Here is a 72,089-nt window from a genome sequence, read left to right on the forward strand (position 1 = left end):
CAAAATTGCAAATATTGTGATGAATTGGGAAATAAATCTTTTTAAAATAATAGCACAGGTGAATTATGCATCATACATACTTAGACCATGAAGACTGGAGCATTCAATTGCACAGAAAATTAAATTATGAATAATTCATTTCATGACTAAAAAATCCCTTGTGGACGTTGAGATGGGTACCCCCGGGATATCCAATTTTGATAGTTTACGAAAGTAAACCATAACGGTTTTCTTTTTAAAATGATGATAATTATACGGTCTTTTACGATTCCAAACGTCATCAAAATATAGTTTAACGAAACATTTTCAATCATTTATACCGAAACATACGATATTTGACAAATTATATGCATAAATTAGAGATAGAATTTATCCAAATGTATAGGGGTCTGAAAACAACAAATACGAGTTCAGTTATGGATGGCCTGACGTGTAGAATCTTTATCGATTAAATCATTTTACTATTTCAAAATGAATCGTTTTGTGGCGTTTTACCAACAGTTTTTATAGTTTCTTTGTATTACAATTATCATTGAATGCATTAACCCACTTGTTTTGTGATGTAATTTCAACCTCTATGATTGATTACGTAAGATTGTAATTTTAAAATTTCTAGGCACTTTTGCATGTCATAGTCTACCCACGTGATACCACTACGTCATTAAGAAAGAAGTTATGACAGGTTCGGAGGTGTCATAAATATTTAGTGAGGTCGTTGTACCCGATCTTGGTAAAGAGGGCTTCGTGAAACGGATAGCGGACAAGTAGCTCACTATCTCTGATTTAGTCAAGAAGTTAGACTTATGACGGTGTTGAGAAACGGGCCCCTGAATGCATAAAGCACTCCATAAGCAAGCATAATCGAATAACATGAGCTAAAATTGAAAGAATGTATGAAACGATGACTCAATGAACTAGTCTAATTATTGCTAGCTAGCAAGAGATTGGGAGAAAGTTAAAGGACAAGTCCACCCAATAACTAAAGTTGATTTGAAAAAAAAGAACAACTAAACAAGCATAACACTAAAAAATTCATCAAATAAGTCAGATGTGGATAAGAAAGTTAATTAAAAACTGAAATATCGTTTTATTCAAACAATAAAAAACAAAAGAAATAGTGAATGAGGGGGAGTGAGTGACATCATCAACATTTACATGTCACTGAATTGTGCATATATTATATTTTCGTGAAAAAAATAAGCGAAATATTAGTCACAGATTAAGATAGAGAAAGATTAGGTATTCTGGAGAGAGAGAGGAGGATGGGTATAAAGGCACAGGGTACAAAGATATGTTTTTCAGGATTTCTCTTCATAGGCCTATTCTACAGATAAGTGAATGAGAACTATCACTTTGTCGAAAAGTTTGTTGCAAAAATTAAAAAGAAACGAATAAAAAAACCCGGGAAAAAAGCATCGACAAAAGCCTATGCACTGCTGTCCGATAATGACAAGGAGTGTAAAATGCATATTTTTTTAATCTTCCAGTGGTTCATGAAGACTTGAAGAAAAAACAATAAAAAGAACATAACATTATAGTAGAGAGAACATATCATTTTAATAAAACAACATCTTTCAAAGTAATCAAGCCTCATCCTGAGCTTGAAAATTTTATCACTTCATGACGACCATTTTTTTTTTCAGGAGCTGACATGGCTCTGCATGGGAAGCGGGGTTACTGGATGTGTTGAAGCACCCCAAGATTTTTCTGAGGGTGCTTTGTAATGTATATACACCATAGCCAATACCCCCTAGAAATCAGGCTGGTATGCTAACAGGTAGAAATGTAATCAATATTACCTTCATTTTCGAGCAATTTTTTTTTCTTTTGCTTGTCAATTTTTTTTCTGGCCCAAATCACTTTTGCAGTATATATATATTTTATTCTATTTTTTCGGGGGGGGGGGGGGTGGGAGGCTTCTTATTGTTTTCAAAACCAGCATCCCCTCTTAACATGCTTAAAATCGTTCCCATGCAGGGCCATGGGGAGCTGATGTGAATGATTCTCTTTTGAAATACTGAAGGTGCTATAAAAACCATTTTGATTTTTTTAGAAGATGACATTTCATTCATTTTTATCACATCGTATATGGGTAAGCTCCTCGTTTAAGACTTCATAAATGAAAAAAAAAAACAATTAAATGACTTTCTTTTTGTTATCTTTGATAGATTCTTCTCAAACCGTCACCAATATATTTTTTTATTTTTCTGCTATCTTTATTATAAACTTTTCGTCAGGGTGAACTTTCCCTTTAAGATACAACGCTAATATACATGTACCTATTTTTTTTTTTTGGGGGGGGGGGTGGGCGTGAAGGAGTGGAGGTACTTGGAAGTATAAGTACTCTCTCATCACCCCCTCTCTCCCTCTTTCTTTCTTTCTTTCTTTCTCGACTCTCTCTCTCTCTCTCTCACACACGCACACACACCTACCCCACACTCTCGTCAGATTAACAACCAATAAACACAGTGACAAAATATTCGAATCAAGAACGCATTTTATTAATCTTAATTGGACGGACAACAATTAAACTTCACATATTAAATGGATCAGCAACAGAGAATTAATATCAATGAGATGTGGGTGTTTACAGATGACACCAGAGATTAAAGGAAATCAAGACATACTGTCGATGCAGAATAAGAATGGTATAAACACAAGGCATTTCGCCATTTGGCGTCAATGCAATTACAAAACCCTCGATATAATAAACAAAGCAAAATGGCATTCAATTCACACTATTAAACAACACCCAACAACAAGCACATCGAATAAAAATTGCCAAACACATTTTACAAGTCAGTCTCACTCCAGTCAACATTCTACGTGCCTTTTCCTTTCCTCCCCATAGTCCTCTCATTTTATCGCGTCCAATCCATTACATCTCTCCCCCTCTACCCCATCAGGGGCCCGTTGCAGAAAGAGTTGATCGCAAGTCCCAAATGCGCGCTGTTCATTGGTTGAAAATCAAGTTGCGCATGATGTTTAGAGTTGCGATTGATTGCAACTCTTTTTCTCTTCCCCATCTCCACTCCTTCTTCTCTCTACCACATCTCCACTCCTTCATTCTATCCCGTCTACACCCCATCTCTCCTCACCATCTTCACCCCTTCTCTTTACCCCATCTCCACTCCTCTCTCCCCCATTTTATACACTCGAGGTATTTCTCCCTCATTATACCCCATCTCAACTCCTTCTGTCTGTCTAATTAATCTCCCGTCTACCCCTTCTGTCTCTCTACCTCATCTCCACTCCCTTCTCATCTTCTCTACCCATCATTACTCCTTCTGTTCCTCTCGTCTCCAACTCTTTCTCCCTCATTATACCCCATCTCCACTCCTTCTGTCTTTCATCTTCTCTACCCATCATCACTCCTTGTGTCCCTCTCATCTCTAACTCTTACTCCCTCATTATACCCCATCTCCATCCCTTCTGCCTCTCTAATCATACCCCATCTCCACCCCCTCCTCTCCCTCTCTCCACACCATATCCACTTCTCCTCTCACTAGCCCCGTCTCCACCACTTCTGTCTCTCTCATCTTTCTCCCTCATCCATCGCCACTCATTTTGCTGATCTCTTTTGTATACCCCTACCTCTGCCAGTATGTCAAGCAATATAATCTCAATAATGTTTGACTGAACATTTGAATATCCATTCCATTTCCTTTTTTCTATCTAACGTACCCCCTCTACCCTTATTACTCCACCATGCATCTCCGGTCTCCCCTTCCAGGTCTTTTCAAACACTTTCCATCTTCTTTTCCTATGTGTTATCTCATAATATCTCTCTTCAACTATCCTTTCACATTTTCCCCATATGAAATGTTTGTTCTATCGTGTATCATTCTCGACATCCACACCCACTTTTTGTCCTCCCCTTCTCCTCCTTATTATTTTCTTCACTCTTTTTTTCATTGTTCTCACCCTTCTCGCGATATAGCTATCCTTTGTTCCACCTCCATATTTGTTTTCTGACACCCTTTCCAAACTTCCGCCATTCTTTCATCCATTACATACAGTACCTTGACTCCCTTCAGTGTCCAGTCCTACTATGATAAATATACTTATCTAAACTCCCACAACCCCCCCCCCTCTCTGTCTCATCCTCTCTTTCTCCCCTATCTCTCACCCCACACATTCCCTCTCTATCTCTCTCCCTCTCTTCGTGTATCTCATTCTATATATCTCTCTCTCCATCTTTCATTTTCCTCTCTCTCTCAATCCCGCACTCCCTTGCTCTCTCTCCACCCCTCCCCCTCTCTCTCTCTCTCTCTCATACTGTATTTGTTTTTCTTCAGTTTGATTGGATATAGCTCGAATTAGGACCCACATTCTGCATAAATATAAATTTAGGATTGTTGTGAGTTCTGTGTATCCATACTATTTCATCTTATCTTTTTTTCTGTCGGTGGTTTCAGTCCTAGGGCATATTGGAATTTTTTTGTTCTACACAACACCAAGCAATCTTGGTGTATTCAAAACTGGGCTCCAAACTGCACAAAATATTGTGATACAAATGTATATCGTATCAAACAGCACTCTTGTGCTGGTTGATACGATATACATTTAGGTATACATAAATGTTTTAAAAAACGGCTATATGTTCAATGTGCAAAAAATAGTGTGTTAGAATATGATATTATGTCTGTAATCAACAGGCAAACTTTTCGGCAAGGTTATCAATCATATCATTAAAGGGGAATCCAGCCTTGGCTATAAAATGCTGTGTTGGGAAGGAGAAAAATAAATCAAACAGAATGGTGAAAGTTTGAAAGAAATCGGACAAGCAATAAGAAAGTTATAGCTGCTTTAAAATTGAGATCACTAATACTATGTAGATTTCAAATTGGCAACTGAGTAAGTAAATTATGACAAGGGGCAAGGACAACTTTCCCATAGGCCATGTACTTTATTATCAGGGATTAGTGGTTTTCTCCTAAGTACCCATTCCCCTGGGGCAGTAATCTAAATATAACCCAGGTAGTATATTGTTTTATGTCCTCATGAAAGAAAACTATAATTTGAAATAACACTTTTGGGGAAAATGACATTTTAGCCATAATATGTATTGGAGTACATGGAAGAGTAGTCCTTGCCTTACATCACTATGACTTCCCATATGCGGCCAATTTGAAGTCTCCATGGGTATAGTGATTACCAATATTTATAACTTTTAAAAATTCATAACTTTCTTGTTGTTTGTCCAATATTGTTCAAACTTTCACCTATCAACTTGTCTGATTTTTCTTTTCCTTATAAAAACAAGTTTTTATTTGGGTTGGATTCCCCTTTAATGATTCTCACAAAAAATACAGTGGGTCTAATATGCTATTCAGACAGCTGTTACTATAGCAACATGATAACAATAATGCTTCGGAGAATAGATTGCATCTTCAGAATACATTCTCGAGATAGGAGAGGATAATCGGGCAATATCATATTCATAAATAGTAACATTAAAAATTCAAAATAATGTTGCCAATCAAACTTTCGGCTAATTTACCTCGAGTATGTGATCTCAATGCTGTCATCGATTAATCGATTAATTCCAGGTACAGAACGTCGGCGAATAATAATTTAGGAATATTGAAATTTCACTGGAGAATTTGACGTTCAATGTTTGCAACACCACGAAATCAATATCAAAAATAAAATTCAAACGAAAATACAACCAAAATTTGTTAAATGGCATACATACAAAATATAACTTTGACTTGGTTGAAAACAACGGATTACAAAAGTATAAATCACGATTCATCGAGTATAAAAACACATTTTTGTCAGTTTCAAAAGTGATCAGCTCTTTTGAATATATATACATGTGCTGTGCATTCATCCTCATTAGGGGAAACAATAATGCCAATGCACCCATTAATACTTATACACTACTAACAAACAGAGTGATATTATATCACATGACTACATTTTCGTACACGCGACATGGAAAGATGGCGGTAAATTTAAGTAATTAATATACATACCGAGCATGCGCCGACCGTCTTTATGACAAGCTTTTTGTACTCACAATTATGTATTTCATTTTACAAAACATTTATATCATGAATGTGTTTTGTGTAATGGATGCGAAATAGACTGACGAACATTAATGTCATGCACACTTTCTGAAAGCTTTCTCCAGGATTGTCTGGCTAAATTACATGTGTTATTTACTATCCGCCCTTTCACACGGTAAAAAAAAATCGTAATTTGAATGATGATTCCAATGAAAAATAAGGCTAATGACAAATATTTAGCACGTGTGAAACCAAACTAGAACATGATTAGAATCATGGACGCTATTAATTCCAGTCACGATTACTATAGCATTCATCATTGCAATGATGATTCAAGATTCACGTGTGAAAAGGGCCTAAAATGCCTTCCTAGGAAATACATGTAGGCGAATAGTTAACAGTTCAGTTAGCCTCTTGGCAGACGGGAGCAACTCGGTGTTAATAAGGAGTTTTCGGAACGACTATTCGCTGACGCTCTCTGGAACGTAGAGAATCTATTGTCAAAAACCCTTCATGACAAAAACGTCTTGTCGAAAAACGGTGAATCATCACAGCAGTATCGTCCGTGACTATGGAAAAACGACATATTTGCAATTTTTCGTCAGCTCCCAATCTTAGGATGATCATCTTTCTCGGTTCACCCATTTTCGACAAAGATCTCCGAGATTTCAAATGTGAATCAATGCATTTGTTGTGTTTTAGGATTGAAACAGCGTGGTTGAGCGAAAACACGCAAATACCAAATTTAATGAGAACATTAGGCTAGTATTAATATACGTAGCACCGACGATATTATCACCTCATGGTATGAAATTAAAGGGACACTCCAGGCTGTAAATCGTATGATTTGAACAGAATTAGAAAACCCAGACAAACAAAAGACTGAAAAGGAATAACAAAGTTATGGCATTTTAAAGATTTGCATTAATTAGGTAAAAAAAAAGTTCTGGGCATGTCTTCATGATTATTCAATGAGCAAACTGATGATGACATGATACCCATAATGTTATTTGCATTTTATTATATGAAATTAGGTTTATTCATATTTTGTCCTTCAAAACCAAAAGTATTGGAATAACTGATTAAGTGCAATAGAATTGCTGCAACTTATTTCAATATAAGGGAGACATATCATTCACACATGTTGAAAAAAATGAAACAATTATGATTTCATGGAATAACGTAAGAAAAAAGGAAGGTGAGGATGTGACATCATCAGCCCATCTAATGAATATTCATGACGGCGTGCATATAACGGTTTTCATAATATATTGCTAATCTTTAAAATTCAATAACTTCGCTATGTGTTATTAGATTTTGATGAAATTTTCAGCGTTTTGCTCTGTGAATTTTACTCTATTTAGATATAAACATTTCAGCCCGGGGCATCCCGTTAAGTTGAATACATCCAAAATAACAGATTTAATTCTTTTTCATTAATCTTTAGCAAACGTCGTAAAGGATCAGGAGTCATTTGTCACTAAATGTTGAGGACTTAGGCCTAGACTTACAGCCAAGAAAGTCCATCTTATGGTGGCGCTCTACATACGCTGAAAGTGGACTGAAGTCGGCGTCGGAGGTGGCTTGACTTGTGTCTTTCGAAAGCCGGACTGACACTGTCTCGGACCCTGAGTCCACCTTTGGATGTGGTTTGAAGGCGGCGTCAAATTGCCCGACTGAAGCCGGCTGGCAACAACGCCGGCTTCATTCCTGCAAATTGGTATGTCCTCCAAGTGGACTCAGGCCGGATTGACCACTGAACTAGAAATAACGAACAATAATTATAGCTGACGAACAATATAAAATGTTGACAGGAATCGTCAGCCAACTCGCGTCACATGAATAAGCGGCGCGAAGGCGGCTTTTTGTAAACCGGATAGTGATTTCGAGGCGGCGCGCCGCGGCGTCAGTTCACTTTCGGCGTAAACTATGTGTACCACCACCCAAATTGCTTTCGTGAAGGCGACTTCAAAGCCGGCGTCGGAGGCGGCCTGAAATCCGAAGCATGTGTATCAGTGGCCGTATATAGCAATTGATGTCTGTTGCAGCCTGCCGTGTAGTCCCATACCAATTGTGACAGGATCTAAATGTTACGCGACCAAAGCGACACTTACAAAGTAGCCCCTCAGGGCTTAACTTTGAAGTTCATACACGTTAACTAAATCAACATATATATAGTTTATCTTTCCTCGACAATACTATTTGGCAAATCTCATGCGTACTGAAAGCTTTAATTCGTTAACATAATGATTCTAGATCAATTTTCACGTTGACATTATCCGGAAGTATTTACATCATACTTCTCGAAGTGCACTTTCAAATTTACAACATCATATTCTGTTTCCCGCGAAGAAGTCTAAGAGACTAAGTTTATACAGCGATGAGTTTAGTATTTTCGAATGTTAGACAATAAGGCCTTCATCACCTGGGGCACCACGCACGACATCATTATTTATCATTAGTGCTCATACCCATAAGCCTTCGCATATTCAGCCTATTTCAGATCTTTGCTTTGGCGGCTTGTTTCTATCTCCATCTATCTCTATCTTCTATCATTAAGATGTTACTCAAAATACACTTTGCTCAATTGAGATCTCGACGATCGCCCTCCGAATCTTTGTAAATGCGGAAACAGAGGAAAACTTTTTGAGGTTGTCCTTGGCAACCGGTAATGAGACAGTGTTGAGCGATGATCATCTCCGGGCTATCAAAATAGATCCTTGTTCACAGAACAATATTTGTCGGTATATTCTTTTCTCAAAAATGTCCTTTGTCGCTCTTGTCGGTGCGTAATACTCTCGTTAATACATAAATCACGTGGGTGTTGAAGGTTTTTACTCTTATTTGTGTGGCTTCTTGCGAAAACAGTTGCATGCTTAATTTAAGAGTAGTCAGAACTGAAAGAAAACAATATTCTATTAATCGTGTTAAGTAGATGAAGCCCGATACTAGTACACGATGAATTGTTATCGTCCCCGGAAACTTGTTAATGGTGTATTTTTACAAACACAAGGTGAACGGAATACGGAATCGCAACACACCACTGACGTGAGGCAGACAGATTTAAACGAGATAAGTATCAAGACAGTCTATTAAATAGTGCTGAATTTAAAGAATGGCGCCACTAAAAGTAAAGACAAAAATAGAACTTAGTGTAATTTCCACTTGTGAAAATTTTCAAACAGTTTAAATCAAGTTCTTGATTGAATAGCGGGTCCTTTGCCTTCCCCTATATCCACTAATGGTCCGTCCGTAATCTCGCAGACAAATTAGCATTTTGGTTTCACGGTCGAACAACCATCATGGCTAAGCTACACATCCAGTTTGATCAGACATTCTCTGTAAACGTTCGTTTGGTATCCTCATTCTTTGGCGAATATACCATATCATACCACCCTGGTCTATTTCCAATCTCAATTGAAAGCCTAATATCTAAATTTCTACTCATGGTAGTAGTTTGGTCCAATCCAACCTAGTCTCGGCTCAATCACCTGTTGCAGACTTTACACGAACATGACGAAAAGATTTGTTTGTTTTCTTCAAAATGTGATTCTTGATTACTTAGCTGTGGCATAGCCGAAGGAATGCTAAGGCGTCCGTCCAAATCGGATTCCCTGTCCTTTATCAGTTTGGCTTTGCCCTTCAATGCTGACATCGCTACTGAATACAGCACATAGCTTTTCTTAGCTTTCTATGGATACTACCCCTCTCGCTTTCATCGTCGTCGACTTCGTCCATACTACTTCCCCTTATGGTCTTTAGCCGGAGCTGCAGAAGATCACTGCGGACACTGGGTCTTCTCGCATTGGGAGTGACCATCCCACAGGCCTCGCTCAACCGTCTCCTCAGGGCTAACTTTCCATTATGACTCGGCCTAAGAGACGTCGGTCCGTGACTTGCACTCACTTTCCGATGCAGCGACGGGCTCATCTCGCTTGGCAAGCGAGCATTTTCAAAAAGACACCTGAAGAGGACGTCAACATTATAGAACTTCTTGGCGGACGTTTCCAGAAAGACACACCTTCTGGTCTGGTCAAAGGCTGCTTTGGCTTCATCCAGAGGAACCTGCCGGTTGTTGTCCTTGTCGCATTTGTTCCCTGCAATAACCATTGGGGTGCATTTTGTGCTGTTGGCAGTGTTCTTGGTTGATTGTATCTGTTCCCGAAGGCGAATGGCTTCTTGAAAGCTATTTCTGTCGTCAATGCTGTATACAATGATGAAGACGTCACCTGAATTAGAAAATGAAAAAAAAAATGAAAGTTAATATTAGCTTATATCAGCCTACTTGATTCCCACTCTATAAGCATAGAAAGAAAATCCGGAGGGGGTGAACACTCCACTGTATTGTTGTACACACGAGTCACCATGGGTTTCCCAAACTACCCATAAATATTTAATAGTCAAAATCACACCCTGTTTCCACCTGCACTGTTAGAAAATTTATCCTTAAAATAAAAAAGTTCCTGCAGCAGAGTCTCGAGAACACCTGTAATCTTACCAGATTGCGTAATCTTACAGGAAATTGATATTTGGTGTATGGAACCTTACAAATTTCCTTTAATAAAACGCCCTTTTCCCCATTTTAAACAGACCTGTTCTGTTAAATTGCAGAAAAATCCCTGTTTTATGAATTTACAGAATGATTCTGTTATTGCTTTCTGCAAAATCTTCTTTTTTCTGTAAAATCAGGTTTTTTTTAACAGTGTGTTTGCTTGACAAAAGACCCTCTGAATCAAGAGCCCTTATGAGAACACAGCGTCACAGGGGTGATGTCATAATTTTCATAACGTGTGAAAATAAAATGCTCCATTTTAACTTATAAATTCATTGAAATCTACTTCACACTGTAAAAACGCTGTTTAAAATCTTAAGCGCGTTGTTTAAGCCTGGCACTCTGATGATTATTGTTTAAACTTTTAAAACAAGTTGTTTAAACTTTTTGAACAATTAAAATTCAAACAACTTGTTTTAAAGCATAAACAATAGTTGTTAGAGTGACGGGCTTAAACAGCCTATACTTTAAAAATTTTAAACAGCGTTTTCACAGTGCACTCTCTCTAAATGCAAAAGAGCTAATCTAGTCGCTAATCACACTCCTATTGGAGTGATTTAGGGACCAATCCGTTTGGAGTGAACTGTACACCTTTTTAGAGTGCACTGTGAGTCCTCTTCTTGCAGTTCACTCCAAAAGGAGTCATAATGCACTCTAAAACGATGAACAGTTAACTCCAGAGGGACTGGTCCCTAGTATCACTCCAAGAGGAGTGTGATTAGCGACTAGATTAGCTCTTTTGCCTTACATGCCTTAAGAAAGCACAAAAAGTTGTTTCACATCTTGATGAGAAAGAAGTCTTCGACACCTGATTGTGATATTATTTCGTTGTAAGTTACATTGAATTGTAATCTGTATACATATTCAGAGTTACTTAAGAATACAATGCACTACGTTTGTCTAATGAAAATTCCATATTGCCGAAGATGTATTTCAATGAGCAGGTAGATAACAGTAACTGTAACTGCATACAAAGATAAAACATCAAATATAGGGTTGTTTCGTTGTAATCATATTTTTGCTTTAAATCAAACAAACGGCATTTATGATAATTCAAAAAATAAATACTGGCATTAAAAAGTGAAGAAGTTCAGCCTTGAAACACGTCAATCTTAATTCAGACACTTTAGTAATGCTCTGAACTCTTCTTTTTCGAATTAAAGCCTTTCAAAACGAACCATTTGTGTTTGCGAATGGACTTCTCTCAATTTACAATTGTTAAACAAGAAACGTGGTATGAATTGATTATAAAAAATACTTTGTGGATAGTTTCTGTACCACACGCAAAATTGAGTGGGGGGGGGGGGGCTGCCACATCTTCCTTTAGTGCCTTGTAAAATAGAGTATTGCGGCGTTTTAGTTTTTTTACTTGACAAAATCCAGAATTTATAGCTCTCGAGAATGGATACTTCTTAGTCGGAAAGTAAATATTCTCTCGCTCGACTGGAAGAGAATATAGGATTATCAAGTAAATCCAACAAATGCCTTATAGCAGAAACATGACTTTCGTCCGCCCCATTCAATTAACAGCTTGACGCCAGAGAGATTGGTTTCAAACAAGGCTTTGCGACGAAACGACTGACCACAGCGTAATCTTATTCTGTCATTAGGGGAAGGGAGGTACAGATGGAAGATTAAAATTGAAATAGTTATATTTTTTATATACACTGCGCAGATTATTATTTTTTTTTATTCAAGACTCAAATTGACTGCAATCATTCACTTCGCTTATTCTTTCTATAATCTGGTGAAAATGCTTGATTGTTTAAGGTTCCTGTCAAGAGATGATTGTATGACTATAGTTAAATCTGCGTATTAATTAATGTATGATTGTTATGTAATGAAATGCTCATATTGTATGCTACATGAAATATTGTTTTTGCAAATGTATGTCATTGCAGTTTAAGAGGAATTACTGTTTTCCTTTTAATTTCCATCATGTATTGGTTATTCTGATATTTCTTACATGTATTGGAAATTCCAATATGTATCATCAATGTAAGTTCTATACTATATAATGTGGAAATAAAACATTCCTAAGGTATGAATGAAAATCAAAAGAAGGAAGAAAAGAACTTCCGGTCAAAGTATTTATGACGATGGTCAAACGTCATACTACCGGTCAGTAGGATTTTGGGGAATATCCCTTAAAAGGAAACACTATGCCTATAAAAGGAGAAGAACCAGGATGAATGGGGTAGAATTGTAAATATTGACCCAGCCAAGAAGCCAGACATTTCCCAGAAAGAATAGAGTCTTGTTTCCCACTCCTAATTCCAGTGGAAGTGGTAGTAAAAGTTCTTAACCAATCAAAGTCAAGAGACAAAATGAGTGACCAGGCATTAGCCAATAATATTTAGAGAGGTGTATACTTAAGAATACTTTCCAAGAATATCAGGGATCCAAAACTCTTGACCGTTAGGTCTATGGAATAAAATTATTACAAACAAAGCTAAAATTTGAGTCTAAAATCAGAAGCTGCTGATTATTCAACAGAGATACTACTTGTTAGAGATACTGCACAAAAGTATTCATCAGAATATTATATTCAGCTCTCGGTGGATACAACAAGGTGTTGTTAAGGACAACCTGATAGTCCGGACCTTGGGATTCCACATTGACAAAATTGGAATCGTTATAAATCAGTAAAAACCAACGAGAAGCTGTGAGTACACATTATTTCAATATTACCTGTACTTATTGTAAACATTGTCTATTGTGATTGTTTGATGTTAAGAACACGGGTTTTACTGTGCTGAATATTGTTGTATGTTGTGATTGCATTCATTGCTACTATGTTGTATATTCATGTTTGATTGTGATGTTTAGAATATTGTGTTAGTTTCATAATTATGCAAGGTTGATTGATAATACCACCATAAATTATAAAATAGTGATGGGCATGAGGAAACATACTTTTTGGAAAGGAATAAAATAAACTTGATATATCTTTAAATATTTGGGGTTTGAACAAATCATGGGTTATATTTATATCTAATTTGACAGGGTGTAAAGGATTTATGACCTGCAACTGGAGTTAAAGAGACGGGGCGGGATCATTGGTCTAAAGCAGGGGTTCTCAAACTTTTTCATTGAAGGGCCAGATGAGACTCGAAATAAACCAGAAAGGGCCAGGGTGAAGTGGATACTTAGAAGGAAAAAAATGTGCGCGAAGCGCGAAGACCCTTACGGCCGGGATCGTATATGCTCTCTGGTGCAATCTGGCCCATATTTTGGGAAAATTTAATCCAACAAATTTGTAACAGTTTCATATGGAACACAGGCAAAATAAGAAAAGATTTCAAAATACAGCGAGAGTCAGTAATGACAACAAAATTGTATTTTGAATGTAGATTGTACCTTTGGCAATTTTAACACATACCTGGAATTGAAGAGACAGATAGTGTTTTGTAGTAGGTCTATCAATATTTTTGTAGTCAAAGTCGATTAGCCAACACATTGGCCTTGTGCTCGATTGCGGCAAAATGAAACCATACTTGTCTGTCCATTCTTCATGGAAAACACGATTTTCAGCATCCACCCTTCTTTTCTTAGCAGAATTTAATGCCATTTTGACCTGGCTAATAATTAATGATAACTAATGTACCCCTGAGAAAATCCGCAGAACTGAACCGGCAATTGAGTTTACGTTTTAACCAAATTGATCGAGTGTTGGAATGTGTGCGCAAGTGTTTTCAAATACAACGTTTATCAACGTTTGATGTGAAACTAATTTTTTTTTCAATGTAGCGCAGCGCTGGTCATCTAATAAGAAAGTAGAACAGACAGAAAAGACTCCACTAAGATTTGTTTAAAAGTCAAATTAATTTGACTGCCATTACTTTTATTACGGCTTCATGCATACACAATGTAATCATGTTGAGCATATGTTTCATGTTGTGATTAAAAAACCGAAAACAGCAGTCTCGCGGGCCGGATCCGGCCCACGGGCCGTAGTTTGAGAACCCCTGGTCTAAAGTCTAACCAGGGACAAGACCTGACGATAGTCATCGTCAGGATACTCAAGCAAGGAAACCAAGAATCAAAGAAGAAGAAATAGCTAAGCATTATCATTAATAATTGAATTATATAAATTTGTAAATATTTTCATATGTTTATACTTTGTTCATAACCTGTAATCATTGTAAGAATTGTTTACTATAATAAAGGTTTTCTAATTATTTGTGTGAATGGTTTACAAAAGTCTGTGTGTACGTGGAACATACACTCCAGTCAAATGATCCCAGCCACAAGGTAGGCTCAAATCTACCCTGAGACAGTTCCACATTCTAACAACTTATTACAATTAATTAATTTAACAAATGAAATGCAGTCTACGACATGTATAAACTGATCACAATTCGTTTGATTTTTACACTTCAGGGTCACGGGTAAGTTGTCACTATGTCGTCATGGATTATCAAACCTCACGAAACCTCAGACTGTAATTGATCTTAGCTTATGTAAAAGAGACTGGAATTAAGATCAGTCTAAATTTCAGTATGATTTGATATTTTTGCACATTATAAGACAGGTTCATATCATATCCAACTTTGCAATCAGATTTCAATGAAAAAACTCTTTTTGAAATCTGTTTTATATGGAGCTTTGTTATATATCTAAGTGGTTATAGAGCGTGTCCCACAAAAATGTTAATGGCACTCTAGAATGGTATAATATTAAACATTTCAACATTATATTGTTTATCTTTATGTGATTTGATCAAATAATCACAAAAACTATGAGCATTTTTTACATAAGCACGCATCAGGAAACCTCTCCATCCAAGTTTTGTGTTAAATAATATGTGTAGTCACGTACAGCTAACGGGATTTTGTTTTCTATTCAAGTGGTGCAAGTTATATCAATTCACGTTCAGTCACAGGAGTAAATCTGCGAGGATTTTTTTGTTCAGGACTTAGGGATGACCTATTCATTCATCCTCTCTGATGAATAGATGAGATCAAGATGAGATCATGGATTTTGAAAAATGTCTTAATTCATTTCCATATAGCTATCGTTTAGTAGGCTTATAATCAATCAATCAATAAATCAATCAAACAATCATTAAATCAATCAATTTCCATGTTTGATTATATATATCCTGACAATTTCCTTAAACCTTGATTTTTTAAAGAATATGTAAGTATCGGCAAGCAAGTTGTGGGCAAAAAGTCTAAAAAGGGACATATATAGAAGAGTATATTAAGACGTGCTTGGACTTCGTAATTCATTCAACGTAATAACGAAACTTGGATTGAGATGTTTCCTAATGAGTGCTAAAAGAAGGCTAATATCTCTGTGTTCGATGGACCATATGGCATAACATTTAAGACAGTTGTATAAAACAAATGCTGGTATACGATTATAAAATTGTATAACATATGATTTTGTAATTTTCGCATTATACTCATTTAACATGCCATTAATATTTTTGTGGGACACGCTGTATACTGTACAAGCATAGACGAACACACTTGATGGTAATGATTATTTGAAAGATATCAATTCTAATCAAGCAAAGCTATGCATCTGATTAACCCACAAAATAACAGGGTTAGATTTGTTTCTTGTTGTTCCTTTCACCTCCAAGGATATCAAATCTACCATGGAATTCATCCCCCAACACATGCTATCTAAATTGCTAATACATTTGTCCATCGCACTTGACAATTTCGATTTGTAGGAGATACATATCAGAGTGGTTTTAAGGGAAGTGCATGCAAAGATTAACCGACTTTGTTAAAATACACTTGAGCACTGCAATCTCTCGACTAACTTTCAAGATTTAAGCAGAGGAGGGAAGGGGGGGGGGGTAAGGAAATTTAATACGACGCGCCTTGTACTATTCAAAAGATGAGTGGTGTTATGTTTTTATTTAATTGTTCTCTTTCATTTTTGTATGTATTTCAAAATACATCTCTTTTCATACTCCCTCTAGTCACTCTCTCTCTTTCTAAACACACACACACCCACACACACCACACCAAAAAATGAGGTCGCTTATTCCATTCTGACGTCTGTCTCCCTGCTCTCTCCCATCCGTCCCCAGCCGCGTTCACACTCAGCCCCAGCTCGCGGGTCAGACCCGCGAGGCGAGTCTAACTCGCTTTTTTCCCCCAATGTGAACGGAAATTTTCAGCCCCTCGAGGCGAGTCTGAATTGCCTTTTCTGCCACAGCAAAAAGGTAGGATCAGACCCGCGAGCAAGGGGAGACACGGCAATTTTTTGCAGTGTGGACAGAAAGCCGAGTCTACCCCGGCAATTGATTGCGAACAGATTGCGAACTTCCGGTGTATCTCGCGCGCTTTGTTCGAGTTTTTCTACGCACGCAGGCTGTCAAGAGTACACTCGATTTTTTTAGTCGTGGTTAATTTTCAAGGCAAGCGCGCGCCAGAGTTTGTTTACATCACAGAGTTAAGTTTAGTACGTATTTAACTTTATGGTTTACATATATATCGCGGAGGATTGTGGGTAATTGGCGGAGCAGACCCACGAGGAGAGTCTGATCCGCGAGCTGGGGCTAAGTGAGAACGCGGTAGTCGTTGGATACTAACAATGATGGAAGAGACTTTTATTTACCGTGAGTGAGTATTCTCGAGCCAAACCCAAGTGGCTTCACGCCGGGGCCTCCACTCCAAAACCTCGTAAGGACCGTCATTAAAAATAGGCCGCACACTTCACCACAGCGAGCCTGGAAATAGACGTTTACTGGAGCCACTTATCGCAGACAATTTGTCAAGATATTTTCCCTTTTCCCTACACACCATAATCACATCCTCCCGTACCTTCCCTTAATTTTCATTATTAATTCTCGTACGTCGGACTTCATGCTTTACTTAGTTTAATCATGGACCTATTTCGTAATAGGTCCATGGTTTAATACGCAACTTTGTTTTTTTTTACATAACAACGCTTTTTACTTTATGAACTTTAAAGAAGTTGTTAAACCAAAAAAAAAACCTATTAAACAACTTCTTTAAAGTTCATAAAGTAAAATGTTTAAAATTTGCAAAATAAAATGGACATGTGGCTAAGGTTTTATTCCAAAAATGAGCTGAATACATATAAAAATATCAAGAATCGATGTCAAGTGTCAGATTATTGGAAACATGATTTGATTAATCTAAGATGATAGCACTATCTATTATATTAAATTAACTGCATTAGATAAGGAAAGGTAGTGAATTGATTTACTGACAACGCTATAAGTGTGAGAAATACATGTACAACAGCTTTGGTAACTCTTGTTATTTAAATATATTGTGAAACAAATATGAAAAGAGAATAACGATAGGCTGAACTTAAATCAAAGTTCCCCAGAGCAATCCTCCCTTGCGAAAATTACATAAGGGAAGATAGCTCAGGGGAAAATTTGATATTAAGCTACAGATACTGTCATGATATTAAGTGATAGATACTGAATACATACTAAGTATGTACTCAGTATCCATTATAATTATAGTATACCGCATAAATCATTCAATCGATAGGCAAAAGATAGCTAAGGGAATCGAGCAGATGTTTCGGGATTTACAGAAATTAATATTCACCCCAAATTTCACGAAAATTACCATAAATCAATGAGATCATTTGCGACCCTCGTTTTCTCAGTCTTCGTGGGTTTATCAGATAACATACCAATTTTATAAAGGTACAAGTTTGGTTGCGTTTAGTGAGACTATTTTTTTTTAAAGAAATAATATATTCTTTTGAATATAGAAGACACGGCGACATTCGATATTGGTTTAAACGTTGGTCTATGCAATGGCAGTCTCCGGTAGGTAACTGATCAGTAACTGTTATATATATATTTTTTATTCTCAATTTTATCACGAATGATAGGATGTTATCTGTCAAAAATATCAATTTCTTTAGTTTTTTAATTGTTTGCGTCAGATGATTTAAGAATTCTACAATAGATTCATTTCAAAGAAGTCTAAAATAATGATGATAATATATCATTCTGCGTAAATACTAGAAAAGGTGAGATTTTAAAACAATGTTCAGAAAATGGTACATTGTTTCTAATGCAGTGGTTTATATGACATTTGGGCAGACACAAGCCAATGAAACCAATGGTGCAGTAATTACTAGACATGCCTTTAACAAACAGAGATAATGAAAAAAAAAAATCAGAATTACCAAAGGAATGAACAGTTGTATGGGTTTACAGAATATTTGCTTTATAATCCAGCAATATATGTAGTGTCCTTACTGGAAAGAATAATGTCCCATAGTGGGTTCACAGTGTGGAACAAAATGTGAAATCACCTTCACACTGTTAAATTTGAGCATTTCAATAGTGTGAATCACACATATATAGTCTTCCATGGACACTATGTGAACAAGCTGCGAGCAGTCACACTGTCGAGGTTTGCACAGTGTGAAAATGTCTTCACACTTTGATTTGAGCATTTTCACAGTGTGAATAATATTGCCACACAGTCCACAATGTGAACACACTGTGATTAATCTGTGTGGCACTGTGTTCTTTCTTATAAAACAACTTGCTTTTAAAAAATCCGGACTGAAATATAACTTGTAAATATCCGTATTTACAGAAGTATATATAGAGTCTACTTATAGTTCGTATCCCAAAGGGAGCCCCCTGTCTACACCGGAGAGACAGGACGATGTCTGGACGGTGTCGTAAGAAGGGACGGGATCATGCGGTAACCTGTAAGATACGATAGTCTTTATAATAATAATAATAATAATTAGAAGAAAAAAAAAACAAAGAAAGGAGAGGAACGATTTTAAAGGACACGTCGAAGAAAAGAAAGAAAATAATAGTTGGCCTAACGAGTTGGCGGTAATAGTCAAATATGACTGGTCGCCATTAATTTCCAACAAACAACAACAACGTAGAAACTTATTAAAAGTGCTTTGCAAAGTTTCATTTGCAGCAGAAGCAACATAAAAAAGGGAGAAGAGGTTGCCAATACGCATGTCATGAAATTATATGATCATTGGTGAGCCTATAGACGTTTATTTTATTTTTTAAAGCAGGGCAGATTAATAACAGGTAGTGATGACGCGAGGATGAGCTCTGCACAGTAAAAAAAAACCGCTGTTTTAAATTTTATACAATGCTGCTTACCATATGAATCTTACAGTACACTGTACAAAATATTGGTTAAAATTTAAACCAGCACGAGGGTAATTATTGTGTCCAACCAATTTTGGGGCAGTATTTTACCCGATGCGGGAAACATATTGTCCAGTAAGGTTAAAAAATAAGCATCAATTACTTTAGAATGGGCAAACTTTTCATCACACTGGATAATTAAAAATTAAAAATGCCCAATGTTGGTTGGTTGGAGCATTTTCACCCAATATCTTTTTAAGAGTGTAGTTGTTTAACAGTTTAAATATCGATGCTTAATTTATTCAAAATTAAATATTAAAAATTAAACTTATTTGAAAAGTTTATTATTTGTACACATTTTTAATATTTGTACTATGTATTTTGTTTTAATTTGATAAGGTAAATAAACCATACCTAACCAAACCAGTTTAAACAATTGTTTTAAGGTTCATATACACGTAGTAACGTGGTATGTAAAAAAAAATAATTAACGTTTTTACTTTGTGGAATTTAAATGCAATACATGGGGATTATCCCATTTCAGGGCCCGTTGTTGAAGGAGCTGCGCTTAAACCAAACTCTAAAAAAAATAAAAGAAAAGAAAATCAAGCTCAAGTCCCATATACTTCATTGGTTGACAGTGAAGTTGCATTTGATTCTTTTGGAGTTGAGTTTGATCACATCTCTGCAAAGGGCCCCACTGATCTTGTGAGCACGAGAGCCTATAGTATCGAGGGGCTAAATGTCACGTGTTTTGTCAGGTGGTGCTTTGCTTTAGGAGGTCATTATTATTCAACAAAAAACACCAGGAATCCAATAAAACTCTCTCATTTCCTTTCCCCGTGGGCACCCCTCGATGGAGAGATGTAGTTTTTTTTTAGAGAGAGTTAGAGCAGTAGAATGTTGGGAGGACGCCCGACCCTTTCAGGTGCCATTGGGGGCAGGTTAACAGCACGTGACATGTGATTTTCGGGGTGATACTTGATCATCAAGGACGTGGATTAGGAGGGGCGACACTTGGGGCATGGCGTGTCTGCATGTATGCAAGACTCGGTAATTACCTTAAACTTTAAGTAGGTCGGGTTCTTAGGAATAGCGTTATGAAAAGACGGGTTAAAATTATTTTTGACCAAAATAGAATATAGCTGTATATCTGGGCAACTGAATGCTGTTATAGTTATATACCCCAACAGAAGTGTGTTAGATATGTTAGAAAATTCGAGAGGTGATAGATAGAGAGAGAGAGAGAGGGGGGGGGGGGAGGGGAGAAGATGGAGAGAAAGGGTTGGTGAGGCTGGAAAGAGGCTATGTTAATTAACTATCCCATTTATAGGATTAGTCTTTTATTTTGAATGAAACAGAAACACTATTCTTCTTTTTTATGAAAGAAAATGATGTTAAATACGAGCCCTGTTAATTATTACAAAAGAAAGAGAATAGACTTACATCAATCTACGTCAAAATAATAGATCTTGCTTTCGATCTTATAGAATGAAAAAAATGTTCTTACACTTTTGAAAATTATTTCATGTAAAATTGTTTCTAGTGTAAAATCACGCACTCAAGTCCGCAATATTGGAAGGCTTCATGATCAATGAAACAACACGCAACTTTTTTGAAGAAAAATAAAAAAACAAACAACGTATTTTGCCTCTGGTGTGAAAATATAATGTGTCTTGTGTTCAGGGTAAGGTATCGAATCACTAAACATTTGAATACAATCGGATAGAGTTCAAATAGCCTGGTCCTCGATGTGATTTTAAATACTTTGTATTTCTTTGTAGGAATGTCTTGGGAATAGGTTTCGCTGTGGCCGTGGCGCCGTAGCGAGCTCCGGACTGGCGCCTTGTCACGTACTGTGGACATCTGAAGCAGATAAGAAACTAGGCTGGAGAATCGCATTAATTCTTACATTTACGAGGTGGTGTTCCGCAGACACTTACTCTCAAATTACATCAAAAGAACCAAAGTTGTGAAACGTATGTAACCTATAGTAAACCTAACCGCATGCTTGATGCGATATCAGTTAAGATTTAAAGAGGGACTGTTTTACAATAGCCAATCTAGTTTTACTCTCTTAAGATTTGCATGCGTCACACTGTGATAACTTTCAGACAACTTGATATTTATCGAACTAATTTGTCATCTTCAGATTTATCGGTTCTGAAAAGTGCAAGTGAATGTTAACGAGAAGTTCTATAACCTGGTATAGGTAGTCATACTTGAAGATCGTGACTCAACGTATAGAGGTCTGAATGAATAATAATTTGAAAATCATGGAACTTAAGGTAGAAACGTCATCGTCATCATGTTACATAGAAATAGGAGAGAGAGGTGAGAGAGATAGAGCGAGATGGGGAGAGAGGGAGGAGGATACATTGAGTGTCTGTCATTGCTATAAACTGAGATAAGAAGCGGGAATATAAATGTATGCCAGAAGAATCAAGGATAACCCTAGCGCACTCTGCATGTGAAGACAGAATGTGTGAATAGCCCAAACTGACATGAGTTATCTCTTTAATTTCCCTCCAAATGCGACCGGACATCATGTCATAATGAACGATCGGCTATCAGTACTGCGCAGACAAAAACGCGCCATTTTACAATCGTTTGATTCGGACGCCATGTGAGAAGTCACGTACTGCGTCAGTCACATACGCGATGATGTATGGCAAGCTGATAGTCCCTATCTTCGTACAGAAATCCGAGAAGGGAAAGAAAACTCTTTTTATCGATTAAGTGTCCAAATTAAACTGAATTTCGATACACTGTGGCCATTCGTTCTGTTATCATTAAAGAATAGAATAAAGCATTTTTTTTATTTTACATCCGATTACTATTAAACTTTCAGTGTTGAGCATGTTTTCGATCTTCCTTTTTCTATACAAACCAATTGTCGGGGTGTATTTTTCCTTTAAGTATCAAGTAAAAGGAAAAACACATGGCGTAAAAACAATTACTTTGACGCTTAGAAGAAAACATACAGCTTATACCTGAAGTGGAGTTAATATGCAAACCTTCATATTGAAGTAAAAGGGTCCATCATCGGTGAATCAGACGGATGAAAGCTAGTGGAATAAAGTAGGTTGCTTATTAGATTAATACATGATGACTAAATGCCATTTATTTTTATCCTGCATTCGAAAGGAAGGTCGAAGTATTTATGTCATTCAAATGAAAATGGTAATTTAACCACATACTACTGTAGTATACAGATCCTTGTTCTAGAATTACGAGTATTCCACAAGTGGCAATAATATTCTTAGTCTAAATCAAGGAGAGGGGTGCATACGAGCATTTTCTTTTCACTAATACCAAGTCTGGTTTCACTCACTCATTTATTTTTAGGCTTTATAATTTTCAATTTTTTTATTACTTAGGGTTTTCTATTTCGTATCCATTAATTTAATCCTATCATTATAATTTTCATGACAACTGCTTTGGGGAAAGTTCATTTCCCTGAGGCACTCCCCTTATTCCACAGCCCCTGTATCACTATTTTCCTCTCTGCGGTCTACATGCTTTATCGACCGCTGTCTGCTTGGGGCAATTTGCGAAGGCATGCCTCTGGTTTTAACATTTTCATGCATAGTCAATTATACTGCATTCGAAAGAATACCGAATGCGAAGTGAAGTTTGTAATAAGAACAAGAAATACAAATAAACCCCGACGAGCTCAACCACAGTGACTTTGACCTGTAGAACCGCTCTCCGTTCGATAGCAACCTATTTAAAAAAAAGTTTTATCTCACATCCTTGCCATACCAATATAGTAGTCAGGTTCGTAGATCATGAATGCTCTATATAACTACGTTGAATTTGATATAATCTGGATGCTTATCCACACAATGTTATGACAAACAAAAATATTATAATTATTATTATTATTATTATCATTATTATTCTTTTTCTTTTCTTTTTCCATTTTTCTTAATTCTTCTTCTTTATTTCTTTCTTTCTTCTTCTTTTTTTCTTCTTCTTCTTATTATTAGCAATACTATCATTATTACTATTATGAAGCAGAAAATCATAATCCTCTCATGATATTCTTATGTTTAAGTCGGTATAATCATAATAATTTGGAAGTAAAAAAATGCCATTGTTCTGTGGGTGTTTCTGTAAATCCTTTCGATCTCTTGCTCTATTTGTCTCTCCGTCGCTCTTCCTCTCGATTCTTCAACTTTGGTTCCGAAGCCGAGGGCGTTGGTGCGTGTTTACTGTATAATGGGCGATCTTGTTAAGCAGCACCGATAGTCGTTCCCGGGAGGCAATCACGATCCAATCTCAAGTATAATGCCTGGGAGGGATTTAAACACCGAATCATGACACACACCGGTGGAGGTATCCAGAGGTGGATGAGGGGTAAAATACCCCCTTTTCTGTAACATCCTAGATCATACCACCCCCTCCAAATTAAACAAATCCCTTTTTATTTGTAATAATGATTTCAGAAAAAATACAGTCATAGTAGATACATCTAAATCAGCTAATAATTTTATAAAGTGAAGAGCCTTGACGAAATTTTACATTTAAGTAATTTCTAATACCTTGGTCACATTTGTTCTACGGCGGCCGTACGGCGAGTCGAAAACAGTCGTTTTATTCATTTTTATTCAAACCACCTATATGTAGCTGGTACAAAAAAATGTTAAAACGGCTGTTTTCGACTCGCCGTACGGCCGCCGTAGAACAAATGTGACCAAGGTATTACTGACCACCCGAATCCCTCCTATTTTAAAGTGGGAACAGCCGACTGAGCCGATTACGTTGATTATACCATGGACCTTGATTATACAGATGCAGAAATTCAGCGTTGCTGTGCTCATGAACCATGGTACACCAGATGGCTTACCAATGGTCATGGACTATAGAGACGTGCATAATGAATGTCAACTAAACTCTCTTATTTCGTTTGTAGTTCCAAACTTGGTGAAGAACGTCCTTTATACCCTGGGCATCAAAGTGCTATAATGCAAAAGTTGTGAGATAATAGACAATACTATTCTAATCTAATTTATTCACTTAATGTATTCATGTATCCACTTAATAGCTCCTGGTACCTGTCTGCATGCTTGAGTACCCACCTTAGATCGCATTGTTCCACTGTGGTGACACTTTGTTTCATACAGTGGGTCAGTGGTTGGTGTCGTGTTGTGGGTGCTCAAGCATGCAGACAGGGTATATTTATGTATATTTATTTTATTGATATATTTATACTACATGTATGTATTATTTTGATGTATTGTATTTATAGTTTGTGAATGATTATTTTTTTGTTTAATGCACTTTTTGTTAAGAAAGGAGTCCGAGGACAATTTTTGTGTTTTTTATACATGACAATACAATGAATTGAATTGAATTGTATAACTTTGTTTATATTACAAGTCAGGTTAACCGTCGGGCATTGAACCATTGTTATAAAATTTGTTTGTTTGTGACAAGAAATGCATTTGGTTAAGAGTGTTGCCATAAAGTCACCAATATGACTCATTATAAATGACTGGTTCTCCAATTTTTTAAGCACATAAGAACGTAAACTAAATTACCATTGAAAAAAACAGAAATGGGTCAGGCTTTATTAAAAAGCGGAGAGTCAGTTGTTGCAGTAAACACGGCACACGGTAATGCTATTTCCATTTGAATTTCATCCTGTGTGATCATCCTATTCATTCAAACAATTAGTTTATATACGACATCTTGTTTGTGTGCAGAAATTATTGCTCAATAATGTGTTCATAACCAGGCATTCTCTCTATTTTTAGTCGATGCCAGCATATTTGGGGACACTCCTCGAGTGTTCGTCTTGGCCGGCCAACATATCGGTCAGCATTGATTTTAAAGCCCTCCATACACCGGTCAACAACTGAGAAGTAGGACTCCGAGTAGTCCCACAAGGCTGTATTCACGGGCCGATGTACGCGTCCGCTCGGGCGATACAGCCATCTCAACGCTTAGGAATCGACCGCTTTCAGATCGATCGTGCATGCTTGTTCATGCAACATTAATGTGTGAGATGAGGGTGTATGGGGTCCTATCCTATGCCCGCCCCCTTAGACCCAGCTGTTCGGGGTCATTTAAAAGATGTAGCCTCATCGGAGCACAGCCTTTATTTGACCAGCATTCCTGTGTGTCTGTTAAATGAATGGTAAACACTAAGTTTACACCCTAGATGAAACACTGGTAGCACCTTTGGGATGTAATCTTGCATCCTATGGCCCGTATTCTGAAGTCGGGTTTAATGGTTTTAAGTTGTGGTTTCACTATGTAAAGCCGGTTGTTACATAAATCTATAACAGTAGAGGTTCAATGTATCAGCTCATTTGACTCCCAAAACAATATTAATTGCCTGGGAAGGATAGGTATGACAGTTTGCTTCACCATTAAAGAATTAAAGCACAGTAAACATGAGAAGCATTCACTGTAAACAAAATTTTGAAACGTTTGGCTTCCCATAATTTTAGCACAGAGTTAGACCATGGTCTAAGTCAAACCCAACTTCAGAATACGGGACTAGAAGTAGAAAAGGGTGCAAAACATCACGTTTTTTTTTCATTTACAGCAAATATGCTTGTTTGCACCCTAAATAGTGCAAATTTGCACCTTTATTACGTGGTTCATCTCTGCACCCTAGTATTAGGTTGATTAATGTTATTAGCTATATGATTAAAGGTGCACGGACGTGGTGGCTCAGTGGTAGAGCGCCCGCCTCATGAAATTGAGGTCGTGAGTTCGGTCGCCGGCCGAGTCATACCAAAGAATTAAAAAACGCGACCTTATGTGTCATGCAGGGCCCGCTGGAAGAACAGCTTACAGCTGATAGTGGTTACCCTGCATGGGTAAATAAGAGTTATTATTATTATTACTATTATTATTATTGCTATTACTACTAAAAATCAGCATAATAACACTCATTAACACCCCTTGGGGTGCTGCTTTTGTGCCAACTTCTAGGATTCAAAATTTTAGCCTTTATTACTTAGTGTATACACAGACCATTTTAATCACTTTGACGTTTGCGAAGATAGAATGACGTAAATAGATGTTCGTCACAAATCATTAGATCATAAACTAAAGTATATAAGAGAAAAAAACAAGTGCATAATTTGGCTGATACATAAAGAGCAATTGGAATTCGTCTCAATTAAACAATATACAGTGTCATGTACCTGTGCGATTCTTATCAGCGCGTAATAAAAGAAGTGTCAAGGTGATTTTATGAATTATTGTCTCTATTTCCGTTCTTTTCTGTTTTATATTGTTGATGGAGTTGTTGTGATAGTCATACCAGGAAGGGTATTTTCTTAAGCTTCCCTCCCTGATATGACAACAGAGTCTACCATGAGATTGCATGATACCAGTAGTGTATCACGGACACAGTTATTGTGTAGGGGCTATATATAGCGTGATCTAAAGTACATGTAAACCTATGACGTAAGTCAAAAGGAAAACTGCCCAATATTGGGAAATTTATAGTTTTTCGTGCAGTTTACTATTAACTTACCCTTTGGACTTATTCTTTAAAATCATGTCGACGTTAGCGCTCAACCTTTTTTAAGGGGGGGGGGGGTCATTCTAATATTTCAAAACAATTTATTCCAATAATTATTTCAGATTAAATATCAATTTTAAAGGAACTTAACACAGACACACTCTAATAAAGGAATAAATAAGCATTTTCTTGAAGGGCTTGTACATACATCATCGGAAAAGAACGTTATGGTGTATCATGGACATTGATAAAGATTCATTGGCAAGTACATCTGGTTTTACATCTTTTCAAGTACATCTGGAAGCGCCGTGTTGTAGCGGTTCTGACTCTCGCCTTGTAATCAGAGGGTCGTGTGTTCGAATCCCGCCATGGCCTAGCGTCCTTTGGCAAGGCGTCAATCCACAATTTTGCCACTCTCCACCCAGGTGTTAAATGGGTACCCGGTAGGATGCGAAAGCCTATGTAGTATGCCTAGCAATTGAGTCTTGGAACTCTTGTTGGAATGCTCCCCAGGGAGTGGAGAAGGTGCATACATTGTATGCGGGCATGCAAGGATCCGATGACCGGGGTAATAATATATCTGTAAAGCGCTTAGAGACGTCGTTTCGATGTGTTAAGCGCTATATAAATGCGGAATATTATTATTATTATTTTATATGGTTGCAATTTCTCAGCAATATGCAGTTCAGGTTTTCTCTAACAATATTGCCAAGGGATGTAATTACCATCCTCTCTTGTTTTTTTTTTCGTGATGTACAGCAAACTTTCCCCGAAAGCGGTGTAAAAGATCGTTTCTCTTGCAGCAATGCATGCCGTTAAAGAAAACTTTGAATTGCGATTGGCGCGACTGAGTATTGAGGGATTGAAGGAAAATGGCGGGGAAAGCTAGAGAGAGGGGTGAGAAAGGGAAAGAGAGAGCGGGAGAGAAGGGGGGGGGGGAGAGAACTCCCTACAATATAACACTAACAACTGTAAATGTTTTCTGATGAATATGATTACGACAATGAAAAGTAGCAAAGAGAGAGGTCAATTCAGGGAATTTAAAGAAGAAATTGTTGATGTAATTGAAAGAGGGGGGGGGGGGGGGGACAGAGACAGATTTGTAAAAAGAGAGAGACAGAAAAATGGGATGGGGGTAAAAAAAAAGGTGAGAGAATGGTTCTATGATATTTGCTCCGCCGCAAATTCCACACATTAATGGAATGACCAATTTCAACCCTGCATTTAACACTATACCCTATCCTAAACCTAACACTTAACCTAAAACAAAACCCTATTGCAACCCTAACCCCAACCCTACATCTTATAAAACGAAATAAAGCCCAAAGCGATTGTCGTGTGACCGAGAAGAAGATCCTCACACCCTGTATTATAGTGTTTTATCTCGCAGACATGTTGGCTATGATAACACAACCCTGAGCAATAATTTCTCTTCTCAGGAAATTAATCTAGTGCACTCGATTTTAGAGGGTCATTTATCTCATGAGAACATCAGATGGACCTCGTGAATAACAAAGATATTTTGATAGAATAATGATACAATTTCCTGTAAGTTAATTTCAGAGGGAGGGTTAATATAATTGTGGGTTGAGAAATGAAGTTTTTTCCGTCCGCAGATGATATTTCAAGAGCCCTACTTATTTTCTTGAAAAAAAATTTATACTCTCAAAACTTGAATTTGACATTTCCATGAGCTGAATAGAATTTGTTCGTTGCACAACGATGATCATCACCAATTCGACTACTATTACTACTTACTGCTACCTCTACACACTAAGAAATAATTAGGTGCAGTTTAAGGTTCAAATTTGCACTTAGCACCTCTATCTCGACGAGGGTTAAATATTTCACCCCTACGAATTCACTTTGTACGGGCTAGGATTCCAATTGCATGAAGGTTCAATTTTGAACCGTTACTAGTCTTGTACAGAAACCTACAGAAAAGTGATTATCATATTATTCACATGTTACAGTCAGTATCTTTTATGAAAGTGAACTAATTCAAAGGTTATAGAAAGAAAATGAAGCCAAATTATCAAATGATCAATACTAATTAATTTGCTACGTAAATTCGTGTGAACGAAACATGTAAGTTATTATTCTTTATACAGAAAGTAGCCGTACACAGACTAATGTCAAAGCGGCAAGTAGGCGTGGATCAACCAATCACGCTAAGGAAGGCAAGGCATCAAACCAGCACATTGGTACTTTTTTTTTACATTTACAGTGGAAGGGGAAAGAGTTCCTTTTGCGACAGCCACCCAAAATTGAAAATAAAAATAAGTTCAAAGTAATATATCAAACCCTAATATAGAACACAGTGGAGCGCCTCTGGCAGTCTCGCCTGCACAACGCGATTCAATATGGCAGCAGTGCTGACTTTGAAAATGACTATAAAATAATTATTCACAAAAAAACACCATTCATATAATATGCTACTACGCTCATTGACCTTAAATGACATTTAACCTTGATCAAGTGAATTACGACTTGTGCAAGATGAGCAATTATACTGGGGTACCCCTATGTCCACATTTCATTAACCAAATCCAAAAACTTTCAAAGTTATGATGGCAAATTCAACAATTACCTACAACATGGCCAAAGTTCATCGACCTTATATGACCTTCAACTCGCACAGGATGTTCAGTGATACTTGATTACTCTTTTGTCCAAGTTGTATGAACTAGATCGATAAACTTCAAAAGTTATGATGGAAATTCAACAAATACCCCCAACATGCCCAAAGTTTATTGACCCTCAAGGACCTTTGACCTTAGTCATGTGATCTGAAACCAAGGCAGGATGTTTAGTTATACTTGATTACCCGTATGTCCAAGTTTCATGAACTAGGTCTACATACTTTTTAAGTTATTATGTCATTTCAAAAACTTAAACTTAGGTTAAGATTTGATGTTGACGACGCCGCCGCCGTCGGAAAAGCGGCGCCTATACTCTCGCTCTGCTATGCAGGCGAGACAAAAAAGGAAATAGGGGGGAAATCACAGTTTTATGCTAGTATGCTGGATTGCCTTGTACTTTGTTGTATCGATACCATAAATTTGCCTTAGTCGATAGGCGATAGATCACGAAAGCGTGTTTCGCCTCCGGCGGTGCGGATCAAATACCGAAACAAAATATCCATTATACAAGATGCCAAGCCTCGCAAAGATAGAGAAATAGACGAAGAAAAGGGGACAAAGGCAGAAAAATTTGGAAAAAAAAAACGTCTGTGTAATTTATGTTACTATTAGTTTTACGTGATTCATTTGAAGCTGTTTATAACAACCCTATACAATATGCATTCTTTTTTCTATAATTCAGCTTCGTTGCTTGCATTAACTCAGGATTCAAGGTTTAATCATTTCTATTTCTCACCCGCTCTCTTCCCGCTTTGTTCTCGTATTTTTCAGATATAATGCGACGTCTACAACCTACAACCTATTCAACTTAAACCTATCATATATTATATACCACTCTCCAATCATGGACCTACTCGTAGGCCCATGCTCCAATGAACGTTAGATTCACCTTTCTCTTTATCTCCCTCTCCTTCAAATTTCTCGTCTCCACCCCATTTCTCTTTCTCTTTAATACTCTTTCCCCTCGCATTCACTTTCTATCATCGCCCACTATCTATTCCTCTCCTGATATCTTCTTCATGTTCTCTATCCCGTCTCTGTTTCGCTCATCCTTCTACTTCCCCCTTTCTCCATCACGCTTCCTCATACTCTCTCTTCCTCCCTTCCAAACCTCTTTCAGTCTCTCTCTCTCCCCACATCCATCTCTCCTTTTTCCGTCTTATCCCTCCCTCCCTCCCTTCCCCCTCTCTCTCTCTCCCTACCCTTCTTTCTCTCTTTCCCCCATCTCATCTCTCCTTCCACATACTCCCCTGCTCCAGATTCTTTGAACCTTTTCCTCTTGTTCACACCCAGCACCAGGCTGAAGATTCACTTACATCATCAACGGACCAATCTAGCCCTATGGCAAATAGATGAGCCTTTTCACATGTCGAGTTTACGTTAGCATGATGTTGTAATCAACGTAGATGGATAATGGAAGAACACTGCGCGTACGTTCTTGATGAACACTTTCAAAATATGGTAGGATAAAATATAATACTCTATCTTTGTGTATATATGAAAATACAATCCAGCAGAGGCGTGCAGATGGGGATGGAATAAATATATATATATATATACATATATATATATATATATATATTTATTTATATATATATATGAAATGAATGAAGAGAACAATGGTAGGCGTAGCTTAAATCAAGGTTCCCCAGAGCTATCTGCCCTTTGGAAAAATTGGTGATGCCGAAAAAATGTCACTGCCGGGAATCGAACCCGGGCCCCCAGCTTTGAACGCCGGTGCCTTAACCACTAGACCACAGAGACGGGTTAGTGTCTATGGCGACCCCAATCTTAGGACTATCATTATTCTGTACAGAACCAAAAAAAAAAAGAAATACGCAAATCATGAATGAGTTGAAATCAATGTAAAGTTGGACATTACATCAGTAATCATTACGCCTTTAACTCCTCAGCTCGAGCCTTTAAAAAATGTTATGCAACAGGGATTAATTATGAAGCCGATATAATTTATACATGCTGAAAGCAAGGTCTTATCGAAGACAAGCGCTTGGTGAAAACGATATCGCTGCAATCCTTCAAGGTCGCAGAGAGTCGTGATCTGTAGCTCTCTCTCTCTCTCAGATTATTGTTTTATTAACAAAAACTAATTATCCATTCTTGCCTTTCGCTTCTGATTTACTTGCAATTATCCATCCTTTTATCTGTCACTGGATATCGTTGTAAATAATTTGTAGACGTATATGAATAATTAAATGGCTTAACTGTCTAAAGGGGTATATTGAGTATTACGTAGTTGTGCAACAAGGCTGTTTACAATAAAATTTAACGATGAGCAAATGACCGTAAATTAGCTCCGGCGTAAGTTTTCATCATTGAGGAACGATTACGATTCGACTTGTAAATTTTTAATCTTCAGAATTATTCAACATAATATGTTTAGTGATTAACCAACATTAAGATTATTAGAGTATAATTCTTGTCGACACTTGAAACTTTAAACTGAAAGGAAAAAATAACACTTTTTAGGTTTTTTATTATGTATTAGTAAACTCTTAAGGGGGGCCCCACTAACGTTACATCAAATTTCAAGAAAGCATTGCTTTGCTAATGTACCGCCACAACTCAGAGCAAGAGATAGAATAAATACAAAATTAAGTGAGAGGGCGTGGGGTATTGCCTTTGGTTAACACTATTCAGGCCCCGTGGCATGGAATTCATTGTCACCATGGAAACATCGTTCAACAGGAAATAATGATGTTGTTTAAAGATCAAGTCCACCCCAGAAAATGTTGATTTGAATCAATAAAGAAAAATCTAACAAACATACACTGAAAAGTTCATCAAAATCGGATGTAAAATAAGAAAGTTTTGACATTAAAAGTTTCGCTTATTTTTCTCAAATCGGTTACATGCACAACGCAGTGAAATGCAAATGAGATAGTCGATGATGTCCATCACTCATTTTTTCTTTGGTTTTGATTATTTGAATTATACAATATTTCAATTTTTATAGAAATGACAATAAAGTAAAACTTGACTGAACCATATATCATGTTAAACAATGTTGATTCCACATGTTCAGGGAGGAATAAAGCTCGATTTCACATGACAAGGGGGAGCAAATCAGAATGGGTCATCAGTCCTCTCATTTGCATACCGACCAGGATGTGCATAATTATAACTGTTGTGTGAAAATAAGCAATGTCAAAACTTTCTTATTTTATATCCGACTTCGATGAAATTTTCAGTGTTATGATTGTTGGATTTTCCTCTTTTTATTCATTAAAATGGGGTGGACTTGTCCTTAAAAGGGCAAATTCAAAATACAAGATGGTTAATGCATTGGCGTACAGATCGAGGCGGGGGCCTTTGCCCCCAATTGTTTCACGGCCAGGAATAAAACATGACATCATTTTCCCCCCAAAATATATCTAAATCTATCACAAAATCACAATTTCCTTTTTTAAAGGTAATTCATTTTTTCTTGCTCGCTTAGCTAGCCAACAGCTTTTCAAATTATACCTTTAATAAATATTGCCCTTACGGTCTGTCTGGCCCCCTCAATATCTATGCCCATAACGCTATTGGGATGATGGAAGCGAGTAAGGAACATTAAATGATTATTGGGGTGTCAGTCGCTATCATTTTACCGCTCTCGGACACGGCCAGGATTGCGTATGATGTGATATATTTGATGAGGCAGTAAAGACACGCATTGATGATCATGCGCTATCCAAAGACAAAAATCATTGCTGTTATATTCACGCTATATCAACAAGAGAGATCAAGCGTGATTTTATTTTCGCCATTCACGCCGGCTAAACCCTCAACGGAATTGGTTGATTATCATCTCCAGGTACCTCTAGGAGCTCCTTTGAATACATAGTAATCAAATGTTTGCGTCGATCTTGATGGACTTACAGCATGTACAGGTGACTCAGACGTTTAACCAGCATCCTCATCTGTTTCTTGCTTATAATTTTCATGTCAAAATTACACTCTAGATGTTTCTTTTTTCCCAAAAAAAACTTATGGCAATATAAAAATTTAAAAAGGCAAGAAAGTGACGTTTAATTTTCTATTCTATAGTATATACCCTGATTTGGAAAGTATTTTATTAAATACCGATTTTGCATATTGACATTGTGTCCTCTATGGGTTTCCTGAACACTCATTTTGGTGCAAATATCTTTCTAACCCAAACAGCCCATCTCAAGGCAGGGCCGAACAGCTTAATCACACCGAATTAGAAGAAACCTAAATAGTAAACCTCACTTCTGTAATCTGTGACAAGATTACCCACATATAATTTGTGCCCCATCGCGACAGAAAGAAATCATAACAGCTTTTTATAGTATTTCACATAAGAGGTGCTTGGTTTACCCCTCATGCACCTCTCATCTACGTCACCAGATACTTCCAATTGAAATACACGTAGCTTGAGGGGTATAAGGAAGGCATCACGGTACCCCCATCGGTGCACCCTACCAACATCCGGTTGCTATAGGCGATTAGATGAAGACGGAAGGAGATATCGAGTGCGCCGCTGAAGAGGGTTAACCTTCCTTATAGTACCCCGGTTACACTAAGAACTCTTGACACTAGAATATGATATATAATTATACGACACAACACTGAGACGGGATGAATAAACCACTGGAATTAACGGACACCACGACTTGACAGATCACAGACAAATTTTACACACACATACACAGAGCGATAACAGAATATCATCTAACAGGAAAGGGGGAAGCTAATAAATAAGCGTGCCTTTAATTCATGCTTAGTGCCAACTCACACATGATATTTGACGCACTGATTTTCATCAGAATAATCCTTTGGTTTCCGATAAGGATTCAGAACCAAATGCCTTTCCCTCTCGTTGACACATGAGAAACAACTTAATTCATCATAATCATTCTTTCCAAAATCTTTATTATCACACACACACACATACATAAATACACACACACCCTCACACACACACCCTCACCCTCACACACACACACACACACACACACATATATATATATATATATATATATATATATATATATAAACAATGCCCTTCACTATAAATACATTTAAAATAAAATATAAATCATACCTTCGAAATATGTATACTTCACCATTTTCTCGATGAATAAGCTTGTGTGTTTTATTCATATTTTCTAAATATTTTTTATTTTGCATTTTAGCTGATGTTTATTAGAATTCTTTACTAGCTTGCCAATTTGGTTGATTTTGAAATCTTTGTTTCTTGAAATCTACTAAGTTGATTTCAAGATGTTCAGTAATGAATGTTGATCAGGAAGTAACCCAGATAGGTCTATAGGTTCCTCACATCCCATTCATCACCTTAGGTATTTTGGTATTTCTTTATTTCAAATTTTTATAAAATTTTACAATATTCATTTATTACTCCACCATTTTGATTGATTTGATCTTAATGTATTGTATCCTGTTTGTTTTTAGAGATGTGAAATTAATGTATTGGAATTTGAATATCATTTTGACGGGTGATCATATTTTTGAATGGCTTTTTTGCAAGCAATCTCTTGAACAATTAAAAAAACCCATCTCATAACGCTTTCATGATTCATTATAATGTTGGGTGACTTTTACGTAAAGGAAGATCAAGATGGATGCTGTGTTCTTTTAATCTGTTGCAATATTTCCGACATGTTAGATAAGCGCCAAGGGGCGGAATCCATCATTTTTTTTCGTGGACGATGCAAGGCCACAATGTCAATATATCAGAAAAAACAATATCATCTGATTTCTCCTTTCAATGCAATATCGTCACTTTGTATCCACTTGGTCTACTAGCAGATGGTATAATTCTCAGATCGTCTCACACCGTCAAGACTAAAGCCACTTGGTCTACTAGCAGATGGTATAATTCTCAGATCGTCTCACACCGTCAAGGCTAAACCCCACTTGGCCTACCAGCAGATGGTCTAATTCTCAGATCGTCTCACACCGTCATGGCTACACCCACTTGGTCTACTAATAGATGGTCTAATTCTCAGATCGTCTCACACCGTCATGGCTACACCCACTTGGTCTACTAATAGATGGTCTAATTCTCAGATCGTCTCACACCGTCATGGCTACACCCACTTGGTCTACTGATACATGGTCTAATTCTAAGATCGTCTCACACCGTCATGGCTACACCCACTTGGTCTACTGATATATGGTCTAATTCTAAGATCGTCTCACACCATCATGGCTACACCCACTTGGTCTACTGATACATGGTCTAATTCTAAGATCGTCTCACACCGTCATGGCTACACCCACTTGGTCTACTAATAGATGGTCTAATTCTCAGATCGTCTCACACCGTCATGGCTACACCCACTTGGTCTACTGATACATGGTCTAATTCTAAGATCGTCTCACACCGTCATGGCTACACCCACTTGGTCTACTAATAGATGGTCTAATTCTCAGATCGTCTCACACCGTCATGGCTACACCCACTTGGTCTACTAATAGATGGTCTAATTCTCAGATCGTCTCACACCGTCATGGCTACACCCACTTGGTCTACTGATACATGGTCTAATTCTAAGATCGTCTCACACCGTCATGGCTACACCCACTTGGTCTACTAATAGATGGTCTAATTCTCAGATCGTCTCACACCGTCATGGCTACACCCACTTGGTCTACTGATACATGGTCTAATTCTAAGATCGTCTCACACCGTCATGGCTACACCCACTTGGTCTACTAATAGATGGTCTAATTCTCAGATCGTCTCACACCGTCATGGCTACACCCACTTGGTCTACTGATACATGGTCTAATTCTAAGATCGTCTCACACCGTCATGGCTACACCCACTTGGTCTACTGATACATGGTCTAATTCTAAGATCGTCTCATACCATCATGGCTAAACCCACTTGGTCTATTATCAATTTGGTCTCACTTCGCCTACGTTATCATGCCCTACTCTGCACTAACTAGAAATTAGTCAGTGGTAAATCGACTAAAGACAATTATTCCAAATGGTTAATAGACGGATTAGGTGTAGAAGAACGAGGATTAGACCAAATGGAATTAGCTATTAGACCAAACTGAATTGATCATTTTTATACAAAATGGATGTAAAAAGGTAGTAGAATTGTCCTTAGGTTTATATCATATTCATATTAAAGAGGTATGTCGTTATTGCATTTACATCAGTCAATACATTTAGTTTTTTTTCAAAATTCAAACAAGAACAAGAATTCACTGTCTACTGGAAACTTAAATTTCCGCCAGGTATCAATCTGTATTCCTCTATACCCATAACATGTTTATACTTTACTGTGTTGGATTTTATTGCGTTGGATATAGATACTAATGCCACCACCATTACAATGAGCCATGTTTGACTTGTAAGTAAAAAAAACACCTGAGTTTGTGATTTGTATGAGGCAGGACTTCTGTCTCGACATTCAGTCACACGTATTTTTTCATTGTGATAAACAGAGTACTAAGATTCCGACTATTCAACACTAGATGATTATTTTGACTGTATGACTGTGTATGTTATGAAAGTGTTGTTCATCTTTCCTCTTGTATACCGTAAAGGCTTTGAAACTAAACATGGGTGGTCTGGTATTTCTCCAGAGAAAAACAATCTACCCATCTCGGGGATTAGCCTTCTTTTGGATCTTCAATATATCTTAACGAGAGACAGTCTGATCCGTTTAGGAGATACTATACTCCTACAATTACCAAGTACATCCTCTGTCTCGGTTTACTAGATAGGCTAAATCTGGCAATAAGATCCTTGTTGATGGGTAGATGGTGAAAGCAAGGATCAGAGAACACACATCGACTACTAACTCATGTCTTCTAACTATTTGTATTTGACTATATTTCTGCAGTAATACTCTATCATCAGCTCTGATGATGAAAAAAAAATAATCAGTCCTTAAGGAAAATTGTACGAATTGTCTTATCGGGAGATTAACATGAATTCGTTTACGGTTTAGGCAACTTTGATTGACACGATCGATTAGAGTATAGCCATGTCATCCCATGTCCTAGCTACTTTTCGTTTCCAGCGAAATTCTCTACTTTTTTTATACTTCGTCACACGGCATTTTCAATATAACAGCCGACTTGAAAGCATACACGATGGCTTCTGGAGATTTCTTGTCAAATTCTGTTGGGGAGGGAGGATGGAAGCGAGACGTTCATCTCTCCTGAGGTCGAAATTGGAGAGGGGACAAGTTCTCAATAACAAGAAGGGATTGACGGAGACTTACGAGACATAGCAGCAGATCACAGAATGGAATCTAGTAAATTATTATTCATTAATTTATAAAACATCAATTGAGCCATTGTATCGAGTACTCTACAAGAGTAGTTCGATAAATTGTATTCATCGCATGGATACCCTTAAAACTGTGAACGTCTGTGTTTTTCATTATTTTCCTTATCTAATCTTCTGTTGAACATTTTATTTAAATTAACCCACAAAATTACCCTGAACTCTGAAAGGACAAACGAAGCCAAGAAAGCGGCAGATGAACATAATTTCATCCAGTTTGAAAGGTCGAGTTCAAACCCGTTTCCACAGGAAGGGAGCAAACAGGAGGCGCAGGTGGTTTGTAAGTGAATTATCCCCCACACGCTGATGCGCTTTCCAAGGTAACACTAACGCAACAAATACCCTGACGGAAAGACCTTCTGAAGATCACAAACGACGCTACCTCTGTGGAGCCAATGCTCACTTCCGGTCCAGACAACGAGCTGATTAGCCAATCAAGCAATCGATTTCGTGAATAGCATACAATCAACACTTTGTAAGATTATACAAATGCGAGTCGCGATACTTTACTTATTGTTAAATACACTCTTAAAACAACTCAGTCAAATTGACTAGACCAGTAGTCAGCTGGGTGCAACTGATATGTCTAGTCATATTTCTGACATATTTTCTATTCAGAAATAACTCTATTTTAGTAAAATACGACTAGAAAATAGTCAAATATGACTAGAATAACAGTTGCACCCAGCCGACCCTATTAACTGATCATTTTGGACTGATTTATTTTTAAGAGTGTATACCGAATGGTATCCAGGCTCTTTCGAAAGATTGATAAAGGACAGGATATTACTTTTCTAGGAGTCTAGCATATAAAGCTGCAAACTGATGCAAACAGCCTCCTCCACTCCCCCCCCCGATAAAAAATAAACATACACAAGAGCAATTGATAAACAATTTATTACTTGTAGCTTCGACTAAACGGGGCTGTGCAACTGAATACCAAACTCATAACCAGAAGGTCCTCTGTTGAAATTATTTTACATATTTACACAAACATGAAAAAGTAATTTAATGTGAGATATTTTAACAACTGTTGTTTACCTTTCTAATCATCTTTACTAAGATAATTTGAACATTTTGTGAAAATGAGAAATTTGCCATAATTTTTTTACCAGCTTATTCCAAGCAAAACATTATACACACAACATAGTGATATGCAAATGAGTAGATGTAGTCACCATTTCTTATGTATTTTATTGTATAAGTTATACAATATTTCGTTAAATTAAATCACAATACGTCACAAAATGGCAATTCCATATGTTCAGGGAAAATCAACTATGTTTAACAATATAATCAGGAAAAATGGAATATTTCATATTTCATAAATATGATAAAATACAAAATAGATGTGCGTGTGGTGTATTCTGTTCCCTCATGGCATACCGGCCATAAAGTGCATGCAACAATTTTATGAAATAAAGCAAATTTCAAATGCTCTTACTTCCTTATCTTAAGTATGAGTTTGATGAAATCTTTAGCGTTAAAGCTGACTTGTTTGACTTTTCTCTCTATTGTTATGAACTTTTCGTTTAGGGTGGACTACCAATGGAAACAGAAAGGTCCCATCAACATAAATGTACACATTTCTGATCTGTCATAAAGAGTCATATACGTCACATCTCACGATACATTATGGTCTATGACGACTAACAGTTAAAATATATCACAATGGAACTATTGAATTATCATCAAGAAGTACTCGGGAGGTGAGGTAAATTAATGTCATCATTATTATCATTTACATGAAATAAATTTAAAAAAAATATGTTATAATATATGGTTGTATAATTAAAAAATGATGTTATTTTTTCTAAATCGTTCATTGATTCAAACTATTCACTATTATTCCCAGACAATTATACTTTTTATGTGTCTGTATGTGTAATTAAGTATTTCCTAAGGTGTTTAAATCAGATATAAGATGAAGTACGTCTAGGACCGACCTGTTGCGTCTCCCTCCAAAAGACGTGACCAGGGCTCGAACCTCAAACCTTCTGCATCTATTTGTAACTTCCCCATATGTAGCTTGGAATACAGGGGCACGCCAAAACGCCCAATAAAAAACACCTTCAATATTATTCTATCAAAATTGAAATGAATCATGAATTATAAGCCGAGAGTCTGATAATATATTGTAACAATGCGCTTCATGTCATAATAAATCGGCGATCCGTATGTCGTTCCTTTCTAAGAAACCATGCATGCAGTTGCATAGGCCTATTTCCTATTTATCAATGTCACTCGTTTCCTCGCTTTACTCGCTGAATGGTATAGCCTTGAAACCTTGATAATGATACAGCGCCGAAGTACAAGATGATCTAAAAGTGCCCGGAATCAAAATGTCAAAACCTTTTTGACATTTCACAATCATTTTGACGGAATATCTGCGTTGACAAGGTTTGTGCATGTAAGATAATAGAAGAGCAGACACTATGGATGTGAAATACACCCACGCAAAATACTGCATCATTATCTTGTCTGCAGAAAACATGTTCTTCCCACCAAATGATCTTAAATTGTTCTGAACTTTATATATAACAGTAACAAGTAGCGTACAGATGGGGGCTTGAGAGCGCTTGCCTCTCAATTTTTTTTACGACCAAGAAAAACGAAGAAAATGAAACAAAAGGAAAGAGAGAGTAGGGTGAAATATGATACTATTTTCTGAATATTATATGTAAAAATCTATCACGAAATTTGATTTGTCAGTTTTAACACCACAGTTTTTACAGTGTACAGGGAGGCTCGCAATGTACAGGAATCTTGATGCCAGCATTGATACCATTATTCTGAACTTTGTATGGGCTGGAATGCTCATATCAAATACTTTTACACAATTGGTTCGCCAAAAAAAAACTCGGAAAGCAAAAATAAAAATAATAAAATATCAATGAATAAATCAGGGTAAAACCTTTGTAACTTTCCTAATCCAATCATTAAATGTATATGCCTGAAGGGATATCTTTGAATAAAATTTTTTTTTTTTCTGAGGAAAATAGATGCCTAGATAAATTTTCACAAAGAATCACGGTTGGAAAAAAGTGCACAATCCGTAGGAGTGGAACGTTACAGGCCTACTTGAATATAATTCACAAAACTGACTCTTTGTCAGAGCTTGAGATGAGCTTTAATGCAAGGCAAAATAGAATTGAGTTCTAAAAGTATTGACAGCGTTTTAGGTTTTTTTGTTGTTGTTTTGGTGGAAATGTTATGCAACAGGTCAAGGCGGGCGCGCGTGTGAGTGCACAGCAAAAACTGTGGTGTTAACCGGTGTACATAGAGGACCACATCAGTTATTTTACACCGGTGTTAAATTGACAGTGTTAGCTTAACACCTATAGGTGTTATCAAAACACATTTGGTTGTTACATTTACACTCTGTGGTGCTATGTTCAATCTCTAGGGTGTAATTTTAATACCTCAGGGTGTGGTCCTCAATGAACACCAACTGGTGTCAGTTTTAACACCACAGATTTTACAGTGTGCGTGTGGGTGGACATGAGAGTATTTCGTACATGTGTATGTTTTGATACAATAAGTTCTCTTAATTCTTTTTTAAAACTCCAAATAGCGTCCTAGGCTCGTCACTGGACATCAATTTAATAAAATAATGTTTCCACATCTACCTTGGATTTCGTCCATAGTTCTCCTTCTCTCTCCTCTTTCTCTTACTTATTTCGTCTGTTTGTCTCTTTACGTTTGATGTGTGTTTGTTTATAAATATGCGTGTGTATGGAGGTGCGTATGTGCGGGTGTGTGTGTGTGTGTGTGTGAGAGGGTGTGTTGGAAGGTCAGTTGGCGTGTGTCCGATGTATTAATGCATTAATACAGTGCCTTTCCATTAAAAAGCGTTAGAATATATGCATAACAAAACATACAAATAAATATATTTTACTCTGCAAGTGCTTAAAATGTATTTAAAGGGGATGTTAGAGATAATTAGGTATTTAGCTTAGCTTATGGATTGCGAGTTAAATATCACGTGCGCATTGGCGCTTGTAAGCATGACTCTGGCACACTACTTGTTGGTTAAAAAGTCCCCTTAAACAAAGACAATGGATCGCCGAGAAACGGGAAGTAAATAAAAGAATCGATGTCTTCAGATAATGAGATCCATTTGATCCCTTCCGGCGAGGAACAATGATATTCTGTTTCAGAAAAACAGGTCTCCCTTGGATAAGTCAAAATGAAATAAAGCTCCAATTAAGCTATCAAATTTTGTCTTTCTTGAGTTTCTTCCTTTCTAATACACTCAAGCTTGGGGTTTATTGTCATCGACAATCGTTGTGTCCGGTTGATATTCCATTTCCCCAAGGTTTGAATTTAAGCATTTCTTGTCTTAAAACGACAACAGTGACGCGCTTATTCTTGTCATGCCCCGAGCATCTTCACACAAGTCAATTATTTCAAGTTTTTATTTCTCACAGTTTAACTAAATTCAATCTGTAACAGAGAAATTGAAGAGAGGTTGAACAGGTAAAGCATAATATGTTGTTTGGTTGGCCAACCTGTCTATCGGCAAGATTTTTTTTTTTTTTAAGAGAGCTTTGTTTGTGTATTCCAATGTTCTTCATGTAAATTTCTTTATCTATCCCTGTGTCTGATCCTTGTCAATTAGAAATATCAAATGAAAAAAAAATAGCAAAACAATGTCTTTTAAAAGTTACATTGTATAGCTCTTCGAGCGCAAAATAATATTTTATCACTTGTTGAGGCATTCTCCTTCAAAGCTAATTTTTTTTTTTCAAATCGAAAAAACAACAACATTGTATAGAAATTGTTTTATACAATGTGATTTACGACATGAATTGATCAATTATTGTTTAAAATGTAATAAATAGTTTTAGAAATAACAGCAATCTTCAGGTTTGTTTTATTACTTAAAATATGAACATTTTTATTCCAAATTTTTCACTCTTCAAACTCACAAAGAACAACCGTCAGTTCATAAAGTAGACCAGGTTGTGTAAGAATGATACTTTTCGTTTAAGTTTGATTTTACTTTACTTTTTTTATACTCATACTGCTTCTGTGTATGCATTAGAAATCACGACTGAATGTGATAAAAATTTAATTATATACTTATATTTTCGTATTTAACCACACCATGAAATGAGAATACTTACTTGCACACCTATCCATAATATTATTAGCTGGTATTAGCAATTGGTAAAAGATCTACATGCCGCTGAGTCTATTTCAATGACCTCTACTATAACAATGATATACAGAAGTAATTAATCCATTACCTTTCTCCCTAGGGGTTTCGTTGCCATGGAAATGAATATGAATTACCGTTCTTTTCTACTATACTCCTTTCATCTTCGCCAACTGTTCACCGTTATTTCAGTTTCCATCAGGAGATAATATGGTACACGTATTACGTCTTAAGTCTCTATTCTATTTTCAAAAGACTTTTATCATTGGCTATGCCATGTATAGCAACCAATTCTTGAGGGATTTTTGTAATCATTGACCATATATAAAATGTCGCATTAAGGTGTAATTTCACATTTTCTCGAAATGAGGGATAAGTTTTAAAGTTTACTTTAAAATGTAATTAAAATGTACCAAAAATATAATGAATATAATATAACAAATAAAATTTCAAAGTCACTTTGATTAGAACTATATGGAGTATGCCTATTCAATTACAGAAGTCTTAAATTTTGATCTGAACAATCTGAGACTATAAAATAATGGAATGCATGGAAACTGATCTTGGACAATAATTAACATTTGGCTTCACTGCTTTCCCACCATTTACTTTCATAATTACTATGTTGTTTCAATTCTGATCAATTTTTGTTTAAATCGCATTTATAATGACGATTCCTTATCGCATAACAACTTTTTTTGTAAAATACTCTATATTTAGTCCGTGGGAGTAAACATGTTATGTAATGTGAGCGAGTTCCCGCTTATCTCGAAGAGCACCTTTTCTATAAATAATCACCCAAACGAGACCTTTTATTATGACCATCGATTTATTTAATGAGCAGACGCAGGTCTAATGGCTTATACATTTATATAGCTTCAAATCGTTCATTTTTAGAATACATGCAAGTCTTCATATTAGTGTTTGTAGTTTGAATTTTAATCATCATTTACAGAACAAACGGGTAGTCATTAAAGGTCACGTCCCCCACTACAAAAAGTTAAATTTATTTATATAGAAAGAAAATAACGTTGAAATTTTCATCAAGATTAGCGGTGAAATGATGATGATAAAAAAAAAAGAAACACAAGAACAAAAACAATGAATAACCACATGCCAACAACTATAACATATTTGTTATGAACATTAGTTTGGTATAGAATAAGATTTGTTTTTTTTTATCATTTTGTTCATGCGTGGACGGGATGACTATACTACCAAAACAAGTAACTTTTTTGGGCTCTCTTTTAAGCTCCAATTCAATATTATGTTATACAACTTCATAAAAAATGTTTTTTTTATTCAAAATGATAAAATAAAATGAGAATATATACTTTTATTGTATGGTTAACAAAGAAAATGAAGTCGCTGCACTGTAAAAAAAAAAAAACCCGGATTTTACAGGAAAAAAAAGAAAGAAGATTTTGCAAAAAGCAATATCAGAATCATTCTGTAAATTCATAAAATATGATTTTTTCTGCAATTTAATAGAACAGGTATGTTTAAAAAGGGGAATAGGGTGTTTTATTAAAGGAAATTTGTAAGGTTCCATACACCAAATACCAATTTCCTGTAAGATTATGCAATCTGGTAAGATTACAGGTGTTCTCGAGATTCTGCTGCAGGAACTTCTTTTATTTTAAGGATAAATTCTCTAACAGTGTGTACATACACATTTATTCAAGAGAAGGACTGCATGTATTATTGTGGCTTAGCAAGCGTTTTAGGCACATTTTGAGGCGCGGTAATTGATGTTATACCCCCAAAGGCATCAAGACAATTAAGTGTATCAGATTTAACTGAGGTTCAATCGGGAAAGTGATGAGAGGGAGAGTAGGTTATCGTAGTCGATGGCGTCGTGCTTCAATTCAAACATAAGAGCACACGTGACATTAGGCAGCTTTAAAGCAAAAGAAGAACAAATTGTTACTGTATAGGGCTTAATAGCTGTGGGTTTTTAAATGATTCACGTGTTAACATAATTATACATGCATAAACTAAGATAATCTATCACTGGATTTGAATCTTTTTACCATATTGAATCAGATTTGGTGTTCGTACTACTACTTCATATTTCAGCAGAATAATACGTATGAAATGACACGTACGATTTGATTATTTTTTATATTTACTTCCTATTTTAACAGGATTTTGAATAAGAACTTCACCCTGACCTAATTTCGGCTTTTAGTAAAAACCAGAAATAAACATACATTAATAAAAGATTTGCGAATATCCGTAAACTAATAAATCAAGTTCTGGAATTTTAAAGTTTTATTTTTGTAGCGTCCCATGCGAACAGCTCCCAAGTTGATTATGTCATGTGATATAAATTCCAGAAAACGTTTTTTTCTAAGAAAATGTTCTCTTGTCCATTAAGGTTAATTATTATTCAATTTGATTCAGGTTATTTTCATTATAACATTTCAAAGTTTAACAAGAATCATGACAGTGCCCTAATAATCTACTGTAAAATCTGTCCGACCATCGGAATATATTTGTATTCTTAACAATTGGAATCCCATAAGTAACATGAAAATTGTTTTGAAAGCAGCTGTACCTGCACATGGAATTAAATGACATAAACATGAACATTATTTCCTCTCGGTAGAAAAGGGGTTAAAACGAGACCGTTTGATGGCAGCGGTACATAGATCGTCTCTAATATCAGCAAATAAAAGATGATGAATTGGTGTTGACAGAAATTGCTTTTTGTCCTCCTCAAGCCAGATATCACTTTATATCGACTATCCAAACATGAAATGAATATAATAACGAGCAATGGATTCGAGCTTGACATTCTAAACTCTTCATGTCGAAGTATATAAAATATCGTAACAAAAACAAGTTATGCAAAAAATATCATTTTTGATAGCAAATTCTTTTACAAGTATATAAAACCGTGAAAGAAAAATTGGCCATGTCAATGCTAAAAAGTAAATGCATTTTGTGAGTATACATATATTTTTCAAAGCACTCTGATGTTACGTAATTATTGTAAGTTTAAAAATATTAACCATAATTTACTCGTTCAGCCATGGTAGTCCTAAATCACATCCTAGTAATTAAAATAAACGCAGAAAATCGAAAAAGGAGAAAACTGAACATAATTTAACACAATAAGAAAGTAACACAAATGATTAAAAGCAGCAAAAAGCTGTAATCATCAAATAACCTAAGGGGGATTTCAAACTGCCAACATAGGTAACATCGATGTAACGTGTACAGGAAGGGACAACTCTTCTATTTGCTCAAATAAAGATTGAGACTAGTCATTTTTTCTAAATTTATATAAAGACGAGTTTTTTTTTAAATCAAAATCCCATGTGAGGAAAATGTGCTTATGGATAAAATAATAAAATTTTGATAAAAAAAGTACAAGTTCTTGAGAATTTAGTCCATATATACTTTTCTCAATATACTAATTTGGGGGATTTCCATAGTTTCCTAACGTTTAAAACTGCTAAAGAGAGACAAGATAGGCCCCTATGGCGTATTGGGAAAATATTATAAAAAGTCGCGAGCGAACTAAAATCGAAAATCCAATTTTGTGATAGATTTTGACATGATATTCAGGAAACAAATATGACATTTCACTCTTTTCTCTCCCCTCTTCTTTCCTTTTCTCTTTTTTTCTTTGTCCATGAAAATTTTGGGGCAAGCGCCCCCACCCATCTTTACGCCACTGATCAAGGTTAGTCTCCTCTTTAAAATGATGTTGGTACAAAGATATAGGCATTATTGGTCTACATGACACCAAACACTCTAATCTGGTGCAACTCAAAGGATATAAGGACACATAATTTATATACAGATTAACCCTCAGCCTATTTGCCACAAATATCTGCGTCACACTACACATGACGGGTAGTCGACAGGAACATTGAATGAGATGCTACACAAGTAAGAGCCTGTTACTTATCTCTAAATATAGCCTCGTTACCGCGTCGCCTCGAACCCTTACGCACTTTATATCACGAAATCATCAATCAGCCAGTTTTCATTTTGGCGGGTATATGGTAGCTCGGGCAATTCGTCACCAAGTCAGCCAAGTCACCTTTATAACATTACAATTTTCACAAACTCGCGGGTATTCACACAGAGATAGAGCAGTAAATTGTTTCGTTGATAATATGGGTGCAATATTAAAATTAAAATATTCAGATAATACTTTATTGATAATTATCTTTCACTGAATACTACCATATTATGTCCCTCATTGTACGACATAAAGTAATGACTGGTAGTGACGATTTTATTTTGGGTTACCTATAACTTCCTAAAGGAGAAGTTTTCCCTGAAGATAATTATGTTTAAATAAAAGCTGGGGGAAAATTGCGAAGGTTCGACAAAAATCATTAAAAGAACAAGAAAGAAATGAATTTTAATCTTTTGACTTTGTGTAGCAGCCGCTAAATATTATTTCATGTAATAAAGTTTCAATAAAGTTTTAATAAATTTCAATTTTTAATGTTTCATTACGGAACATATTTTTGCTTATAGAAGCGGGTATGGTATGACATTTACAGGTTGATATAATGCATGTTTTCTGAGATGAATAGGCTTTGCCATGTGAGCATTCATAAATGATTTCATTTCTAAAGCCATATGTGGATTAACAATCAAATTTAATAATGCCACATGTATGAACAAGGCAATTGGAACAACCTGGCGGGGAAAAAGACCGCTGATTTGATATCGGTAGAAAATTAGCATAGGCAGATCAAATATACCGAGCAAACATAATCATGCCCGCCGGTGATTAACAAACCAATAGCATTAGAAAAGGAAAGAGCACGTTCGTGTATAATCTGTGGGTCTGTACACCAAAATCCATGATTGATCTATGTTTGGTATGATTACAGCACAAAGCTGATTAGCCAAGCTAAAGTAAAATGAATATGAACGATCGAGGCAATCAAAGTATGATGAGACAAGAAAATTCTGAATTATTACTACATTTTGTCCACTAAAACAACATCTATGCCAGTCGGTTTTCTGGCAGTGCATACATGCAGAGGAATAAAGTACAAAACTAATCATGTTTCTTAATTAAATGGCATTTGTATATGCAAAGAGAAAGAAACGGGTTAATAACCTATAATAATAACATAAAAGAGAACTGCATATAATAGCCGATTTATGCCATATAGCTGAATAATTATGAACGGGACAAATGGATGGGGGGGTATGTGGAGTCGGTTACAAGTGCGCTTTTGGCTGCTATTACTCAAGCATTTATTTTGCTTATATAGTTTGCCACTGCATTTGTTTTTCACTACTTTGTCTTATCCTTAAATTGTATTCATGTCTAAATTTTGTTATGACACTACTATAAATTTGTCACATTACAATGTACTTTCATGTCATACTATGATTATGTTTATGTATTGTAAATTTATTTTGACTTTACAATAAATGCAGGAACTCCTGCAAAAAAAAAATATACGGACATCTCATTTCACAGACAAGCAAAACCGGAAATGGTTGCGAACTGTTCCTAATTAGGGACTCCATGGTTCTCTACATAATATTAATGCGAAGGTTTAATGTAAGGCCAACGTCAACTTGCTCCGTCGAGGATGGTTTAAAAGCGTCAATTTTAAACGAGGCTAGGTCTATAGAGCCTATATATACCATTCATCAATACATTGTAAATTGACAATAAATTTTTACACTAAACATACTGTAACGCGTACGCATAAAGTCAAGTGCAAGGGAATTACGGTTATATTAGCAAACAATCTGTGTTTGGAAGAGAGGAAAAAACCTATGCAATGTCACCCTATGGGCCATGCAAGTTTGATTCATCATAAATGAGTAAATTATACCATAATACAGAGACTACTTGCATGATTCGAAATATTATAGCTTTTTCCGTATTTTTCCACTCACTGAAAGTGATTAAACCACTTAAGGTATAATTGTAGGAAATTGACCTGTCATTATTAATGCACACTTTTTGCTGGACGGTCGTTATAAACTTCATGGTCACAGTGTAAGATAAATGATTTGTCAATCAGGTATAAGCAGTGAATCTGAGTTCACTGTAATAATGGAGAGCAATACAAATAGATATACTGTCCTGGAACTTCAAATAATTTCAAAATTGACAATTGTTCAAAGATCTTGGAAATTGAAGGGTTAATAACGCTAAATGATTAAAGCAAGAGTGTTGGCGCCTGCAACGATAGAGTTGAATATGACATCAACAATAACCACCCCATCAGAAACACTAACAATGTAAAGTACCCTTTTTTGGATGATGGAATAAAAGAAATATAGATTTCTGCTTTCATTTTACCCCCAAAAAGATGGTATTCTTCTACATAGCGTGAAAGGCTAATGTGCCAGTGTGTTTTTTTAACAGTTTTTCAATAATATGCTTGATATAGATACTAAAATATATACTACTGTAAACATGCCTAGCTATTGTGGTCATACAGGAAAAATCCAGAGCGGGTGGGAAGGGACTCCAGCATTACAAGAGAAAGAGAAGGAGAAAACTCTATTAATTTCCTTTACAGTGACTATGATGTAATTTTATTCATTATCCAAGCATCGAAAGCATTCCATATTTATTCAATTTTGAAATCTCTTGATATCAGATGAAGGAAAAAAAGTAACTGAAAAAGGATGGTCTAAAAATACTCATTCATTACCATTATCCACGAAATAACACATTTTGAATGTTATTTTTTATCGATCGCTATAATCAATCAAATCGGCAGCGATCTACGTTTGAACGCTCACGTATCATTCAGTTCATTTAATGAACATTGATGCAGAGTCTTAAGAGTATTCCATCAGGTATTTATCTTCATTTTTTTGACAGTTATCTCGTTGCTTTGGTTGGCGCCAGCCTGACTGAAACCTTGTTCTATAATGACTTGAGGCAATGTAGTCATTTCGAATGACGATGTTTAACACTTACATTAAAGTTGAAACCTGAGAGATCATTAATTTGTCAAAACTTAATTCACTTAATTCGAAGTCTTCCTCCTTTCCCTACGTGCAATGTCCGCCTAAGTTTGTATGAGTTCTTCAACATACTTCCCCCTTGATAATCACCTTTCCATTTAACCGTAGCAACTGAGTAACGTTAGATTTAGTCATGAAATCTATTTATTAATATATATCTATCAATTCATGAATATTTTACTACTGTTATCTTTAAGCGCATTAAAACCACAGTTTAAATGTTTCGATCACTCACTTTTTCCTCGTTTTTACCGTTTTCCCGCCATTCTTAAATCACTACTCCATCTCGTATCCCTTGTCTATTTCTATACTCTTTATCATTTAAGAATTTTAAGTTAAACCTGCTCAAACCCACACTCACACCTTCACCCTCTCTCCCACACACACATACCTTCTCTTCTCTTCTCTCTTTCTTTCCTCTCTTCCTTCGGGTAGAAATCCTGATCCTTCACTTGTATAAGCCTCTTTATTTTCCCATCAGTCTCTGAACTCCTCTTTCTTTTCAGTTTATCTTCATATCCTCTCCTCTTTACTCAAAGTATTTCTTTCCTTTTCTCTCTCTCTCTCTCTCACGCACTCACCCTCCCCTCACTCACTCACACACACACAGTATCTCTCTCTTCTCAGCTCCGTTACTTTCATCTCCCTTTTCTCCTCATGCTTTCATTTATAATCCACTTCATCAAGCTGATACGTTAAGGGTACCTTCATCTGCTCTTCAAACCGGTATCTTCCCAATCAAAGGAGACGTTTTATATCCGTACGGTTAAAATACCGTCTTTCCGATAACAATCTACCCATTACCGTCCTCGACAGATAAAACCACCTTCCTTTTATCATTTCACTCTCAAGGAAATATCGAGGATGTTGCTTCAAAAGTGTTGAGAAAAGGTCAATGGCATCCTAAAAGAAGGAGGAGATTTTTCAAAAAGGACGCCAGCGTGTCGTGTAATAAAAGAGCTCAAAAAAGAGAAGGACCTCCATTTTTGTTAAATATGAAAATTGGTAAGAGACTTGATCGAAGGAATGTAAGAATGAAACTGATTGTTAACAATTTATTGTTGTCTTTTCATTCAAAGTCCCATTCAAAGACATAAAAGATAAAAACTATATATCACGTGAAATATTAGAAAAAGAAGTCGTGTTTCTTCTTCATTACAACTTGAGTGATCTAATATCATTTCTCCACAACCATATTGACTGACATTACATGTATTCTCCAAGATAATCTCTAAAGCGAACAAAAGGGATCTTGAACATTTTTTTAACAGATGCACTGGCGAAAATGATGCTCACAATAATGGATAAAAATGCCCTTTTTTCGCTAGTTTGCTCTCAAAAATTTCGGAAGAAGGTTCTTAATGCACCTATGATTTTTCCCCATGTAAGCCGACATTGTGATTATATGTTCTCAAAAACGTGTCATTCTATTTAAACAAGTGCTACGACAAAATATTGAGCCGAACGATCCGTCTACATCATTATTCCAACGACAAACGACTGTATATTTTAATCTGATACACATTTTGTTTTGCCATTGACTATACTGTACACTGCAAAACGCCGGTGTTAATCTAATATCAACCTGGTATCTACATCGGTCCACATCAGAGAGGTGTTATAACAACACCGGTTTGGAGTTAGGCTAACACCAATTTGTCATCTAAGCAACACTAATTATAGTGTTAAAACAATATCGGTTTGATTCTTAACTGGTGTAGTGTCAACGCTTTTCTTGTGTTTTTCGATACACTGTGAAAAAGGAAGTGCTAATTTAGCACATACATTGCTTGCATAGTGACTGCACTACAAGTGCTGATTTTTTAGTTCAAATTTAAACTAGAAAATCAGCACTCGTAGTGCAGTCACTATACAAGCACTTTAAGTGCAAAATTAGCACTTAATTTTTTACAGTGTATAGATACCGGGACGGTGTTAAATCAACACCGGTTTTTGCAGTGTAGTGTCGTTGAGACATGTCACGAGAAAGTCGTCAGAAAATATGTTGCATAAATTATCATAAAATTCATAACTGAATGGTTGGGTCGTCGTCAGACGGAGTATAAACTTCCCCCTTAGTGATGTACAAGTGTATTCATATCTAATGAAGATGAGCTATGTACACTTAGCTATTAAGCGTATCAAACTGCAATGACTCCTATTCTGAACTCGGGTCTAATTTAAACTCTGGTCTAAAGTTGCGGTTTATCTATGGATAGCCAATTGTGACACGCATCTCATAGTACAACTTCAATTTGTCAGCCCATTTGTTACTCAAATTATTCACATTTGTCACAGTATAATTACTGAAACTGTTCTCTTCACCATTAAACTGAAATAAAGAGCCCAGTAAAGATAGAAACAGATAATGTAAATGAATTTTTAAAAGTTTTTGGCTTCCCATAATGTTAACACCGCATTACACCATGGCCTAAGTTAAAACCGACTTCAGAATAAGGGCCCGATATGTCTACCTCTGCTCATTATAAGAAACCTCAATTAGAAATAAAAATATGATATATATATTAGGATGCATATGATATTCAAAGTGATTTCATTGTATTTATTATTTTCATTTCCACCATCAAATCCCCATCAACAACACCATCAGTATCATCATCATCATTATTGTTATCATTATTGAAACTCACCATTTTGGGGTGTTATAAAATCCTTTGAAAACTAATACAGCTCAGTTTTCCCCGTACGGGCTATTTTCTACGTCTCGAGAAATTTGTCGAAAAAAAAAAGGATTTAAGATTATTTGGGGAAAAACCTAACAATTTTCCCTCGTCATTTATCTCTACATTTACAAAGATGATCAGACTAAACACAACTGAATGCCATTTTCCAAAACATCATAACCTTTACGTACAGTACATTATTAGTTTAATATGCATGTTTGGGTCTGATCACCATTGGGACACCGTGGGGCTGAAAAAGGATATATTTATTATGACGCATCAATTCTGCAGGGAGAGTGGGATTTTATGTATTCATTCTAACCATTTCTCCTACACTCGTTTGACATTTGGTATAGGGCCTATCTAAAGTTTTGTTTCCTACATTATGCCGCTATAAAACTTATCATCCCTCAAAACGACCATCGTCAAGCACTGTAATGTCGACAATTCATTTTGTGGCGTTAACGTTAGCATAACGCCTTCGTTTTCTAAGACAAGCTGGACGTTATCATGACTTACAATGTTCCATTCCTCCTTTACTGCCACAGGCCTTCCCGTCTTTCATGTGTGTGTGGGTGTGTGTGTGTTGAGAACTGCAGAGATTTACGAGTAATTACTGCCCCACTTAAAAAGATCAGTAACTAAGCAGTGGTTAGTCGGGATTACCTCGCACTAAAACAGAGATAATAACCCAACAGTCTCAGCCCCATATCATGATTATTGATAAAGAAGTTTAGAGATGCAAAATATGGAGAGTTGTTGTTGTTCTTATTTACGAGGGCAGTCGGGGAGGGGGGGGGGGTCGGTCGATCTGGAGTTTAATCAGACTTTGTTGATGCTTAGTTCTTACTATTACTATCAAATGCAAATGGAATACTATTCTTTGTCAATGTGAATATTGTTACGCTTAATGAAAAATAAATAGCGCGTCTTTAAAAAATAAACCTTGAAGTCAGCACAAAACATAGTTTTCGTCTATCAAGGGATGTTTGTAAATTGAGTTGATGAGTTTTCTATTGGTTCTGTGATATAAATCACAGCGTCATTCAAAATGCAGAAGGGGAAAAATGGCCAGACCGAGGAGCAAGGGTAACAGAAAAGTATGTCTTAATCTGCATTAATCAGTTTGATTATCACTTTACTCATTGCCTACTGGATAGGGTGTTCCCAGCACAAAAGTTTTATTGGTCCAGAGGTTAAGCTGTTTCCAGCAGCAGCAGTTAATATCACCCCACCTTTAGCAGATATTAACCTAATCTCCACACAATTTCATTTGGAATACTCTTATTTAAGGCTTGAATTTCAGATAAAATATTGGCGTTTATGAGAGATGAATCAAAATGAGTTCCACTCATCGACGAGCAATTTTCATCTTCTGTCTGCTTTGTGTCTATCACATGTCATTATTCAATTCTATAACGTTTCCCTACCCTCATACATCATTGTTTCACCTTCTGCCCAGATTTCATATCTATCTTGTTATATTTCGTGAGATTTGAAGATCATTGTTGCTTTTCTCGTTAAAATTTCCTATTCCTGTATTTGTTCTCAATGCTCACCTATCCCATTTGTAGTCATCTATAAATACTTTTGGATAGAACATCAGTGGAAGAAAACGTTATGTTAATCTTGGTTACCTCCTCAAAGAAATTATAACTTTCGAAATGCAAACAAACATAATGAATTTAAATGCAAGACAAACAGATTTAGAAACAGAGCACTCCCTATTGTACGTGTGCTTAAAAAACATTACAAATCTTAACTGAAATAAACTGAACATTCTTAAACGTTTAATCTGCATGAATTTATTTCAATTACCATTATTTTATCGTGTTTTAAGTGTTTAAGCAGGAATAATTTTATCAATTAATCATATGCATTCTTCTGTTATTTATTCATCTTTATCAATAATTTACTGTGCAAATTTTATATATGTGATTAATTTTAATTGTATCTGTATTTTTGACTATATATATTTTTTATGTTCTTGAAATCGTTCTGCATCGCGGTGCAAAACCTCGCTAGTCTCTAACTACCCTGAAAATGCTCTTATGAATGATAAAACTTCTTGCTCAATGCGTGCTTTTTATCAGTTAAAATGGATGTTTGTAATAAGTATGTAAGATATATATAACAGACTGCTGAAGCTCCTTACATTAAGATACTATTTAGATTTAAAACAAAAATGGCCCCAGAACATGCAAGGCACATGTTTACTCCACATTCATGACGCATCTGCTTAATGCATGTTGTAATACAGGTTTGATACCCACAATATCAAAGCCACCTGCCTCATATACCGCCTAATGCTGGTGTGTGAATACTGGCACGACGGTGTGAAGCAACAAAATAGATGTTCCCTGTTAAACATGGCGACATATTTTTATAACTTGATATACAATGTAACTTAATGTGTTTTACCTCTTCTTTCAGTATTTGAATGTAAAATGCCATCTCGTCCGAACTAATGTACTCATCATTCGTACATCACGTGCTATTATATTATTTTGATTTCATTTCAAAACTGAACTAAACGATGAATGCAGAGTTGGATCATGCCAACACAAGGAGAGGGCGTCAACATTTTGCAAACAGAGAAATCAACAATTTGCAATGAGGTGATGCCTTTATGCCCGATGGATCACACCCGCGCTTTATTTCGAGTTTGCAAGATTCAAATTTTACATTTTTTTTGTTTACCATGATTTCGCTTCCTTATCATGATTATTGCGCGCATCATTATTTTTATTACATGTTTGTTAATCATCCTACGTCGAATTGCAATTATATCTATATCTTCAACGACAAGATTGCGATACTTTTTAGGAGGCGATCGGTATTTTAATGAAATCGTAAGATGTATACAGATGACAAGCTTACCTGTTAGTATCGATAGCTTGTGAATGGCGGGAAATGGGTTGTTGCCTGACGTATCAAGGATATCGAGTTGGTAGACCTGCCCTTTGATCTTGTAGATCTTTCTGTGAAAGTCCTCGATGGTTGGGGTGTAACTGTCGTCGAACTTTCCAGTCAGGAAACGACTGACGATCGCCGTCTTTCCGACTTTCGGCGACCCAAGGACCACCAGCCGGTAACAGTTCTCGTCCGGAGCGCTTATTTCCGAGTCGGGGGTTGACGCTTTTGAGGTCATGATTGATATATTTTGCTGTATTAATCGTTAGTCTGGAAGAAAATGGATAAAAGAAGCAAGGTCGTGAATCCCAGGTTTGCCCGAAACCAAGAAGCCATTCAAATACGTCGAGGCCAATCAGGCTACTTGAAAGATTAAAAGACGTAAATGATTCTATTTGATGTTTAAAACCTTCCTAAAAGTTAATAATATGAGCTATATTAGAGCAACATCGATTTTTTTCTCTCACAAATGTGCATTAGTAGTTAAATCTTCTTCATCCGTTGATTAATTGTGACAATTAAATTCGCATTTCAAGATATTCAGCGTCCTCTCTAGGTCATTTCTTTTTCGTGAAAAAGGTCTTAGGCACCACAGACATACAATAAAAGTATATACGTTGCTTGGAGCAATCCATTATCATATATTTTACTAATAATGTCATATCAAAATGCTGGAGAAACATTAATTCCATTCTAGATCTTTCAGCGTATTCAATGGTTCAGAAATAGTTTTATACTAGTAAAATGTGAAAAGGGCCACACCCGTGTTTGCTCATTCGAGAAACATATTGTGTTCATGAATGTCCCAATCTTCGACTCATCTCTCAACCTTTCCCTCCTCAAATGGCCCAAGGAAGGGGGTGCTGAAGCACCCCCTGGATGGAAGTCGGGTTGGTATGCTTAAAATGTAGAACCAAAATTACCTTTATTTTGTAGGGATGACCATTTTTTTTATTTTGTCAAATTTCTTTTTTTTTTGCTCGTCATTTTTTTCGTACTAAAATTACATTGATTTTGGAGTAACCCCCTCCTTTTTTGCTTTTGATTTTTCCAAACCAGCACCCCTCTTTCAAAACTTGTTCTCAGCTTTGCCCTGCCTCCTCACTAGACCAACCCCAATACTGAGATACCTTGATATATGCAGCTCGTACTCTGAGCTTATTCTTGGTAAGCTGTAATATTTCCGTGAGTCATAGTATCGATGCAATAGTAATAATAATATATAGAAATCCATATTCCATGTCCTTATTATCCACAGCGCGGTTAGCACTCACACCGCGTAATGAATATTGTTTGGCGTCGAAAGGGTTGCTCCACAAATTGAATGCATATCACTCGTATTGCTCGGCTATAATGAATAACAAGCAACGTATGAAATATCTCTGAAATGTGGACGTGTCAGCAATATCTGGAAGCGAGTAGCGTGATTTATGAATATTGCTTGTTTTTCTCTGTAAAACGATTCTAAGGGCTTGTCGTTCGCATTGGTAAAAGCTATATATATAAAATACTGCTTCCTGATTGATTTGGTGTTTGAGCATGGATCAAACGATTTCCTCTCAAAAAGTGAGGTGTCCACTTTTCATTTGTAATATGTATATTCATGTCATTCTCGAGGTTTTCTTCCAAACAAGATTGTATAAAAGACGCCACCTGCTCAGGAAAAAAGTGGTTTTATTACTTAAGTTCTGTAGTGGCAATGACTAACCTTGTCATATTTAATCATTCGGGTACATCTATATATATATTTTTTTTTTTTCTTTAAAGAGCGTTGGTTGAAGATAATTTTTAGATCGACTGTTTAATATGACCCTATGTTTTTCTTTACATGTGCCATTACATCATGTAATTTTCAAAGCCAATGAAGATTATAAAATAAATATACATATTATTTGTTTGTTTTGTTTGTTTTATTTCATTACTGCGTTCAAAATAATACAATATGAAATGTATTTACATTATTAGCAATACACAAAATAATCCATAATGTATACAATATAATAAAAATATATGATTAATACTAAAAAACATGTGAGCATAATTATACTTCACTTTTTAATAATATAAAACAACATTAATTGATGAACGCAGAAGACCGCCATCGTGAGCTGTTAAGCTTGATATTGATGGCAGCCTCACAAAAAAGGTTTAAAAATATAAAATAAAGATTTAGCAATTTAAAAAGATTACGAAGTTTAGCTGAATAATACGAATTGGTTTGATGCTATTAAAAATAACAAGTCAGTTGTATTGAAGTGCTTATACATTCGAATTTTGTGAAAAGATGAACGAAAATGTGAAAAAAATATCTATATCTCGATACTAGTACGGTTTACATGTAAATACTTGTTTGTGATAATGGAAGTAAATTAGAATTATCAGCATAAACATTATAAACACTGAAACATATACAAATAAAACTTATTAAAATAAGAGTTATCGTGACAAGTGAACATTTTAGTGATCTCACTTCCACCATTTGAAATAATTTTATTCAAAGAAAAACACGACCTTTAAAATTAAAGTCGATTAACAAGAAATGAAGGTAAAAGTCAATCGTGAACTACACTCAAGGAATGCATGGTTTCATAATTTGAAATAAATGAAGAACGTGGACTTTGCATAATATGGAATGTAAATACTAAATGAGACAAACACTGTAAAACACGAATCGATCGCTTAATAATGACCGTAGTCACCATTATGTTAGTGTAGTCTAGTAACATAGACCCACTTGAATGATAACATTTTAATTTAGAACTCAATACTTTTATACTGCAATAATTATGTTACCAAGTAGCAAAACAATTACTTTTCCTCTCAAAACATTTTAGTTTCTATATACAAATAAAATTATAGGTCAATTTATTCTCTCTAGTATTAGTAAATATCTGAAAACGTGTATTTTAAGACTATGTATTTTTAACACACAGTCAATGAGAGACCACACACAGATCACTCCCCCATTAAATCTCTTGAAAATGCCTGTCAAATTACAATGAACAGCTTATAGAGGTCAGTGAGATAGCTACCCAGAGATCAATCAAGTTATGTATTGGGAAGTTTTCGCAACCACTACATAGCCGCTTTATGGAACGTAGATAATCTATTGTCAAAAGCCCTTCACGACAAAGCAGCCTTCGTCGAAAATTGGTGAACCCGGACAGCTGATCGTCAAAAGTTTCGGAGCTGACGAAAAATTGCAAATATGTCGTTTGTCCAGAGTCACGGACGACTTGATTCCCCGATTTTCGACGAAGGCTGCTTTGTCGTGAAGGGCTTTTGACAATAGATTATCTACGTTCCATAAAGCGGCTATGTAGTGGTTGCGAAAACTCCCAAAGAAATAACTTGATTGATCTCTGGGTAGCTATCCCACTGACTGATATCAATAATTCCACGATTCATAATCGGACGAAATTTACTCCGCAGTTCGTTATCCGACTGAAAATTAAATAATGATCCCAGCGACAGGTTCCACCAAAAGTTGCTATGGCAACGTGTTCTGGTGATAAATTAGAAACCACATCAGGGCATACCACACACACACACACATACACACACACACACACGCTTATATGTGCATTATCCACTCGAATACAGTTCGACATAGACACGTTCTATGGCGCAGGCTCTGGAAAATAGTTTTCCCAAACAAGAAGAACGACCATGGTAGTAGGCCAGTGCTAAATCTCTAAATTTACCAATGTCACGACCTCAGTACGCCATGCCACAAAATTTGTCGTTTTAGATTTGTGGCACAAATCTAAATCTAAAACGAACCCAGTGAACTAGTCCTTTTAAACATATAATCGATATCACCCTTCCCACTCCCCGCTCCTCTATATTTTTTAATGAAAATACTCGAAGGACAAAATGTACATTATCTTTGATTAAAAGTGAACGGCTAACTACGACGTGCACTCCTCACTCTTTTTTGAAGTTCAGCCAGAGAGATTGGGCTAATATAAGACCGAATAAGGTGACTTGCTTTTAATACATCTTTCTTTTCTCGGACGAGAATACTTACGCTAGCCATCCAGGAAAAGTTCAACGGCGCCTCATCTTGCTAATAAAACGAAAGTGGGGTCAAATGAGAACATTTCGCTCAGTTCGCTGTCAAGGATATCATTTGCATTTCCATTATCCGTTTTCTCTCTTTCAACACAAAACGAAACAGTCATCAAATCAAAGGAAGCTCCCGAGCCAAGTAAACCGAAGTATATAATGAACACTCCTTTGGCTCTAAGAAGCAGGGTGCTGGGGCTGAATCACCCAAAATACTGCCCATTACTCCCTGAAAATGCTGTTGTATATTATGCTACGCATACACTAAAGTATATAATTAGGAGGGGTTTGACAAAGTATACCTTCATTAGGGAGTAATTTGTTTTTTGCTTGTCAATTTTTTTCTTCATAAAGAATCACATCTATTCGGAAGTGAGAACCTTTTCTTAATTTATTATTTTCTTTTGCTGGTCAAATTATTTATCATTAACAAAACCAGCACCTCTTCGTAGAAAATCGTTCCTAGGCCCCTGCCCCAATCCTCTCTCTCTGGTACATCAGATGCAACTATCAGATGCCAGGAGAGAACGCATACAGGGGCTTGTGATTGCTATGGGTGGGTTTCAGGAAGGGTTAATAGAATTACTCGGAGAAGGGATTTAAATTTTCTGAAACTATACCAATTATTATTCTTTAAAAAAAAAATGAATTTGTGACCCAGCTATCCCACTATGGCATGCATTATTGATTCCATAAATTCACATTTAAAAAAATGGTTCATGATGAGTGCAAATTATTTTCTCATGGAAGCGGGTATGAAATGATTTGTCTGATGAAGTAATGAATACATGACTTTTACGTGATAAATCAACTTCACAATGACATACTAGTACATAACCAAACTTGGTGGCTAGGGTGTGGAGTAGGCTATGAGCCTCATTATTGGAAGATCATGGGTTTGATACCAAGATGAGTCACACTGGAATCATCTGTCTTCCTTACAGATGACAGATGTATGAAGATGGAGGTTGTTGATAAAATATTGTATCATGCAAGGTCGACTAGTAGAACAGGGCCCCGTTGCATAAAAGTAACTATTATATAATAACTTTTACCATCTACTGGTAACAATGCTAATCAGCCAATCAGAATCAAGGATTTCAGGGAAGTTACCATTGGAAACTAAAGCTACTATAATAGTAACCTCTATGCAATGGGACCCGCTTGTTAAAAACTAAAGTGGCCTCCTGATGGTACAGTGGTCGATCCAAGGAAAGACTCATCTTCCCCTCCCCCTCGACATCCGACTCGTGTCCCCCCCCCCCTCTTTAGAGCCATATAAAATAATGTTGGGGAATATGTCGGGAAGCAAGACTTTAAGTGGCTTGGATCACCTTCATTCGGGATTTCTTTTTTCGATTGTCAGATTTATCTGAGCGGAAATGCACCCCCTTAAAAAAATCCTGGATCCGTCCCTGTGTTGGTAAACCGAGCTGTCCAAAATAAGCTATTGTTGAAAATAAAGCTTCGGAGTTAATAATTCATAATCTCTTTTGATCAGATTATCACACGAATCAAATTACGTACTTGATTCATGTATCCAAACCATCCCAATTTAATCAGACGATGAAATTACGAGAATAGTCAGAATACCAACATATTCTTAGTAGAATTTTAGAATCAATTACATGAAATGAAAAAAAATCACTTTCTTTGGTTGTTACCTTTATTGATAGTAAATGCTGTTCAGTGCCGAGATTCAGTGAGAGATCGTTCTCGGTGATGCATCGTCGTCTCTCCAATTTGAATATCAAAATTGAAATGAAAACAAAGCTCCCTTTACTCTGGAATCCAAAATATTCTTTGAACAGAATGTATTATTCCGAGATGTTTAAAACAGATAGAAAATAAGATGATTGGTAACCTGAAGAGGAACTTCGGAGATGAGAAAAAACGAACAATTGAATATTTATTCAGGTGTCAAAAAAAACTTTGAGGAGAGATTGATCAATGGTTTCCTGCACGCCGACTAGCAATAAGAGCGAATGTACGACTTCTCACAAATAGTTGAAATCTCACGACGCCACTTGCATTTTATACTCGTTTTTGGTGTGTGGATATGTGCGTGCTGGAAATGATCAAAGCAAAACACACACACACTGCTGTGCATGCCAGCAGCAAGTAAAGCGAGAGTGATTCTGTGTGTATGAGCGTACTACTCCTGGAGTGAGTGCGCCTGTCGATTTGTGTGAAAGCCTGTAAGCATTCTAAATCGGCGCCTTTTGGTGAGGTAAAATTTTGTGGGCGTTCCTGAATGTGCGAGCACGTGCTCCATTGTAAAGACACTTGATGGAAACGTCTTCTTGGAAATCATTAATCGTCGAAAAATTATTTCGAAGTTAGAAACGGGGGATTATGGGAAGAGACACCAGTGATCAACAGCTCGTTGACAAAATTGAACCTTATTTCAATCTTCAATAGATTCTAGGAATTCGTAAGCCCTCCGGTTCTAAATAATACAGTGAAATATTTCAACGAATGATCCGCTCAATGAGTGCCCTCGATAGGCCTAATACACAAGCATGCGTAAATGTTTATTATTTAATGTATTTTGTTTAAACAGACGGTTGGCCACGGATTTAAATTTCCGCTATTGTTATTATCTTTAAAATTTGCATATTCTATCTCTATAAAGTATTGATTATAGGATGGTGCTTTTTAAGGAAAACTATGTACAATAAACACCGAGGCAACGATAAAAGCTCACTCGTATTGCATTACAAAGGTAACCTGTAGGAACAGAACATAGAATTCCACCTGAGGTCCGTTTCATAAAGAGTTGTAACTCTGCCATTCTGCCGCAACTACCATGGCAACCTTGATTCTGATTGGCTGCTGAGCCATGTTACCATGGTAGTTGCCATAATGGCAAAGTTACAACAGTTGCAGGTCCTTTATGAAACGGCCCCCTGGTCTACAATTATGGTTCAATTATCAGATCGTCTAACACCATCATTGCGAAACCCACTCGGTCTACTATCAATTGGTCTAATAACCGTTCGGTCAAAGTTAATCATCTCTTGGTCTCATTGTCATTACGTCTAACGCCCAGATGGTTTAATTTTCATTTCGTAAACTTCTTATTTTTGTACTTTGTCAAAAAAATTAATGAAAAAAATTGACTTAGAAGAAAAGAAAATCATCTCCTCATTCATATACATTATTTTGGATATTAAACTATGCGTAGACACTATGGGATGAGACCTAATAGGCCTTTCCTTGGCATGTTCCTTTGAAGAAATCATTGATGGATCGATGAAGATTCTCATTATTCACTTCAATATTAAAACGATGAGCTATACGTCATGTTGACATGGCTAATGAAGCGCCGGCTAATTTTTTGCTTAATGATTGAGCAGAAATGTCCAATGTTAAAAAGCTTAGAAAAGGGGAAGTCCGGAAGTTTGAATATAACTATTGAAGCGTATAAGGGAATAGACCATCTATCGTTTTTTACACCAATATTTTATATTTCCTAATGAACACTAATTTGTTTTCCAAATTACACTGCAAAAACTGCGGTGTTAATTTAACACTAGTACGGACTCTATATATGACCACACCAGATAAGTGTTAAATTAACACCGGTTCGGTTTTGGTCTAAGTCCAGATAGGCTTTAATACAACACCAATTAGTGTTAAAACAGCATTCGATTTAATTTCAAACTGATGTTGTTTCAACACCTCTCTTGTGTGGTCATATATAGATTCCGGACTGGTGTGTTTGCAGTGTATATACACACAATAATCACAATGGCATTCATTATTTCAGTGAATCAAATACGATTTTCAACTATGATTTAAATTGTCCCCCAATGCACTTTAAAAACATCAAGTAAGAAAAAATCTGAATATTATATTGTAGTCTAGCGTGAATTTTTAGAGGTCAACCTCACGTAAAATTTGTCATACTCTCTGGCTAGTAATCATTACCAATCATCAGGTGGAATATATATATTTCTTTTTTAACATTTGTATGTTTTATTAAATCATAAAATCATAAGGTAAACTTACAATATTAACAACTTATTAAAACAGATCAAAGTTATTGTAACAAAAGGCAATATCAACACAAATAAAGCTTAACAAACAAAACAATAAAATAATACAAGGCAAACACACTAACAACATAGCAATGCACATTTACTACTTGCTGTGAAATATTGTTAAGAACATGATTTATAATTCGTTTTTATTGGCGTCAAATATTAGTAAGATGCAATTTCAGTTCGTGTCTCACTCCCGCGCATGCCTCACTTCAGTACATGTTGTAATGTATGGTGGTGTGACCTTACTTCGCGCGTTACCTAATTTTGCGCACGGTCGAATATCTCAACATCTAATTAATATCTTGAAAAACTGATATCACCAACAGAAAAAGAGATCCAAAATTACTCAGTATTGTCATTTTCTTGAAAGTAAGGTCTCAATTAGTGAAAATATTGACAAAACATCGGCAAATTTTGTTACCTTTTGCTTCCGCTCCGAGAAAATCTGAACTTCGCGACAAGCTTCAAGAAATCGCCAGTTTTCAAGCAAATGTCTCCAAATAAGTAAGTAAAATGTGATACCAACCTAATCTATGACATTTCAACCTCCATCTGATACAATTATCTTATCTTTGCCTGCTTGATTTATTTTCTAAAGCTTTGCAAAACGATCCTGCGCAAACTAAGGTCACACTTTTTTATGACACTTTTCAGCCGAGTGCGCACTAGTCGATCGCCATGGAATTTTGAGATCGCGATACCAGCGAAACCCTTGACCTACTTTATAATTCCGTCAAGCGAATAGACTTTGGGATCTTGGCCTGTGTTAGGTATTTATGATTTTGATTAATTTTGTGTGAACTGTGAGAAAGTTTTGATTGAAAATCAACTTCATGACAATGTCCGAAATGTGCGCAAATTATGGTCACCCTATCATACATTTCTGGATACGTCGTGACCAAAAGAGGCTGGAGTGGAGGGGATACCGCTCGACATTACTCTTTCCGTTTTACCACCACATGAAATATAAATTGTATTCATATATTGATTTCTATTGCCAACTGATTTTATTTTTGCCTGTTGATTAATTTTGCACATTAGGCTTATATCGCGCACGCGAAGACAAATCTCGCGAAGTTTGACCGTATAGGGAGACCTGAAATCGCATGAACCTGTATTGAAGCAGAACGCAGTATTGTTTTAATCTCCGAAATTGGACTTCAAATTTCAAAATAAACACCACGTAGTGCTTTCCTTTCGCCTGTTTGTGTTGAGCGCTTTGTTTCCGGGGAATAATATTGAATCGTTCTCCAAAACGAGACAATGCTTACTTCGCACTTCCGTGACCTTTTGATTATGTTTGCATAAAGCAACGTTTCGACCGTTCACCCTTTCGCATCGACATGAAATGAAGGGACGTGTATGCTATGATCACTGTCTGACAGAATCGGTGGTCTATGCAAGTATATAGGCTCTTTTGTAATCCTGACAAATTGCAATAAAAAAATAAAATAAATAAATTTTAAAAATAGAAAAAAGACAAAAAGCATACACAATTTAACGGCGATTCACGGAGAGTGGGATGTCTTATGGTATGCTCTATAGGTTCAAATGACTTGTTTTCACCGGTAAAGTGATAAAAAACAGGCCCTTCAAATTAAGGGCCCTATAGTCCAGGATAGAAGAGGCATAACCTTGTTCTTTCATATATACAATATTTTTTGATGGTTTCTTGTCAATTCGAGGGTGCTGATTACGAATCTGAATGATGCCACTCGTGTAACCTTGAGCATTTTCCGCAAATTGGCAAAATCCAATATGGCCGCCAAAATATGCATATTACCCATGAAAATCATAAAATTGCCAGCAAATTGGTTATAAAATCCATGTAATTGTGTTGCAGGAGAGAAACACTCTCTGAAAAAAAAAAAAATTGAAAAAATATTTATTTTCTGATATTCAAAATGGCCGCCACAGACCTCTGTATACCCTGGTATGTACAATATGAGTAGGGAAAATTAATTTTTCACAAAAATGATCACTAAACTGCAAGTAATTGTGATCTATGGACGAAGTAATATATAAAAATCATCAATGCTAACATGATATATCATTTATTATGTCATGTATGGGAAAATTGTTGTATTTAATATTCAAAACAGCTGCCACTGGCCCAAATAGTATTATTTTCTATGGCAAAGGGGCCAACAAAAATCGCAATAGTGAGCACTAAAATGCATATTATTAATAGAAACGAGTGGAATAGTGACTAAAAACACAATTGCTAATAAAATATATTAAACAAATATATCAGGCTTTGAGAAAGTATAGTGGAATTATTTATCCGAGGTTGGTCTGGCAATTACTATTTTTCCCCGAGGGGCGAAGCCCCGAGGGAAATATAGTAGTTTTGCCAGTCCAACCGAGGATTAATAATTCCCACTATGCTTTCGAATGAAACGCCTGATATATTTGTTTTATATCCTACTTTTAATAATTTATAACCAAAATCTATGCGCTGAGCATGCAAAGTCCTGTTACTTGCGTTGAATTACCTACTTTTCTCCGAGCCACCGCGCTCAGCGGAACGCAGATTAGTGTCTGCGCTGACGCATCGCGCTGGACTTGTGCGCCCGGGAGAGAGAGCGCGCAAGCCGGTGCGCCGAGATATCCAGTTTTGTGAAATAATGACGTCATAATATTGGTATATCCAAAAATATATCGAGGTCTGACGTCACGCAACATCATAGTTGAAATATATTAGGTCACATGATGCTACTTGAACCAATCACTATACAGGATTTACTCTATGTAGGATATAATATCGAATATGTCATGTGTGTGATAAAGGCTGTATTTTTATATTAAAAATGGCCGCCAAAGGCCATTACAGTATTATGTACAATGATAAATAGGACCAAAGAAATCACAAGAGTGAGCACTGAAATGAATTTATTTGTGAAGAATAAATGGGATACTGTCTAAAAACATAATTTTTAACGAAATATATCATTCAGGTTTAAGGTTATGTTTAAGTACTGTAATTTGACTTTCAAAATGGCCGCCATAGACATTGATTGTATTATGTACAATGCGAACTATAGGAAATACATTTTCACACGAGTGAGCACCATAAATGCACGTAATTGTGCTCTATGAGTAAAATATTGTCTGAAAGCATAATTTCTAACAAGATATATCAGTTCTTCTGCCAGGTAGGTGATAAATACTGTATTTTGAAAGTCAAACTGGCCGCTACAGGCCCCAACAGTATTATGTACAATGCGAATGGGAACAAATGATTTTAACAGATTTGGCTTTGCTTGACTAAAATGGTATTGTATGAGTGAAATAGTGTCTGAAAACATGATTACTGACGAAATATATCATATCATCTAAAATTTAGGTGATAAATGTTATATTTCAAATTTCAAAATAGCCGCCATATGCCCTTTGTGAAAATTATCTGTCCTCGTTCAAATTGTACATAATACAATAAGGGCCCATGGCGGCCATTTTCCATTTCAGAATGCAGCATTTATCACCTTAAATGCACCAGATATGATATACCTAGTTAGGAACCATGGTTTTAGACAATATTTCACTCTTACATCACAATGACATGCGATACTTATAGTCAAGCAAAGCCAAATTCTGTCCAAATTATAAGTCCCAAATTACAATGTATATATTACATTTGTTTGTTTGCTTGCATTTATTTCTGCGTTCAAAAACACAATACAAAAATATTTACAATTACAATATACAAAATAATTCACAATATAAACAATGTAGTCATATTACATGATAAATACAAATAAGGGTGTGAGTATAAATTAATCTTTTATAAATGTAAACATATATATATAATGTAATAAATGAACGCAGGAGACCGCCATCGTGAGCGGTTAGGCTTGAATTGATGGCGGCCTCATAAAAAGATTCGTGACTTAGATTGATATTTACTGGTCAAGTGGGTGCATTGCAGGTGCAGGTGCTGTGTATAGCAGTTGAGTAAAATCAGAATATTAAATAGCGAATGTGGATATTTGTCTTCAAGCTCGTCAGGGGGGGGGGGGCATAAAAGGTCTTTCAAGCTCGTCAGGGGGGGCAGTGATATGTATTTTGTATGGGTTGTGGCTCGTCAGGCCCCCCCGTAGGTACGCTAGTGTCCAAATGTCTGGACCATGATGTCGAATTGATTTAGAGGCAATTAACAGTCTGGGGTTAGAGAGATGAAAGTTTCCAGATATGCGCGTTGTGTAAGTATGGACAGAACTATTAAATTTAAACATGTTATCAAAAGACGAAGGGAGCAGATTGTTAATATATTTAAACATAATTATAGCTATTTGAATAGCATATAAGTCGGCAATTTTTAATGTCTTTTGTTTAAAAAATAAAGGATCGGTGTGAGCCAAATAATGTGATCATGTACAAATGCGAATTGCTCTTTTTTGTAATTTAGAAATAGAAGTAAGTTTTGTGGAACCACAATTAGCCCAAACAACGTTACAATATGTTATATACGGGAGTATAACGAATTATACAATAGAAATAAAGTTTTATGAGGTAAAATAAATTTCAACTTGGAAATTATTCCAATATTTCTCGAGATACATATAATGATATGGTGCAGATGTTCATTCCAAGACAAAGCTTGATCTATGATTACGCCTAAAAATCTCGAGTGAGTCTTCCGCTCTAATGGTGTACCGTCAATCTGTAAGTGAATTGGAGTATCGGTAATATAAGAATGTTTAAAATGGATGAAGTGGGTCTTTTTTTGGTTCAAGGATAGTTCGTTTGCTTTAAACCACTGTGAAACTTTAATTAATTCAAGATTTAATATGTTGTTTAGGGAAGTTATATTTTTATGAGAAAAAAAGATATTTGTGTCGTCAGCAAATAATACAAATGATAAAATGGAAGATGTGTTGATAATATCATTGACATATAATAAAAATAATAGCGGGCCTAGAATGGAGCCTTGAGGGACACCACATTGAACTTTTAGGACCTATGGCAGCCATTTTGAATTTTAAAGTACAGCATTTATTACCTCCATGACCAATATGTGATGTATTTATTTAGAAATCCTGTTTAAGACAATATTTTTACTCATACATCACAGTTACATGCATTTTATGATTCTCACTCTTGTAAAAAAAGTAGATTCCCTATACGCATGTAGCATAATTTAGTTAGGGCTTGTATCCGCTATTTTGAATGTCAAAATACAGTATTTATCACTTACATGGCAGAAGAAATGCTATATTTCATAAAAATCATGTTTTCAAATAATGTTTTATCATACAACAGCATTTTATGGATTTCAAAGTCAAGTAAATCCAAATTCTTACAAAATTACATGTCCCCATTTACATTGTAGATAATACGATTAGGTACTATACAGTGCGTCCCACAAAAAACGAAACCGAGATTTATCGATGATTTATCATAAATACAATAGACAAGTGACCTACCATTTTAAAGCTTAGAATCTCTTCTTTCTTCTGAAATTGCCTATATTATTTCTCATTCACGCATGAGTGAGCAAAAACAATTTGAAGAAAGGATACCAAAAACTCATTTGGCGGGGGGTATCTGGATTTCAAAAAGAAAATCACATACCTAAAAAGTTCAATATCTGCTCTTTTATTTGATACCTTAATCACAGAAAATGAAAAAGTTCTGTTCCCTCGAAACAATGCTTGTGTTTCCATAATTTCATTAAATAAACGTGTTTTCACCGGATTCCCACAGAAGCTATCGCACGGTTAACAAAATACTGAATGCATGGCTGATCGTCAACAAAACAGAGTGTCGAGTGAGTCTGGATGCTAGCCTGTAAAACCTCTTCATTTTATGAAATTATTGAAATTCAAGCCTTATTTCAAATAACCAGAACTTTGTTATTTCTTGACCATTTTCTGTAATTGAGGTGTCAAATCAAAGAGCAGATATTGAAATTTTTTAAGATGTGGTGGTTTTTTTTAACCCAGATACAGTCCGCCAAGTGACTTTTTGGTATCCCCTTTTCAAATTGTTTTGCTCACTAATGCGTGAATAAGAAATAATCTAAGTAATTTCAGATGAAAGAGGAAATTCTAAGCTTTACAATGATAGGTCACGTGTCTATTGTATTTGTGAATAAGTTATGATAAATCATCGATAAATCTCGGTTTCGTTTTTTCTGGGACGCTCTGTATAGGGGCCATTTTGAATTTCACAATACAGCATTTATCTCATGCATGACAAAAGAAATGATATGTTTTGCTAGAAAACATGTTTTCAGACATTATTTTACTCGGTGATCACAATTACATGCATTTTTTAGTTCTTACTCTTGTGAAAATTAATTTCTCCAATCGCATTGTACATAATGTATAATGGGCCTATGGCGGCCATTTTGAATGTCAAAGTACAGCATTTATCACATAAATTGCAATTATATTTCGTTAAAAATTATATTTTTAGCCAGTATTCCACTCGCTTATCTTAATACTAGTAATATGCATTTTAGTACTCACTCTTGTGATTTCCTTTTGTCCCCATTAGCATTGTACATTTACTGTAAGGGAATTTGGGGGCTTTTTGAATATTAAAATGCTTCATTTATCACATACATGACATAACAAATGATACATTTCGTTAGCAATCATGTTTTCATTCATTATTTCACAAAAAATCACAATTACGTGCATTTTGTGCTCACTTTTGTGAAATTTAGTTTTCCCCATTTATATTGTACATAATATAGAATACATGGCTCCATGGCGGCCATTTTGAATATCTAGAAACTAATTTTTTGGTCAAAAATCGTTTTTTCAGAGAGCGTTTCACTCCTGCAACGCAAATACATATATTTTATGACCAATGTGCAGGTAATTTTATGATTTTCATGGGTAATTTGCATATTTGGGCGGCCATATTGGATTTTGCCGATTTGCGGAAAATGCTCAAGGTTACACAAGTGGCATCATTCAGATTCGTAATTAGCACCCTCGAATTGACAAGAAACCATAAAAAAATATTGTATATATGAAAAACAAGGTTTGGTCAATTTTCTATGGGGCCTATCCTGGACTATTACACCGTTGTGCGAGTTCTCCACCCATGTGTTAAATATGTATTCATTCAAATGCAAAAGCCTATGAGGTGTGCCTAGCAATAGGGTCTTAAAACTCTCTTGTTGAAATCCTCCCTTGGGAGGTGAGACATTGCATTCATTGTGTGCGGACATGACGGGATCCAATTACAGTGTTCATAATCATGATAATTGACAATAAAACGCTTAGACGTCGTTCCAATGTAATAAGTACTACATAAAAACTGATAATTTTTCTTATTACCATCATTATTAAGAATATGTAAGTTTCACTATTAAAAAAATTGCCTTTACTGGTCCCTACACATTCCGTCACACACGTTCAATTGTCATTTTACTTCAATGTCTTATTGTTTCCGTCTCGTACGGGGAAATAGCTTAAAACATGTTAATTTTCTTGCTCAAGCGCTATGCTTCCTCACACATTTTCTAGGATGCTGCCACAGACCTATATTCAGATTACTTCTCACGTCTAATAACCTTGGATTTTCATTTCCTTTCTTGCACAAATGTGTAATAACTGCATAACCATCGAAAGAGCTACCCCCTTTTACGTCCTTTCCCTGATCGGTTGCTTCGCTCTATCCCTTTGGTCCCTTGCTAGGAATTGATTACTATGCCATGTATGCAGACAACAATACGTTATATAAAAATGCCCGAATTATTAGTTTTTCATCTATTCCCCTATTACTAAATTCTGGGCATACTTGATCATAATCATGAAATACTTTACAATTGCACATCGCCTTACAAAAATCAATCTCGTATTCTTGTAATCACAATTTATGAGGTTTTATTCGATGTAAAGCTATGAGACTATGCCAGAGAACTAAAACAAGACCAAATTGAAAAAAAAAAATCGATCTCGTACTCTCGAAATCATGATTTATGGCGTTTATTCTATACAGAGCTATGAGATAATGCCCGAGAACTTTATCAAACAAGACCGTCTGACAATGTCGAATGGCCATCTCTGCGTGGCATTGATCTTTAAAGATAAATGCCACGCAGTGATTGCCATTAATCGGGTTACAACTTGCAGCGCGCTCGTGTTGGGAAGTTTTCGCTCAACAAAGCACGACAGATTAAAAAA

The 72,089-nt window shown here is 36.1% G+C and overlaps 1 protein-coding gene across 1 annotated transcript; it reads right to left on the reverse strand.

Moving 5' to 3' along the window:
- Nucleotides 1-2,479: 2,479 nt before the first annotated feature.
- On the reverse strand, nt 2,480-13,796 carry LOC129270226 (dexamethasone-induced Ras-related protein 1-like). The gene is made up of 2 exons (XM_064106024.1): nt 13,757-13,796; nt 2,480-10,243 (listed from the first exon to the last, which is right to left on the reverse strand). Exons 1-2 carry the CDS (start codon nt 13,794-13,796, stop codon nt 9,672-9,674), a joined length of 612 nt encoding a protein of 203 aa, XP_063962094.1. The 3' UTR covers nt 2,480-9,671.
- Between the last annotated feature and the right edge of the window lie 58,293 nt (nt 13,797-72,089).

This window comes from Lytechinus pictus, chromosome 10 (assembly GCF_037042905.1).
Source record: "Lytechinus pictus isolate F3 Inbred chromosome 10, Lp3.0, whole genome shotgun sequence".
NCBI classification, from domain to species: domain Eukaryota; kingdom Metazoa; phylum Echinodermata; class Echinoidea; order Temnopleuroida; family Toxopneustidae; genus Lytechinus; species Lytechinus pictus.

Bases quoted from the DNA above. Each gene is read 5' to 3' on its own strand.
- LOC129270226 (XM_064106024.1), bottom strand. From the start codon at position 13,796: ATGGGCCAGATTGCACCAGAGAGCATATACGATCCCGGCC. The intron at 10,244-13,756 runs GTAAGGGTCTTC...TTTCTAATTCAG, and splicing joins GAGCATATACGATCCCGGCC to GTGACGTCTTCATCATTGTA.